This window comes from Mesoplodon densirostris, chromosome 10 (assembly GCF_025265405.1).
Source record: "Mesoplodon densirostris isolate mMesDen1 chromosome 10, mMesDen1 primary haplotype, whole genome shotgun sequence".
In the NCBI taxonomy this organism is placed as follows: Eukaryota; Metazoa; Chordata; class Mammalia; order Artiodactyla; family Ziphiidae; genus Mesoplodon; species Mesoplodon densirostris.
Window position 1 is genome coordinate 22,186,776 of NC_082670.1, and position 68,170 is coordinate 22,254,945.

General features: G+C 39.1%; 2 protein-coding genes and 3 non-coding genes across 12 annotated transcripts; 4 read left to right on the top strand and 1 right to left on the bottom strand.

Annotated features, from left to right (window-relative positions):
* Window positions 1–11,850: 11,850 nt before the first annotated feature.
* LOC132497341 (zinc finger protein 391) lies at window positions 11,851–26,844 on the top strand. Of its 6 annotated transcripts, XM_060110460.1 has the most exons (4): window positions 12,044–12,103; window positions 18,056–18,167; window positions 18,949–20,096; window positions 20,817–21,948. In XM_060110460.1, exons 3-4 carry the CDS (start codon window positions 19,027–19,029, stop codon window positions 21,574–21,576), a joined length of 1,830 nt encoding a protein of 609 aa, XP_059966443.1. In that variant the 5' UTR covers window positions 12,044–12,103; window positions 18,056–18,167; window positions 18,949–19,026; the 3' UTR covers window positions 21,577–21,948. The 6 variants fall into 6 exon arrangements, 4 of the variants coding, with proteins under 4 accessions (XP_059966441.1, XP_059966442.1, XP_059966440.1 ...); XM_060110458.1 differs by lacking the exons at window positions 12,044–12,103; window positions 20,817–21,948 and adding an exon at window positions 11,851–11,967 and having other exon boundaries at window positions 18,949–20,438; XM_060110459.1 differs by lacking the exons at window positions 12,044–12,103; window positions 20,817–21,948 and adding an exon at window positions 11,851–11,967 and having other exon boundaries at window positions 18,059–18,167; window positions 18,949–20,438.
* Window positions 26,845–29,994: 3,150 nt separating this feature from the next.
* LOC132497323 (zinc finger protein 184) lies at window positions 29,995–48,333 on the bottom strand. 3 transcript variants are annotated; one of them, XM_060110419.1, is made up of 7 exons: window positions 48,195–48,333; window positions 47,872–47,936; window positions 47,433–47,576; window positions 40,337–40,404; window positions 36,783–36,909; window positions 36,328–36,423; window positions 29,995–32,837 (listed from the first exon to the last, which is right to left on the bottom strand). In XM_060110419.1, exons 3-7 carry the CDS (start codon window positions 47,437–47,439, stop codon window positions 30,877–30,879), a joined length of 2,259 nt encoding a protein of 752 aa, XP_059966402.1. In that variant the 5' UTR covers window positions 47,440–47,576; window positions 47,872–47,936; window positions 48,195–48,333; the 3' UTR covers window positions 29,995–30,876. The 3 variants fall into 3 exon arrangements, with proteins under 3 accessions (XP_059966402.1, XP_059966403.1, XP_059966405.1); XM_060110420.1 differs by having other exon boundaries at window positions 48,121–48,333; XM_060110422.1 differs by lacking the exon at window positions 47,872–47,936 and having other exon boundaries at window positions 48,121–48,333.
* A 5,039-nt stretch (window positions 48,334–53,372) lies between these two features.
* On the top strand, window positions 53,373–53,454 carry TRNAS-AGA (transfer RNA serine (anticodon AGA)). Its single transcript has one exon. It is a non-coding gene; the product is annotated as a tRNA-Ser (tRNA).
* Window positions 53,455–63,788: 10,334 nt separating this feature from the next.
* Window positions 63,789–63,870, top strand: TRNAS-AGA (transfer RNA serine (anticodon AGA)). The gene has a single exon. It is a non-coding gene; the product is annotated as a tRNA-Ser (tRNA).
* A 3,838-nt stretch (window positions 63,871–67,708) lies between these two features.
* TRNAS-AGA (transfer RNA serine (anticodon AGA)) lies at window positions 67,709–67,790 on the top strand. The gene has a single exon. It is a non-coding gene; the product is annotated as a tRNA-Ser (tRNA).
* Window positions 67,791–68,170: the final 380 nt, after the last annotated feature.

Here is a 68,170-nt window from a genome sequence, read left to right on the forward strand (position 1 = left end):
AAAAGAAAAAAAAAAAAAAAAAATTCTAGAAATTAAACAAAACTTGCAGCAGCCATTGGAATGCTTAATAATCAAGGAAAATCATCTGAATCTTAGTAAGAACAGTGAGCTTCATGGCATTTTAACTGGTCCCATTCTACACTCCCTAGTTTGGCAGTGGCCTTGAAGATAATAGCCCCCATTTTCAGCACAGGTACTAGTACCAGAGGGAATAGAATAGACCTCATCCACAAAGAATTGTGTTTTTTTTGTTTTTACCTGTCAGGTGGGTTCATGGAGGAATGACTCAAAGAAAATATAAGAAGACTGAACACTTACTAATTCATTGTATGAGGCCAATATTACCCTAATACTAAAGACAGAAAAAGACATCACAAAAAAATCAAAACTACCTAACAATATCCCTTATGAATCCAGATGTCAAAATCTTCAACAAAATACTAGTAACTTGAATTCAGTAGCATATTTAAAATATTATATACCACAGCCAAGTGAAATTTATCCCAGGAATGCGGGATGATTCAACATAAAAAATCAGTGTAATATACCTTATTAACAGAATGAAGGGGGAAAACCACTAGTTCATCTTAATAGATGTAGAAAAAGCATTTGACAAAAATCCAACACCCTTTCATGAATGAATGAATGAATATATATATATATATATATATATATATATATATATATATATATATATATATATATAAACACACAACAAACTAGGGAAAAAAGGGAACTTCCTCAGTCTAATTAAGGGCATCTATGAAAAAAAACAAAAACTAACATCATGCTTAACAGTGAAAGACAGAAAGCTTTCCCCCCTAAGATCAGAAACAAGACAAGGATGTACATTCTTGCCACTTCTATTCAACACTGTACTGGAAGCTCTAGCCAAGGCAATTCATAAAGAAAGGGGAAAAAAAAAAAGCATCCAGATTGGAAAGGAGCAAGTAAAACTATCTCTATTCACAGATGACACAATCTTATATCTAAAGAATCCACACACACACAACACACACACACACAAACTATTCCAACAAAGGAGTTCAACAAAATTGCAGGATAAGATAAAATTGAAAGATCAATTTGCAAAACTCCGTTGTATTTCTATATACTAACAAGGAATGATCCAAAAATAATATTGAGAAAACTATTCTATTTATAATAGTATGAAAAAGAAAAAATACTTAGGAATAAATTTAACCAGAGAAGTACACGAAGTTTACAATGAAAGCTATAAAACACTATTGAAAGAAATTAAAGAAGATCAAAGTAGGGCTTCCCTGGTGGCGCAGTGGTTAAGAATCCACCTGCCAATGCAGGAGACACTGGTTTGAACCCTAGTCAGGGCAGACCCCACATGCCGTGGAGTAACTAAGCCTGAGCAACTAAGCCCGTGTGCCGCAACTACTGAGCCTGCACTCTAGAGCCCGCGAGCCACAACTACTGAGCCCACGTGCCACAACTACTGAAGCCTGTGTGCACTGAAGCCTGTGTGCCTAGAGCCTGTGCTCTGCGACAAGAGAAGCCACTGCAAGGAGAAAACCACGCACCTCAACGAAGAGTAGCCCCCACTTGCCGCAACTAGAGAAAAGCCCCTGAGCAGCAACAAAGACCCAATGCGGCCAAAAATAAAGAAAGAAAGAAAAGAAAAAAAAAGATCAAAGTAAATGGGAAAATATCTGGTGCTTATGCACTGGAACACTTAATATTGTTTTAAAGGCAATATTCCCTGAATGATCTACAGACTCAGTGATTCAAAATCTTAGCTGCCTTCTTTGCAGATATGGACAAGCTGATCCTAAAATTCATATGGAATTGCAAGGGACACCAAATAGGGAAAGCAATCTTGAAAAGAACAAAATAAGACTGACATTTCCCGATTTCAAAACTTACTACACAGCTACATTAATCAAAATAGTGTGCTATGAGCACAAGTCAGTGGAACAGAAGTGAGAGTCAATAAACCTATGTGACTATGGTCAATTGATTTTCGACAAGGGCTTCAAGACCATTCAATGGGGAGTCACTTTGGGGAATCATTTTTTCAACAAATTCACATCAAAAAGAATGAATTTGGACCCCTATGCCCACATGTTCAAAAATTAACTCAAAATTGATCAAAGACCTAAATATAAGAACTAAAACTCTTAAAAGGAAATGTAACTATAAATCTTTGGGACACTGGATCAGGCAATTGTCTTAAATATGGCACCAAAAGCACAAGTAACAAAAGAAAAAAAATAGATAAGTTGGACTTCATCAAAATTTAAAAATTTGTGGATCAAAGGACACTATGAAAAGCGTGAAAACAACCCACATAATGGGTGAAAATATCTGCAAATAATATATCTGACAAGGGTCTAGTATATAGAATACACAAAGAACTCTTATAACCCAGCAACAAAAACACAACCCAATTTTTAAAACAGGCAATGGATCTGAATAGTCATATTGTCAAGGAAGACATGGAGATAGCCAATAAGCATACAAAATAATGCTCAATACCATTAGTCATTAGGCAAATGTGAATAAAAACCACAAGATACCATTTCACACCCACTAGGACAACTATACTCAAAACAATTTGATTTTCAACAAATATTGATAAGGATGTTGAGAAATGGAACCTTTACACATTGCTGGTGGAAATGTAAAATGGTGCAGCTGCTGTGGAAAAGTTTGACATTTCCTTGAAAATTTAAATATAGAGGTACCATATGATCCAGCAGTTCTACTCTTAGGCATAAATCCAAGAAAACTGAAAAACAAAAAAGCAAACAAATAAACAAAAACACATTCACACAAAGTCTTATACATGAATTTCCATAGCGGCATTATTCATAATAGGAAAAAGTGGGAAAAATTCAAATGCCCATCAACAGATTAATGGATAAACAAAATGTGGTATATATACACAATGGAATATTATTCAGCCTTAAAAAGAAATGAAGTGCTAATAAATGTTACATGTGTGAACCTTGAAAGTGAAAGAAGCCAAACACAAACAGCCACATATTGTATGACTCTATTTATGTGAAATGTTCAGAATAGGCAAATTCATAGACAAAAGAGAACAGTGTTTGTCAGGGGCTGGGGAAAGGGTGGAATGAGGAGTGACTGCTCAGTGTGTACAAAGCTTCTTTGGGGTGATGAAAATGTTCTGGAATTAGATAGCTGTGATGGTTGCACAACATTGTGAATATACTAAAAACAACTGAATTATACACTTAAATAGTTAAATTTTATGTTATGTGAATTTTACCCCAATAAAACAAGAGAGGCATAACCCACACAAAAACTTGCATGCAAATGTTTATAAATGCTTTATGCATAATCTTCAAAAATTCAAAGCAATCAAGATGTCCTTCAACAGGTAAATGAATAAACAAATGGTGTATGTCCAACTACTGTGAATCCAATACTATCCAACAATAAAAAGGAATGAGAGATTAATTCACACAACATGGATGAATCTTAAATCCTTTTTGCTAAGTGAAAGAAGCAAAGTGAAAAGGCTATATACTACATGATTCCATTCATGACGTTCTATTAGAAAGGCAAAACTAGAGGGATGGAAAACAGATCAGTGGTTGCCAGTAGTTTGGGGAGAGGAAGGTATTTGACTAGGGGAAGCACAGAAGATTTTTCAGGGTGATGGAACTAACCTGTATCATATTGTAGTTTGGATATACAAAACTATGCAGTTTTTAAAACCAACAACTTTACAACATAAAGAATGAACTTTAATAAATTAGAATTTTTAAAAACCCAACCAGGAGATTGGGGGATCTTAGGATAGATTGTAAGATGTGAAAAAAGATTCTAATTGTGTTACAAATGTATGACATGACCTCACTAAGGAGGATGGAGAATAAAGGGAATGATTTAAGTATCTTTGGAAATGACTGGAAACTGTAAGACTCAGACAAAAGGAACTAACTTCACACAGCACTCCAGTTGGTATATTTGTTTCTCTTGGGAATATGAGAAACAAATTCTGCAACAGCTGTACATGTACACTGGAGTTGAACAGATAAGTAAATGGATGGTAGACTGTGAGTGCCAGGTTTCTCACTATTGGGCAGGGAAGTTACAAATAAGCTAGAGGGAAGGTTAAAATGATACACGTGGTATTGGATTAGAGTCAGAGACATCAGCATGTATTCACCTTTAGCTTAATATAGATATGGATGGATACAGAAATAATTATAGATATGTATGGATATATTGGTTAGTATACATATATAGTATAGTCTAACACTGGCAGCTGAGAGAGCCCAGAAGCAGTGACACGTCAGTGACAATGAGCACACCCTATATTGTTGACTCCAGGACTGGGACAGAGAAAATACAAGATGAACCTGGAGCATCTTGTATTGACAGAAAGTAAGAAAATGCTTAAAAAAAATAATGGGGAAATGGGTAGGGGGAATGTCAAAGGGACATAGGACCCAACCTAAGAGCACCCAATGGCCAAAGCTGAAATAATTTGAGCAATAAAATAGTGTGCTATTGTATTATAACATAAAGTATAAAATAAATATCAATGGATCCATATTGATATAAATAATTGAATAAATAAATAGGGGATAAAAAACTAATCTCCCTTACAGAGAATTCCAAATAATTTATATAGCTACTCTCCCCTGCAGGATGGGGAGGTAAATTTCCCCTCCTCCCACTCCTTCTATGGGCTATGCTTAGTGACTTGCTTCAAAGAATACAATATGGAAGGAGAGGTAACTTTACAGTGGGGAAACCTGGTAAATAATACCTCAGTCAGGTGATCAAGAATAATATCATCAGTGATAAGTCATGTTAATAGCATGTATCCTTGATATGAGATGTATCCTTGATGTGATGAGATTGGGACTTCTCTTCTGTGGTCTTTCGTACCTAAACCTATAACCCCAGTCTAATCATGAGAAAAAAAATTAGAAAAATCCCAATTGAGGGGCATTCCACAAAATACCTGACCAGGTCAAGGTCATCAAAAACAAGGAAAGCCTGAGGAAAATGCATAGATCAAAGGAGACTAGGGAAACATGACATGTAAATGTAACATGGTATCCTGGAAAGAATCTTGGAACAGAAAAAGAACATGAGGGGAAAACAGTGAAATCCTAATAAAGTGTAGTGTTTAGTTAATAGTAATGTACCAGCGTTGGTTTCTTAATTGCGATAAAAATACCATAGTAGTATAAGATGTTAACAATAGGGGAAACTAGATCAGGGGTATTCAGGAACTCTCTATACTATCTTTACAACTTTTCTGTAGATCTAAATTTAAATAGATCTAAAAATATTTAGAATTAAAAGTTTATCTTTTAAAAAGAGAAAGACTTAAGCACAATGTGTGCACCTCATTTGGGACTAATTCAAACAAACTGAAAAAAAGTGGAGGGGCCTCCCTGAAGAAGTAGTTGATCCAAGTCTCAGGTGGGGAATACATAGTGAGCAGAAAGGCAGTTATGCCAGGAAACAAGGAAGGTCTCTGAAAATACAGCAAAAAGACACAGAAGCTGACTTAAAGGTCTTCCCATTAGCAAAAATTTGGATAATTCGAGAATCAAAAGAATGATGACAGTAATGCATATAACATGTTGAATTTTTAAAAGAATGCTTGAGGACGTAAAAATATTGATAAGAGGGGAGAAATGTACCTTAACATTATGCAGACACCGCCTTAACCTAAGTGATCAAACTTAACCAATAGTGGGACAAAGTGACATAATGTACCTTCTGATGTGATGCAATGGGAGATACATATGTGGTACTCATGCCAACAATGCTTAATCATAATCTAATCATAAGAAAATAACTAGCCAAATCTTAATTGTGAACATTCTACAAAGCAACTGACCTTCACTCTTTAAAAATGTCGATGTTAAAAAACACAAAAAGGTGGATGTAGTATTCAATACCACAATTTATTTATCCATTGTACCTTTTTTTGGGATATTTGAGTTATTTTCAGTTTTTGCTACTATAAATTATTCAGCTATGAACATTCATGTACATGATTTAGGATACTTGTGTATGTGTCACTGTTGAGAATTTACCTGGGAAGGGAATTATGGGCTCATAACATATATATCTTCAATTTAGTTAATACCAAACTTATTTCCAAAGTCATCATACCAACTTAAATTAAGGGGTTAATTGTGCAAAGTTCTAAACTTTTGTGTGGTTGGATCTTTCCATAACTTTTTAAAAATATAAGGTTAATAAGGAGGATAATTTCCTTCTCCTAAGACATACTGCCAAAGGGGGCAAAAAGAGAAAGAAGCGAGGGGGGAGGAAGAAGGAAAATAATCCTATAAATTATATATGATTATCTCTAACATTCTTCTAAGTTTTTTTTCCCTTTCCTGGTTTAGTGGCTGAGTGACCGACACAGAAGAGTTGAAAAAGAAATAAAGTATGATACACTCTTACCGGCACAAGCCAACAGTATCTATCTTCAATCCCTAAGGACAGTTACTTTTCTTTCCTTGAATCTCAGTTTCAGAGTCCCTCACTTCTACCACAATCCTTGAAATGGCTGTGTTTTACTCATTCTGAGAATACTAGCATCTTTCCCTTTATTCTCATCTATAACCCTCAAGCATTTCAGTTTAATCATCTACTAGTGAAGTACTTTCTTTCCATTCAGAAATACATTTTACTTTGCAACTACTACAAACTTGCCTCTATGTGTGTATGGTGTGTGTCTGAGCCAAAATTTCACAAAACAATAATTATTCCTACTATACATGTTTGCTGTTACTCTTATTGTGTGTATAAGCTACTCTGGTATACATATTTGCTATTCTATTTCTTTCTTTCTTTTTTAAAACGTTGTTTGCAAGCCACTGGATCGATTTCATAACTCACAATGGTCCCAAAGTTTGAAAAACACTAGTCACTACAGCTTCTCTGATTCTCAGATACTGTGCCACCTTCTAAATGCTAATCTTTCCCGGCAGTCTATTCAGAGCATTCCTTAGCATCAGAGGACTTTGTCCATCTGAAAATCTCGAGTCAAAGGTTATCTCCTGACAAAGGGAGTTCTCTGTGTCTCACGTGTCTCCTCTGTCCTCCTATATGGCATATAGTTCGTTGTAAGTCAGTGTCTACTTTTGACCACACAGTAATACGTTTTATAACCCGTTACACACACTTGAATACACAAAAGCTTCACGAAACAAATACTTGCCCTTTCTATATGTGTTGCTCTCTGATTTCTATTCCATTTGGGGAAAAAATGCTTTCACTCTGAAGAAGCACTTTATTTCTATGGCTCTGGGACCTGGAGATTAAAAGAAACAATGAGAAGTGTCCAACACAAAAAAATGAATCTCTATGGAGAGGACCCTCACTCTGCAGCTCGAGAAAGGATACTGCAGCCTTCATCCCCAAGTCCTACTTACTCCGGGAGGTAACAAGAATGGCCAAATGATTTTTATAAAGCCCATTTTAAGGATGTAAAGTAGGTGCATGGCGTTGTTATTAAAGAAAAAGCATGAGTCCCCAAAATCACTCTGGCAGAAACAGTCATCCTGAGTGTGTCCCAACCGATCTCTTGAACAGGGAGCAACACAGATCCCACAATGGGGAAACCTACGAGGAAAAACAGAACGGAAAAGGCAGACAAGTGCTAAAGAAAGGCCTTGGTGTGCACACTTGCCTGGAACAAACCCCAGCATTGGCGATAGCACTCGAGACTTCACCTGGAGGCCAGGCGGTTGCCAGGATACGTAGCTATCCATCCAGACACTCCCACGACTCTGTCCGGAGCGTTGTGGTGCCGCAGCCTCACAACCGACAATGGGGCATCTCCATAGAAAGCTTTTCCGAAAGGGCAAAGGGTACTGTCAGCCAATACTCCGGAACACACTATTCAGGATCCCACTAGACACTCACCCTCCCAACTAACGCGGGCTGGGGCGACAGAGCCAAGGGCTGGCGGTGGGAAATGACGCAACAGAGGCGCCGGGAATCCTGTGCAACCAGCCCCTTCCGCCGTCTCCATGGAAACAGCCAGATTGGTCCCAGCGCTCAAGGAAGCGGTTTTTGATCTGGATCTAGAAACCAAGGGTCAAGCTTGGCACTCTAAGTCCGCCTGTCTTCCTACTAGCAATCCAGTTTTGTTTATCCTCCCATGTCTTCGTCTTCTTGGCAGAGAATAACCCCTGCGTAAAACCAGAGTCTCAGGTTCCATTTATGTTGTTTAGGAATATAATCTGGGTACCCTTACCAAGGCATATTTAACATCCAGAGCAGATAATTTTTTTTTTTAACACTTCTCTCCTCTGTACAAGAAAAATTATTTTCGGTAATAATCCTGAAATGGAATGAATAATAATAATGGCCAGTGAAATAGTCTTTATTTCACTTAACATATAATTATGAAAGTTTTAAAATTGTTTTAAATATAGGCCAAAAAGTTTTAAAATAATGGATTGGTATTTTTAATTACATGAATGTATTTCTGGGAAAAGATGAAAAAACTCACCTACATATTAGTGTGTTGCAGTAATGAATAATAACTTCATAGTTTCTGTTTTTGAGTCTTCTGCAAATTTCTCAATGACTGACAAAATTTATCCTGTTTGTATATCACCTTCAATAGACAGTATAGCCAGATTTGTCAATTTATCATCCCTTGTAGTTGACTGAAGAACGCTTTATTTTTTTAACATCTTTATTGGAGTATAATTGCTTTACAATGGTGTGTTAGTTTCTGCTTTATAAGAAAGTGAATCAGCTATACATATATCCCCATATCTCCTCCCTCTTGCGTCTCTCTCCCACCATCCCTATCCCGCCCCTCTAGGTGATCACAAAGCACTGAGCTGATCTCCCTGTGCTATGTGGCTGCTTCCCACTAGTTATCTATTTTACATTTGGTAGTATATGTAAGGCCATGCCACTCTCTCACTTTGTCCCAGCTTACCCTTCCCCCTCCCCATGTCCTCAAGTCCATTCTCTACATCTGTGTCTTTATTCCTGTCCTGCCCCTAGGTTCTTCAGAACCTTTTTTTAGATTCCATATATATGTGTTAGCATACGGTATTTGTTTTTCTCTTTCTGACTTACTTCACTCTGTATGACAGACTCTAGGTCCATCCACCTCACTACAAATACCTCCATTTCATTTCTTTTTATGGCTGAGTAATATTCCATTGTATATATGTGCCACATCTTCCTTATCCATTCATCTGTCGATGGACACTTAGGTTGCTTCCATGTCCTGGCTATTGTAAATAGTGCTGCAATGAGCATTGTGGTACATGACTCTTTTTGAATTATGGCTTTCTCAGGGTATATGCCCAGTAGTGGGATTGCTGGGTCGTATGGTAGGAAGAACACTTTATTTTATTAAATTCATTTTAAGAAGTTTCTTTCACATGAAGCAACAGATATACAAATTGGGAAAATCTTAAAGGTAAGTTTGGTAGAAGTTCATAAAAGTCCCATTTCAAAATTCACAGCAATTGTTTACAAATGGATTTTAAATTTCTCTGCAGTACAAAAATTGTAAACACACAAAGTCCAAGAAGTCACATAGAAAGGTGTAAGTTAAGTATGCTTAGCATTTCTTCTGTTTTTAAGATGAAAATTTTTTTCTTGTCCCTCTTCTTCCAACCAATTTCTCTCCTTATATTGCTTAAACTCCTTATATTCAGGAGACCCCTTCCCCCTCAAAGAACACAAGATTTAATTCTAGCCTTGTATCTGTCTGTGTCATTTCACTCTTCATTCCATGATTTGTAAAAGGAAATGACAGTTATGTCATGGAAGAGGGATGAGTAGGAATGTCCAGGAATCAGTCCCTCCATAGAAACAACTATTGAGCTCGCAGGACTGTGTGAAGCAACTCTTCTGGAAATCTGGGGTCTAGTCAAACACTTGCAGAGTCCAGAAGAGAGATTGATGAAGAGATTGATAAATTTTGGTGAATCTCACTGTTTCATGTAATGGCTACCATCCCCCATCTCCTAGCACTATGGCAGGCAGCCAGTGAGAACTATGGGCCTTGCTCCTGGTGTAGCTTGCTGGTGCTGTGGTAGGCAATAAAGACCTTGCACTCTAAAAATTGGGGTTTAATGTTTTGATTTTTGATTACTGCTTTTGATTGATGAGGACCCAGTACAGAGTCCAGCCATAGTTTTAACTCCAAAGAGCTGAAATGGCTTTCCAACCTCTAGGGGATTTTAAAAAACAGTGCTTCACCCCATAAGCTTTGGTGTGTTGTGCTTTTGTTTTCATTCTTCTCAAGTTATTTTCTAATTTCCTTTGTGATTTCTTTTATGATCCATTGGTTGTTTAAGACTATGTTATTTAATTTCCACATAGTTATGAATTTTCTAATTTTCCTTCTGTTATTGATTTCTAGTTTCATTCCATTTTGATCAGAAAATATTCTTTATATGATATTAATCTTTTAAAAATTATTAATGCTTTTATTGTGGTCTAACATATGCTCTATCCTGGAGAATGTTCCATGTTCACTTGAGAAGAATGTGTGTTCTGCTGTTTTTGGGTGAAATGTTCTATATATATATATTTTTTTTTGTTAGGTCTAACTGGTTTATATTGTTGCTCAAATCCTCTATTTTTTTTTAAACTAATCTGTCTGGTTGCTCTATTCATTAAAGAATTCCATCTGCAATAGTATCAAAAATAATAAAATACCTAAGAAGAAAGTTAGCCAAGGAGGCAAAAGATTTGTACTTCAAAAAGAACAAAACATTGCTGAAAGAAATTAAAGAAGACCTAAGTAAATGGCAAGACATACCATGTTCACGAATTGAAAGACAATATTAAGATGGCAATACTACTCAAAGCAGATTCGACGTATTCCCTGTCAAAATCCCAACAATGTTTTTTACAGAAATAGAAAAACCCATCCTAAAATTCATATGGAATCTCAAGGGACTCTCAAAACCAAACCAAATTTTGAAAAGGAACAAGTTGGAAGATTCATACTTCCAAATTTCAAAACTTACCACAAAGCTACACAGTGGTAATCTCAACAGTGTGGTGCCAGAATATGGATATACGTCTAGACCCATGGAATAGAAAAGAAAGCCCAGAAAAAACAAATTCCACATATATATCAACTGATATATCAACCAGTGCCAAGACCACATAATTGGGAAGTAACAGTCTTTTCCAACAAATGGTACTGGCAAAACTGGATATCCACATGCAAAATAATGAAGTTGTACCCTTACTTTACACCAAATACAAAAAATAATTCAAAATGTATCAAAGATCTAAACTTAAGAGTAAAACTATAAAACTCTTAGGATAAAACATAGGTAAAAATCTTCATGACCAGAATAGGATCCTCATTTTATTTACCTTTACTTCTCTTGATGGAATTTGGGAAGTGTCCTGCATTTAATTGCATCTAATCATCTAGACTGTGCAAAGAAGCCTGTTTCTCCAGAGATGGTCTGAGGACCACCTGCATTAGAATTACCTGGGATGCCCCCTGAAAATGCAGTGTTTCTGGGACTTTCCTCTGACCAACGAGTGCGAAGCCTGGGAATCTGCACTTTAACCAGCTCTGCAGGTATGCTGTTTAAAACTAACCCACTGGTTTGGACTATACTGCATAGAATGTATTAAGATCTTCAGGACCTTTCTGGGGTCTCCAGCATCAACTTTCTCAGGCCTCTAGCATCAACTTCTCAATCTCGGCGTCACACACACCAGGGAAAGTGCTTTGCAAAAATCTCCGGGAAAATGAGTCTGAACACAACCTGGCGGTCCCGGACTCTGCAGCGCAGGCGCAGAGCCACGGCCTCTGGTGTGCTGCCCGTTCTCCTCATCGTCTCTGTTCTCTAACAGATCATCTGCTCCAGGAGAATTAGGTCGGGGCCGTTGATCAGGCAATGACTGGCCCCACATACTGACAAGGACACGACCACTGCTCTGAGTGGAAGAGTGTCTGTGACTTCGGGAACCTTGGTGAGCGCGGGAGCAGTGGGTCGACGCAAGGGTTTCCCATTAATCCTTCCGGCTTCCTCAAGCCCTGCACACTAAGGTTCCGTCTAAGCGTGGGTCCGGCCCAGGGTGTGTCCCGGCGCTCGCCCCGAGGCGGCCGGTGAGTGGGGCACGCAGGGCTCCGGGGCCCGGGTCCTGGACGGGTGGGCCTGGAGGCTCTAGGAAGTGGTCGTGCGGAAGCACTCAACTCTCTCGGGGGGAGACCGGCGAGAGGTCCAAGGGTGGTCTGGCCGCAGATCCGGCCGAGAGGTGCCTCCGCGGCCGGGACGCGGCACGGTGTCTCTTCGCTGCGCCCAGCGCTCGCCTTGCGGGTGGGCACAACCTAGTCCCTCAGCTGCACTGACAGCAGGTGGTGTTCTCCGGTGAACCCCTGGGAGATGGAAAAGCTCAGAGTTTCATTCCGCTCCGCTCTAGCTGGGCGAGGAAGGGCTTCTGTGCTCGGGGTGTTTCCCAGATGCTTACCGTGTGCCAGGCACCGTTCTAAGAGTTTTTACCTGCGTCAACTCATTTAATCCTCGCGTTAACCCCATGAGATGTACGATTATTATCCTCATGTTACAGATTTTAAAATTGAGGCACACAGAGATGAAGTACCTTACTTAAAGTGACAGAGCTTGAGAGTAGTAGTATTTATTTTATGGTTCTGATGATGACGGTTGTACTTCAGTATAGTAGGTGTTGTTAGGGGTATTGACAAATGCTGTATATCAAATTCTGTGAATTTGTTGTGACTTTGAACCAATCTTCAAGGACACTGTTGTCTGAAGACCATCTTTTGGTAGGCCTGGAGACTTGACTGTCTCTGTTTTAGAGTTGAACAGAGGCTGCCTAGGCCCTCCTGCTGACTCTTGTGTATTCGCAAAGGCTCCAGGAAGTAGTCAGCCCGATACCAGAAAGCAAAGCACCAGAAGAAGAGCTATTCCAGAATCTTCAGAACCTGCTTCCTTCTGAATGAGATAATTTCTTAATATTCAAGGGAGTATATACAAGGGAAAATTATTCCAAGATCAGCAATTGATTATAAGAGAAAGTGGCATGGTCAAAAGAATTTCAGATGGTTAGGGTAACAGGAGGGGGTCAGGGCTGTGAGGGCTGGAAAGTTAGTCATATAAAGAGGAGAATGGGGTTTGCTGGTGCTGCAGCACTTTGTGACCACTGTACTTTCGAGAATAATGATTTGGTAAGGATACAATATCTATAGACCAGTAAGGTGATCCAGATAAAACTAAAGTATGAGGAAGAAAGGAGAAAAAGAGAAAAGGAGAGGCAACATTCCACATCATCGTGGAGGAAGCCCTTGTATGAAACCTGGATAAGGGTATGGTCCTAACCTTGTGGAGACAGAGACCTCCTAGCCTCTCTGAAATATATCTGGGGGCTCCTCCTGAGAACTTTGTCATATCCACCAGCTCTGCCTTCCCCATTTCATGTGCATCCTCCAAAGCCAGGAAAAAGAATGCATCTGTCCACACTCTAGAACAGCAGCACAAATCCTCTGAAAGCATCTTTCCCTAAATGTATATTATCACAATTTAAAAACTAATTCATTTGAGGTAAGCACAGCAGTAATATCTCCTTATGTCGTAGATGATATTCTTTATAGTAAGCTTTGCCATTTATAACGTGTAGCATTCACAGAAGCTTTGTGAGAAAAGACAAGCGAGTACTAGTAATGTCATTTTATAGTGTGGGACCAGCTTTTCAAAATGGTGAGTGGCTTGCCCAGAGATGCACAGCCCTGTGGTGGAGCAGTATCATCTGCCTTCTGTTTTGACTCTCAGGAATAAGTAAGGGACTACCGCCTACTCCCTTTGAACTCACATCCCATGTGAGGAAATCGATAAGCAGACTGGATTATATGCCTCGGAACACCTAGAGAGTTTAGAGAGAGTTTGGACTCAGCCCAGACCAATTCCCTTTACCTTTTCTCATTAAAGAACTAGGGACTTAAACCCAGACATAAATGTCTACTGTCATTTTCTTTGTGTCTGGGAGGAGGTGGGGTTAGTTTGGGACATTTGTTTTACCTCTTAATACCTAGGGTTGCATTCACCTGGCCCAATGTGGACATTACTAGACCAGTGACTCTGGATACCTTAGGATAAGACCTGTTATCCCCAGATTTGCCCTTGACCAGAAAGAAAACGAAGAGGAGGTGGAAGAGGGAAAGGCAACTTTCTATCTCACTATAAGATCATATACCATGTATGTTAAGGATTCTTCCTTCTTTTCTGGAAGTTTGTGCCATCTCGCCAAGTGGAGACACATGTATTTCTCTTTTCAGAGAATGTCGCTTCTTAGGTGAGTGTGGCAAATTTTGCCCAGTATGGGATTAGTCCCTGGTTGCTTGCTGACTGCTTTTGATGTCTTCCTCAGCGCTCCCTTGCTCTATTTCAGCATTAGGCGATTGGCCTCTTTCTCAAACAGTTTCCTCTGAAACATGGACCTTAGGCTCTCACATGTCTCTGGGGATTTGAAAAAGAGTCTGTTTATTCTAGTCTTATCCCCTTAGTCTAGGCAGATGGGTCTGTGCCTGAGTTTGGAATCTAAAATTAAATTCCAGGAATCAGACGGCTCTGGACTAATCAAGTCCAACATCTTCCTTTTACAGATGAGGATACATAAAACCAGACTGGTTATTTTTCCTTGGTTTTTATTTAGCTACCAACAGAGCTATGATCAAAATCCAGATTACTTGGTAAATGTAATACCAAGTAATTATTTATACCACGGGGCCTCTATCTGGTGTTTCACTGACTTATGCCAAGGATGCCACTTGCTTTGTGGTGGCACTTTGGTGGAAGCCAGGAAATTTAATCCTTAGTTTACACAGATAGGGCTTTTAGTGTAGTTGGGACTTATTGCAGCCTCTCAGGATAGTCATCTCTCAGAGGTAGTCACTCTTGTGTCAAGGTCATGCTGGTGTCCTGGGATCAGTGGAGTTTAGTTTCTTGGCCCTTTAGAGGCCATATGAATGGAAAGCATGACTCAAGTGTTCTTTCCCTGCCTCTTGAGAAGCAGTATGATGTAGTGTAGTGAGTTTGAGTCCAGGATTTATCACTTGGCCTTGGGCCAAATTACTTATCCTTTCTGTACCTCAAATTCTTCATTTGTATTGTGGAAATAATAATAGTAACCCTCTCATTGTTGTGAGACAAAAATGAGTCCGTATTCATAAAATGCTTAGAATAGGCAGACCCAAGAGAAAAGACCACAAAAGGGCCTTTCCAGAGGCTGCACCTCCAACTCAGGTTCCTTTCACAGTTGGGTTCCTTTTTTTTTAATGTAGAAACTTTCCCCAATGTGGTTTCTGTGTGTCTATCATAGGTGTCACATATACAAACACATAATGCATAATACAGTTATACATGTCATGAGCTTATTTGAAATGCAAAAACAACTTCATCTTGGGACTCTTGTACTGCACACTATATACACATTAAATTATAATTATCTTATATCAAATTGGCATATCTTACCAATCATCAAGGTATTAATAAGCATGAGAGTAAACCCTCAACTTCAAATTGGCTCTCTCCTTTGAACTCTGTCCTAGTTCTCTCTCTGTTCAGGAGATCCTGCCTACTTTTAGATGTCCTATGTTTTACTGGTTCTAGTGAGTCAGTTTATAAAGATCTTCATATTTCAGATCTTCCTGGTTTCCCTTTGTCTCCAGAAACCTGAACAAAATCTCTTCTCAACAATATCTCTTCTCCAAGGTGGAATGTAATATGTAATAATGCAATAATATTCCACTATGTACAAAATTCCCACTGTTCCTGTGTCACCTTTATGTCAGTGTGGGTGTTCTCAGATCTTCAAGGACTTCTGTTGGGGACAAGGACTTTTGCTTTAAGGCTTTAGAGGCTTTGCAATTTACCACCTGAGACAGTCACTATTTATCTAGTGTGTAACTGTTAATACTTTAGTTCCATTGCACTAGAGAAGTAATTCTCTACCTTTCAAACCTACCATCCCCTTTACTATATTGAAATAAAATTTATAGATAATAGTAACTACCTATAGATATAATTTCCAGAATATCACTACGTTACCTTAACAGTAATATAAAGGAGAAAGAAAAGGAAAGTAATTTATAATAGAATAATAGTTTTTCAGCATGTAAATGATTGGATGAAATAGACACTTGTACCTATTCATAGAATCATGTGAATACAACAGCTACAAATGCAGACTGATATGTGAATGTCGTATTTGTGAATCTAATATCATGAGTGGCTTGATTTTCCTAAAATGGCGAACAATTCCAAATATCATTCAAAGAAAAAGAAGTATATTTCCTTGATTTTCCAATACATAGCAAAGTTGTGCAAAATACTTTATATTTATTTGTAAAGTAGTTCCAGTCTCAGGTAACCATTAACAGCTCTTTTGAAAGTCTGGCAGGATAAGGGACATTCTTTGTTTTACAGGAATCCCTGGCCCCCACTAAATTCTAATAGCCCCATCCAATCAACATGACAACCAAAACCAAAACCAAAACCAAACCAAACAAAAGAAAACCGCACACACAAACCCTCACAAATTCCCAAAACTCTCCCTAGGAGGTGATATTGCTGCCTTGAGGATTACTGGAATAGAGGAGAGAAGTAACAGTGAACTGCCAACAGAATAATGATGGAGTAACTTAAGGATCTGGGCTGCAAGAATGTAGGCCAGCCAACCTAAGCAGTAAGACAAATGCCTACTAAGGAATATTAGCACCAAAAAGTATGCAACTGGATTTTATTGCAAGGTTCTAAATAAATTAGAAATTCTGACTTCTCAGTCAACCCAGTGGTAGAGTTTTGCGTTCCCTGCTTTCAGTTGAAAGGCATGTTCTTGGCAAAGCTGGACACAGACAGCATTGTCATGTTGCTCTTGAGGTTCTCCATGGATGACTTCTTCGTGAACATCCTCCAGGATTCATTTCCACATGTGGGTGGTTCCCAGTCTCTGAGAAAGGCAAGACTTGTGAAACCAGATCAACTCTTAACCTAGTGGATCTTAAATTGTGCTGTGAGCAGAAACATTAGGGGAACTATTATACAATTTGTTGCCTACTGTCATGCCCAAGGGCTCTGAATGAATTTACAAGAGAATGGGTTAAAGAAAAAACTTCAGTGGGGAAACATAGAGTCCAGAGAAGGGCTGGAAGAGTAGGCACAGATTCCCATATCCTCCCCATTTTACCAACAGAAAGGTTGCCAGAGCCAGGATGCTCTGCTAGACACTCAGTGTAGGTCAGTATTCTAGGAGAGGGCCTTGCTGCTCTTTCTTATTATAAGGCAAGTGTTAGAACAACCTTGTGAGTGAGGAGATAAACAGACTGCTTGGTACAGTCTGAATGTGGGTTGCCAGGTTTTTACAGGAATCGTCTGGAAAAGCTGCCTAATACCTGGAAACCTTGAGATCCTTGGGAAATGTTGGCCCTTCCAGCAGAAGGAAGAAGTCACCTGTCCTAAGGGAAGCGGAGTTTATGTTTTAGACCCTCTGGCTGTGAGAAGAATGTTTGGTAGAAAGGCTGGTCCCAGTGAACACATTTTTCAGGCAACCTAGAGAGTGTTTCTAAGGTTCATTTTGGACAATTCAACTTGTCGAGTCATATGAACTTAATAAATACAAATGCCTGGGCCTCATTATACTTAACTAGGTCTGAAGTAATGCCCAGTATCTCGAGTAACAAGTTCCATAAGTGATTCTGATGGGTATGTGTATAACTTTTCTTTTGGAACCAGTTTTAGCCCAGAACTTTCAGATACCTATTTTCTCCAGCCCCTCCTGCCACAGCCTCTAAAAATGCACACTATGGTTTTTGTTTGTTTGGAGTTTTTTCTTTTTTTTGGCCGCACCATGTGGCTTGTGGCATCTTAGTTCCCTGACCAGGGATTGAACCTAGGCCCTCAGCAGTGAAAGCGGGAAGTCCTAACCACTGAACTGCCAGGGAATTCCCACACACTATCTTTTCTACAGATCAAAGCATTAATGTTGAGCTCTCAATAGCCCTGTGTCTCCAGCACCAATAGCCTTGTGTTAAATCATTTCCAATCAGCAGGGATCCCAGCATGTGAATTGGACATGATCACCCAGTTGGAGAAAGAACAACTGTAGACACTGGATCTTCAGGGAGCTGAAGAGGGGAGTGACGAAGAATATCTGTCTAGGTGAGTAGTATCATGAAAAGGCCACTACTTTGAAATTTCAGAGACATGAGTTCTAGTCTAAGCTCTTGCAATTTGCTGGGTGACTTAAGTTACTCACTCTGTTTTCTGTCAAATAAGCAAGTTGGCCTTGACGAACTCTAAGTTAAGATCTATTATGATGAGCTCTGTTAATCCTCTGAAGTCTGTGGTCATAGACTTGTTTAGAAGAGTACCTAAACTAGCTGGAAGAAGGGTTGGGGGATCAAAGGGAGATCAAATGGGAATAGCAGGGTAATAGTTAGCATTTCTGAAATTCTGTTTTCTCTCTTTGCCAAGAAAATGGTTGCATCCAAGCTTGATAGAGTCTTCCTTACTTTTTGCATTTTGGCAAGGGGGTGGTGGTTATGTTTTCTGCATTTGAGAGTCTTTACTTTTCTCATCCCTTTCCTTTCTCTCATTTACCATAACTAATTGGCTACAATAGCTAATAGCTCATTTTACTTTCTGATCCCCTGTTCTCTGCTCATCAATTGGTATATCTGCTCATGTCCATTTTGGGGGCTCAGCATATTACCCACGCCCCTACCTGTATTTCTTGATGTCTCTGCGCATCCACTGTGAAAACTCTGTTATCACTTCTGGCCTTGTTCACTTCTCTTTCATTGTCCCTTTTAAGTTTCTGCCCATATAAAGTTGCTAGTGTGCATGAATTGCAAATTAGTTGTCTTTTATTCCTGCTGGTTTATTTTCCTTGCTCTCCGCACTAGACACAGGTGACATTTGCACTTTAAATGTCTTTCAGATAGGGATATTTGAACTGAACCAAAGCATCAACACCAATCAGGCTATTTCTGAAGAGCTAGAGTTTTCAGGGTCAGCAATGGAAAGTATCCGAAGGAATACTACCCAACGTCCTGTGAATGAAGAAGCCTGTAAAAGTGAGGGCCAGTTATCAAGGCAGACAAAATGTCCTCCACAGAAGAAATCTTTTGAGAAAACAGCAATCAGAAAAGTGTCAATGACCCTCAAGAAAATTTTCACTAGGGAGAGAGCCCCTGAATCCAGTGAGTTTAGTCTAAGCTCAAAACTTAATACACGGCAGAAAATTCCAAAGGGAGCTATGTTCTCCATATCTAAGAAAAACTCCAAAGATAATTCAGGCTTAATTAAACACCAAAAACTCTTTCCACAAAGGAAACCTTGTAAATGCAATGAATGTGGTAAAGCCTTTAGTTACCAATCAGACCTTATTGTCCACAGTAGAATTCATGGTGGAGAAAAGCCTTTTGCATGCAATGAATGTGGTAAAACTTTTAGCCGAAGTACACACCTTATTGAACATCAAAGAACTCACACCGGAGAGAAACCTTATGAATGCAGTGAATGTGGAAAAGCTTTTAGCCGGAGTACACACCTTAGTCTACATCAGAGGATCCATACTGGAGAAAAACCATATGAATGTAGTGAATGTGGAAAAACCTTTAGCCGAAGCACTAACCTTAGTCAGCATCAGCGAACTCATACTCAAGAAAAACCTTACAAATGTAATGAATGTGGGAAAGCCTTCAGTGACCGTTCAACCATAATTCAGCATCAACGAATACACACTGGAGAGAATCCCTATGAATGCAGTGAATGTGGAAAAGCTTTCAGTTGGATCTCATCTCTTATTGAACATCAGAGAACACACACTGGGGAGAACCCCTATGAGTGCAGTGACTGTGGGAAAGTATTCAGTCGGAGCTCATCCCTTGTTGAACATCAGAGAATACACACTGGAGAAAAGCCCCACGAGTGTAGAGAGTGTGGAAAGGGCTTCAGTCGGAGCTCCTCCCTTATTATTCACCAGAGAATTCATACCGGAGAGAAGCCTTACAAGTGTAATAACTGTGGGAAAGCCTTCAGTCAGAGTTCATCTCTCATCAGACATCAGCAACTTCACACTAAAGAGTAATATCTGTGCTTTTCTTAATGTTAGCACAAGAGCACACAGCATAACCTCCCACAGCTGAAAAGAAACATTTGTACTTGTTTGAATTTTCCTTCCTACTAGCTAGCTCTAAGCCAGTTTCAAGCTAGCCTTCCTTCCTTTTCGTAAACTAAATGCTCAAATGAGTGATCAATCCAACAAGGGGCTAACTTTTAAAACCTAACATATTCACTGTAATATTCTAGAGGGCTCCAATCTTAGAATATACGGCTACCTAACACCTTGCAATTCCTCACCTTATCTATTCCATGGAGCTTGGGTCCCTGAACAATCAGTGATCCCTCTCTTTCCCAACCACATCAGCTCCTTCATTTAAAAGAGGAAATCCCGGGCCTCCCTGGTGGCGCAAGTGGTTGAGAGTCCGCCTGCCGATGCAGGGGATACGGGTTCGTGCCCCGGTCTGGGAGGATCCCATATGCCGCGGAGCGGCTGGGCCCGTGAGCCATGGCCGCTGAGCCTGCGCGTCCGGAGCCTGCGCGTCCGGAGCCTGTGCTCCGCAGCGGGGGAGGCCACAACAGTGAGGGGCCCGCATACCGAAAAAAAAAAAAAAAAAAACAAAAAAAACAAAAAAAACTTAATACACGGCAGAAAATTCCAAAGGGAGCTATGTTCTCCATATCTAAGAAAAACTCCAAAGATAATTCAGGCTTAATTAAACACCAAAAACTCTTTCCACAAAGGAAACCTTGTAAATGCAATGAATGTGGTAAAGCCTTTAGTTACCAATCAGACCTTATTGTCCACAGTAGAATTCATGGTGGAGAAAAGCCTTTTGCATGCAATGAATGTGGTAAAACTTTTAGCCGAAGTACACACCTTATTGAACATCAAAGAACTCACACCGGAGAGAAACCTTATGAATGCAGTGAATGTGGAAAAGCTTTTAGCCGGAGTACACACCTTAGTCTACATCAGAGGATCCATACTGGAGAAAAACCATATGAATGTAGTGAATGTGGAAAAACCTTTAGCCGAAGCACTAACCTTAGTCAGCATCAGCGAACTCATACTCAAGAAAAACCTTACAAATGTAATGAATGTGGGAAAGCCTTCAGTGACCGTTCAACCATAATTCAGCATCAACGAATACACACTGGAGAGAATCCCTATGAATGCAGTGAATGTGGAAAAGCTTTCAGTTGGATCTCATCTCTTATTGAACATCAGAGAACACACACTGGGGAGAACCCCTATGAGTGCAGTGACTGTGGGAAAGTATTCAGTCGGAGCTCATCCCTTGTTGAACATCAGAGAATACACACTGGAGAAAAGCCCCACGAGTGTAGAGAGTGTGGAAAGGGCTTCAGTCGGAGCTCCTCCCTTATTATTCACCAGAGAATTCATACCGGAGAGAAGCCTTACAAGTGTAATAACTGTGGGAAAGCCTTCAGTCAGAGTTCATCTCTCATCAGACATCAGCAACTTCACACTAAAGAGTAATATCTGTGCTTTTCTTAATGTTAGCACAAGAGCACACAGCATAACCTCCCACAGCTGAAAAGAAACATTTGTACTTGTTTGAATTTTCCTTCCTACTAGCTAGCTCTAAGCCAGTTTCAAGCTAGCCTTCCTTCCTTTTCGTAAACTAAATGCTCAAATGAGTGATCAATCCAACAAGGGGCTAACTTTTAAAACCTAACATATTCACTGTAATATTCTAGAGGGCTCCAATCTTAGAATATACGGCTACCTAACACCTTGCAATTCCTCACCTTATCTATTCCATGGAGCTTGGGTCCCTGAACAATCAGTGATCCCTCTCTTTCCCAACCACATCAGCTCCTTCATTTAAAAGAGGAAATCCCGGGCCTCCCTGGTGGCGCAAGTGGTTGAGAGTCCGCCTGCCGATGCAGGGGATACGGGTTCGTGCCCCGGTCTGGGAGGATCCCATATGCCGCGGAGCGGCTGGGCCCGTGAGCCATGGCCGCTGAGCCTGCGCGTCCGGAGCCTGTGCTCCGCAACGGGGGAGGCCACAACAGTGAGAGGCCCGCATACCGCAAAAAAAAAAAAAAAAAAAAAAAAGAGGAAATCCCATGTGTGTGTATTTTCATGCTTGCTGGCTCCAGTAGCAGAAGAGAAGGAGCTGGCTTCATATTAGGACAAAAAATTCCCACCAGTTTGGGGATAAAAAATTCAGTTTCGAATTATATGGACAAATTTTTCTCTTCCTTCCTCCCTTACCTTTTTTTCTATTGCATAGTTTCCTCAAAGTATAGCCCATAGTTCTAATGTGCCTAACTAATCCTAGTGTTATTTTATCTTATCCTTACCAAGAAGGTCCTAAAAATCTTAGTTCCTCCATTATCTTTTAAAAAATTGCTGTCCTATTTTAAAAACTTTTCTTTTGTTTACAAACTTCATGAAACATATACCGTCTGGTTCTGACTCTCACCAGTCTTGTTAAGTTGATCTGTCAACGACAAACTCAGTGCCTCTTTCTCAGTCCTTTTCCTACTTGACATTTGCAGAATTGGCACTTTTGGCCACTCCTATGCCTTAAAATGTGAGCTTCTGGGATCCATTATTCTGTGCTGATCCACACTTTTCCTACCTCCCAGCACTTCTCTGATTAACAATGATCAGCTCTGTGACTTTGGGTAAGAGTTGGACCAGAATAATTTCATTTCATTGGCTTATAGTATTTCATGTTATTCAATTAGATTGTAAGCTTCTTGAAAACAGAAATCTTGTTTTAGATCCCTATAAAACATCATACAGTGCTGAGTAGTCACTAAATGCCCCATAATTATTGCTTACTGATTCCTCTTTATCTATCCTGGGTAATCAGTCTGCTAGGATTTATTTGAAATGTCTTGATAGTTGATTTCTTTCTCTCTATTCCTACTGCTGCTGCCAAGTCCTCAGTAGTTTGGGCCTAGATTACCAGAGTAAACACATTGCTGCTGCTCTTGTCTCCCTGTCTTTATATAGCTGCCTGACTAAAGTACCACTTGGTTCAGCAAGAATCCACAATTTCCCATTGTCCCAAGGAAAAAGTTCAAAGTGCTTTAACTTGAAGACCTTGCACAGTTGGATCTACTTACTTATTTTCCATTACTCCCCAGTACAACTGGGCAGCCTTGTCCTTTGTCTCTACAACACCCTTTCTCTTCACACTTGGCTCCTCTTCAAACTATTCCGTGGCACCCTTTTACATACCTTCCTTTCCTCTCTGTATCTCCAGAAATCTATCCATACTTTATAAAAGGAACTGGTCAGGTCCTGCCTCCTCTGTGATAATTTCAGTCCCCCCCCCCTTCTTAGAAGTCCTTTACAGTGATGGTTTGCCTTATTCTCCTGTATTACATACTTTCTTATTCTGTTCTCTGGTTCTGTCAGGTGCTTTTTTCCGTGAACATTTTTGAACTTAAAAATTGTCTTAAATCTCTTAGAAGCCCCATCTAATACATAGTACAATGCAGGCCTGGATTGTAGTTTTAATCTAAATCAAGAGGGTTTAATTTAATAATGCAGTCACTTTACTCTTTTGAATGGTGAGATTACCTCATAAATATTTTGGTCCTTTTTGTCCTACCTTGAATTATATACATTAAGCCTTGGGACTGACTCTCCTTCAGAGCTCCTGGTATGCTGGCCTCTTGGCTTTCCACTTCATGAGACTGTTTTAAGGAGTATGTGGGTTTATTCATATAAAGTGATGAAAACAGTACCTGACATATAGTAAGTGTTCAATAAATGCTAATTGTTATGATTCTATTCCTTCATATCTGCCTGTAGTCTTTCATTTCATCCCTAAAGGGTCTGTAACTCCACAGAATGGAAAACTAGAATCACAATCAAATAAGTAAGAAGATATTTCTTCTGCCATCACAGACAATTGTCATCTATTTTATTATAGCTCTATTGTGTGTCAAAAATGACTCAAGGCGGCTTACAAGATATGATAAAATACAAAACTGAAAAAAATACAAATCAGTATTAAAGAAGAAAATGCCTAGAAGATCAAGATCATGACAAATTATGGTATGCCAGATAGTTATTCAGGTATGAAAGTGAGATGGTCATTTGCTTACATTGTATTTGGAAGGGGAGAAAATGTCCATTCTTCAAGGAAAACCTAATAGAGTTAAGATGAATTTCTCCACTGGCCTTCATGTAATTATACAATGTGCTTGATAACAAAAAATTAAAATTAAGTTATGTGTTCTCTACAACACCTAGCATATAGTATGTTTTCCAGTGAATAAATATTTAGTTCATAGTAGAAGTCTCAGAAAGGCAAATATAAAGATTCTTCTTGGGGTGGAGTGGGGTTAGAAGGAGCAGAGGGTAGAGATAATCAAGTAATTACTGGGTGCCAGAAGAAAAGCTCTTTTCACACATTTGAGTCTCTTAATTTACCACATTATGGGATGAAGAAACTGAAATTTACAGATGTTAAACAGCTTACCCAAGGATCAGGACTTGACCCCACTACTAGATCTCTTAAGCTGGGCCCTGGCAAGATCTGGGAAAGAAAGAACTGTGTAAGTAAAGGTATAGAGGTGGGAAAATGCTCTGTTTGTTCCAATAGATGAACTGGACTGTCTACGGCAGGGAGTTCAGTGAAATAAAAATGAGAAAGTTTATTTGGAATTGGATAACTAGACAGTGGCTGCCCTGAGTACTAGCTTGTGTGTGGATTTAATCATTTAGGCAATGAAGGAATTACAGGTTTTTGATCATGGTAATAAAAATTTGGTTTCGGGGAGAAGATTAATTTGGTAGAGGAGACAAGGTGGTTTGGAAATGAGAGAGACAGCATGCAGAAACTAGGTGAGAAGCTGAAGTATTAGAATAGTGGTATTGTGGAACAGAGCAGTGGTTAGATGAAGAGACAGTATAAAGTAAGGATCCCATGAAACTGGTGACTAGATACGGGCAAGGAAGAAGAGAGACCAGCACTTCCTTAATTGCTGTTGTTAACTTTCCTGTAAGCTACCTAGGGTATGGAGGGAGGAATTTCTGATACACACTCAGCAGTTAGCCATGAATACAAAACATTAAAAAGCTGAACGCCTGATATGATTAACTTGCATCTTTAAAGTCGATTTGGAAACAAAAACTTTTGGGATTTCTGGTGGGGAAATCGGGTCAGAAGATCAGAGCGATCTGGAGTGGGGAGCTTTATTCTAAGAAGAAACAGAGGGTTTTCCAATGCAGCCAAAAGCACTGTGACTTGGCTCACACTGAACAATGTCTTCAAAATAATCTCCGTCCTTGCACGGAGCCCACATCTAGACGCTCAGCGTGGGCCCTCTTCTGCGAGCCCTGCAGGTGGCTTCCGCGGAGGCCAGCTGCCGTCCCTGTCCTCGCTCGTCCGGACGCCTAGGCCATTCCTCGGGAACCCGGGTAGGGAAGGAGGCGTGTGAGTGCGAAGACCACCGCGGGGGTAAGAGTCTCAGAGCTCTGCGCTTTGCCTGTGCTGCGCTTTGCCTGTGCTCCCGGACTTTTATGGTGATCGTTGTGTGCTCCAGTTCCCCCCAACAAGGCTGCGATGGCCACTACTAGAACCACCGGATGGGGTCCAGCAACAACCCCACACGCCATCTTCCCTCTTCTCCGGGGGCGCTCTGAAGCAAGATCGGCCAAAGAGCTGATCCTACATCTGAGAACTACAATTCCCAGAAACCTCGGAGACTCGCAGTCGTCACAGCGCCCAGACTCCATTTCCCAGAAGCCTTAGGACCAAGTCCCATCCTCACTGAAAACCTTATGTGACGTCACCGACTTTCTGCTAAAGATTCTAAAGGCTGTCGGGGTGGGCGGTGCTACGCAATGTGATGTGGCGATACCAGTGGGCCTCGTTTCTGGATGGTATCCTATCCTGAATCTCTGTCACTTCTTTTTCTAAAAAATTGATAAATCAGAGCGAAGCTTCCACCCTTTTCCGTTAGATTTTATTCATTTAACATGTGTTTTCCGTGCCTACTATGTATTAATCCGCTTTTCTGATTTGCGGACTGTGAGATTGAAGATGAGTCACTTTCTTCGCTAAATATTAATTCAGCTCCGTTAAAGAGGCCACGATCCTTCCTCAACATTATCCCTGCCGCCCAACCCCTCACCCTGACACACACACACACACACACACACAGGCACACACCCTGAAAAGCATAAAGGGATGAAAAGCAAAAAATAAACACCGGTCCCATCATTCAGGTAATCCCTGGACATATTAGGAAATGTTCTTTCAGACTTTTTTTTTCTTCTTATATCTGTGTATCTGCATATGCTAGATATGGAGATGGATTGTGTGTACACGTTTATACATAACAAAAAAGTTATAGTTTATACGTAACAAAAGATTTACTATATATTTTCATCTTGAACTTTCCCCATGTTAATATTTTCCAAAATAATTTTTAATGGTACCATCAAAGAACTATCCTGTCCCTGTATAAGCATTTCTTTTCAGGCTTCCTAAACACCAGTGATTTTATTTAGAACCACTAGCAAATGCTTCAGTCTGCTGTTATCAAAACAACTTTAAAAATTACTGTTAGTTTTATTAGTTGTGATAATGATATTATGGTTATGTTTAAAAGGAAGAAAAAGTCCTATTGGTTAAAAGATGCATACTGATGAGACAAATGATGTCTGGGTCTAACTTTAAAATATTCCAGGAATAAATAAAAGGGGAGTCAGGGAGGGATTGCTAAACAAGACTGGCAAATGTTGATTATTGTTTAATCTGGGTGAAGAATACACTGAAGTTCACTTTTCTATTTTGTGTCTATTTGAAATTTTCTGTAATAAATCTTTTTTTAAAAATGTATACCAGCATTCCTCTTGGAGCAGTGTGGCCAGTTAATTCCTTCCAACCTCATGTTCAAGTCATCCTTTGACCACTGCCCAAATGAAGAATTTTCACTTCCATTGTCATCTCTGTAATGCTGAATGATTCCTTTTCCTGGGACCCATCTTCTGACTAGTTTTTTCACAGTACCTCTGAAACTAAAGTAAGTCTCAACTCTTTACAGAAGACTCCTTTTACCTTCATGCTCTCCTGCATCTCAGTCTCCTCCTGATCTCCTATGTACATGACTTTGGCATCTGGCTTATAGTTTTCTGCTGTATTTCACGTCTCATTTCATTCTGAGTGACATCAACGTGCCTGACAGAGTAACTGCTCAGTAAACATTTGTTGAATCAATTAATGTCCACGTGGATGAATCATCCAGCAAACATTCTGCCTTTTATCTGGAACCCTGGGGTCTTGGCAGGCAGGAATCCCCGCACTTGTGGGTAATGCAGCATCTGCTGCCCATGCTTTTCCTCTCCCACCGGTGAATCTTATCCTTCCCTTTTTAATTCCTGTTCCAGAAGTCCTCCTCCGCCTCTGCCTTTAAAAGGTGCCTGCCATCTGCTCCCCACGCACAACCTTCTGTCCTTCACACTTTCCACGCCCACCGCTTAGCTTCTATCCATCCCAACATTGTCAGAGACACCATTTCTTTCTGCCTCCTTTAGGACTTTGCTCTCACACTTTCCAATTTTCAATCTCTCCTTTTCTAGTGACTCATTTCATTATCACTTTAAACAAGTCTAGTAGGTCTCTCTTATATAAAAACATCCTCATTAAATTCACATTCTGCTTTAGCCACCAAGCTAATTCTCCCCTAGAGCTTCCAGAAGGAGTGTGACCCAGCCAACACCTTGAGTTTGGCCTAGTGAAACTGATTTCAGACTTCTGGACTCCAGAACTGTGAAAAGAAATCTGTTGTTTTAAGGCACCAAGTTTGTGGTAATTCATTATAGCAGCCATAGGAAATGAATACATTCTTCTTTTGCCCTTGCTCTTTCAGGCTCAGCGGTGGTAATGTTTTCCTGCAATTGTTAGACGCTAGTGTTCCACTGTCCTTTGCTGGTTCCCTCTCTTGGCTAAATTTTCTTCAATTAAACTGCTTGAGTATGTCCCTTAGTTTCTGCCTGGGACTCTGCCTAAAGGTGGAGTGAAGAAAAATATGGACCAAATAAAAAGTGGCCCCTGAAAATACTGTCCTTCACCAATAGACCCTCTCCTTGTTTCCTGGTGGTCTTGGGCAATGCTGGGCCATTAGCCTCCCAGAACTGTGGTTCCAGATTTCTCCTGGCCCCAAAGTAATCTGCTCAGATCTACATTACTCAGAGGCCTCGGTAATGATACATTTTTTGGACCTGGACCTTGAGCCTTCATGCTTTCTCACTAGTCCAAGATCGAGATGAATGCCCCTGTGCAAGGGTGAGTTTATCCATGGCCCAGGCACCCGTCTGAGCCCATCTGAGGCAGAGGTGTGTCCAAGACAGGGTCTAGAATACAGGTTCCATCACACTGTGAGGTCATTCATATCAGTCCCCCATTCCCTCCACTCTCCACACCATCCTCTTGAGATGTAAACAAATCCAGAGAGAGGTAAACTTCTTTGACTTTTCTCTTGTCATATTGTTAGGGGAACCACTGACCGAAACCACCCGTGCTGGCCAGGCCCTATAGTAACCACTTGCATGAGTTATCTTAAAACAGGAGGTCCTGGTAAGGAACTGGGAACTAACAAGCAACCTCCAGATAGTGATCACATTCTCAGTGCTCTGCATTTGATCTGACGGTATCTATGAATAGATCAAATTAATGAAACAAAGTAAGATCTTCCATGGTTAATGACAAATTCCCAAATAAATTCTGTTCCCTCATATAGGAATCATAGTGGCAAAAGGACAAGAGTCTTTTTGTCCATTCCAGGCAGACTCTGGTGTTCTCTATTTTGGGATCTCCTTTGAAACAGGAGGACCCTTCACCTGGATATAGAAACTTCATTTCCTTATACTGTGGGAGTGACTCAGATCCCAACCAAAGCATATCCTATAACCTGAGATCCATTCCTCTCTGCTAGTGTCCACCTCTCTGCTATGGGATAAATAAAATTCCTACAAAATGGAAGCTTTGAGAAATTAAGAAATACCAAGATGACATTTCTTCACAGATGTTTCAAAACTACGACAGAAAAAAGTCCTGAGATTTAAATGGCTACTTTATCTCCTGAACTCTGTTCTTCACTGTCTGGCATCTTCTTTAAGGAGGTGACAAAATTCTGATGCAGGTCACTGGCATTTATATAAGCAAAAATGACTGCATTTTTTTTCACTTGAAGAAAGCTGCAGCACCCACTCCCCCAAACCTCCTTTGTGGGAAGAGTCTTGAACTCCTTTTATATAAATAATGATCAACTTCTGTGCTACCTCCTGTTCTCAGAGCTCCTATTCTCAAGGCCAGGCTAGGAAATTGTCAGTTACTCTTAAAAGAGCAGACCTGAGGGCCTCCCTGGTGGCGCAGTGGTTGAGAGTCCGCCTGCCGATGCAGGGGATACGGGTTCGTGTCCCGGTCTGGGAGGATCCCATATGCCGCGGAGCGGCTGGGCCCGTGAGCCATGGCCGCTGGGCCTGCGCATCCGGAGCCTGTGCTCCGCAACGGGAGAGGCCACAACAGTGAGAGGCCCACATACTGCAAAAAGAAAAAAAAAAAAAAAAAAAAAAAGAGCAGACCTGATAATTAGACTGTATCTAGAGAAAATATAAGGGCCCATCTCTTTATGGCTAGACCCATATTTATTTCTGGCTCAAATGTTATCTTGACCAGGCTTGCCACAAATGGCCACGCAGGCTGTGGGTTGCCCATCTTCAGAAGTGTCACTCACACTGTCATCTGCTTGTGATATCAGGTGGCCAAGGAAAAGCAAGTAAAGTGACCATTATTTTATACAGCCGTTTAATTTCTGTACTTTGGTAAGGAAACAAATTTGACCTTACCTCTCAAAGTTCATGAGAAACCAATTTACAAAACAAGGTAACAGTCAAAATTACATTATGTGTACATCCCCTTCAGTACATTATGTGTACTGAAGAGCTAATCTGTGAGCTTCTAGGAGGAGTCACAAGAAGCTACTAAGGAAGTGAGTACTGAAATCTAATCCAGTTGTTCTTTCCAGGGTACACATGAGGAGTTAAAAAAAAGACACTGAAGCCAGGATCCCACTCCCTAGGCCAATCAGTCACTGGGGGTGGGGTCTTGGCAACAGAATTTTATAAAGTTCCTGAAGTGAATTCACTATGTAACTGGGGTTAAATAACACAGGTTTAAGCTGTAGTAGAGGATCTATGTGGTTGTGATAAACTTCTAGAATGTTAAAACATACTAGGAGAGAAAATAATAGGAAGGTTTAATACTTGTACTGACTTAAGGCATTATATATTACTGAACTATTAATTTGAGAGTACTTTACAATTATTTTTATTAGGAACCGGTTACTTAAAGAACTTAAGTGTGTTAGAACAGGAGCAGGATAGATCTCCAGTCTAGTTACTGAAACATAAATGCTTTCTATTGGCAAAACATGCATAAATACATACATTCTAGATGCAACATAGCAAAATGTTGATTGATGTACAATAATCCTATTCAAGAATATATTGTGAATATACAAAACCGAATATAAAACTCCAAACGACCTTTGAAATGACCTACTCCAAATCCCTCATTTCACAGAGGAAACTGAAGCTTAAAATGGCTGAATTTGCCAATGTCACAAAGTTGCTTAACAACGTAATTGGCTTACTTCAGCCCAATGTACTTTCCATTCCACAGCATGATAGTGAAAAGTAAAAATATTTTCGGCAGTTTCTCAATCCACCCTGATTCTTCTGTACTTAAAAGGACAAACTAGAGTAAACGCATCCCCTATGTTTACGATGTTCCTAGAAGAGTCATATGCCAGGGTGCAGTCTCTGATGTTTGTTGAGAGCAGAACGATATCTGAAGGCTTTTCCACAATCATTACATCCAAAGGGCTTCTCTCCTGAATGAATTCTCTGATGCTGAATGAGGTAAGTGCTCTGGCTGAAAGTCTTCCTGCATTCATTACAGTTGTAAGGTTTCTCTCCAGTATGAGTATTCTGATGTTCAGTCAGATGAGTGCTCCGGCTAAAGGATTTGTCACATTCATTGCATTTATAGGGTTTCTCTCCAGTGTGAATTCGTTGATGCTGAGCCAGATGGGAGCTCTGGCTAAAGGCCTTTTCACACTTATTACACTGGTAGGGTTTTTCTTCTGTGTGAGTTTTTTGATGTTGAGCCAGAGATGAACAATGTCGAAAGGCTTTGCCACACTTGGCACACTCATAAGGCTTTGCTCCTGTGTGAATTCTCTTATGTTGCGTAAGGTGTATGTTCTGGTTGAAGGCTCGCCCACATTCATTACACTTGTAAGGTCTTTCTCCAGTATGTATTTTCCTATGCTGAATAAGGGATGAGCCATAACTGAAGGTTTTCCCACATTCGTGACACTGATAGGGTTTCTCACCAGTGTGAATTCTTTCATGTTTAGCAAGAGATGAACTCCGAATAAAGGCTTTCCCACATTCCTTACATTCATAAGCTTTCTCTTGGGTATGAGTCTTCTGATGTTGATTAAGGTTTGAGAGATAACTGAAAGCCTTTCCACACTCATTGCATTCAAAGGGCTTTTCTCTGGTGTGAATTCTCCGATGCTGAGTAAGGGATGAGCAATAACTGAAGGCCTTTCCACATTCATTGCATTTGTAAGGTTTTTCTCCAGTATGAATTTTTAGATGTTGAGCAAGGGATGACCAATAACTAAAGGATTTCCCACATTCAGCACAATCATAAGGTTTCTCCCCAGTATGTGTTTTCTGATGTTGAGTGAGGTTTGAGTGCTGACTGAAGGCTTTCCCACATTCATTGCATTCATATGGTTTTTCACCAGTATGAATCATATGATGACGTATAAATGTTGAGGGTCCATTGAAAGCCTTCCCACATTCATTACATTTATAGGTTTTCTCTCCAGTATGAATTTTTTGATGTTGAGTAAGGTGTGTGCTCCTGGTAAAGGTTTTATCACATTCTTCACATTTAAAAGGTTTTTCTCCTGTATGAATTTTCTGATGTTCCATAAAGTGGCCTCTCTGGCTAAAGGCTTTTCCACACTCATTACAAGTATATGGTTTCTCACCAGTGTGAATTCTCTGATGCTGAACAAGATGGGTCCTCTGACTAAAGGCTTTCCCACATTCATCACACTTATAGGGTTTTTCTCCAGTGTGAATTCTTTGATGTTGTGTAAGAGAAGGACCCTCAATGAAGCCTTTTCCACACTGATCACATTTATATGGTTTATCTCCAGTATGAATTCTTTGATGGTTTATAAGGTTTTCACTCCGGCTGAAGGCTTTTTCACATTCATTACATTTGTAGGGTTTCTCTCCAGTATGTGTTCTCTGATGGCGAATAAGAGCTGAACAATAACTAAAAGCTTTCCCACATTCATTGCACTTACAAGATTTCTCTTTTTTAACCGGCTTTAAATTCTGTTTGATGCTTGTTTTAGTAGAGGTCTCTTCTGGAGATACTTCTTTTTGTGTTAAAAGGTCTGAACTCACATTGATGCTTTTTTCAAAGTCATTATTTACATGGTCTCTCTTCAAAGTAGGTACTGTCTTGTCATTTATTTTTATTTCCCTCGGCAGGGCCTGTTCATTTGCCTGTTGCCTCTCTGGACTGCCTTCAGATTCCCCGGTTTCTAAGATGTTGGAACCCCAAGGATCATCCCTTTTGTACTCTTCTACTATTGCCTCCGGAGATGGCTCTTCTTCAGAAATGTCCAGCTCTGAGACTGACACACTATTTTCTGGTCTTGTCTCCCAGTCTGAAAGAGAAAATGTCAGTATTCTCTGAATTGAGGGGGAAAAAACCAAACACAACAACAAAAGTGTTACTGTGGGAATGACCTAATGAAACTAAAAATTAAAGCCCTCAGCAAATTCTGAGGATTTTCAAACACAGCCCTATTATTTGGGGAGAAATTTGGAAAGAGCTAAGGAGAATGAGAAATAAAATATGAGAGTAGCAAGAGAATGTCTAATTCAACTTCATAGATAATCTCTAAGAACCAGTAAGGGAACTCCATTTAAGTTGATAGTAAATTTAGAAAGTGACCACAGAGATAGATAAGAGGAGACAGAGATGGACTGAATCTAAAGGAGGCAGTCTGAACTGAGATTCCTTGCCAGTGAACAGCAACAAAAAGTCTAAGAACCATGATTTCAAGACAGGATAAACACAAGACATGACTATGGCTCCATGGTTTTTAGCCTAGAAAACTGACAAAATAGTCATATCACTGCTAGAAATGAGAAAGTTGTAAATAGTAAAGGAAGCAATTTAGGTGGAGGAAGATACCAAGTTCAACACTAGGCATTTTGAGAATTAGGAAGAGAAATGGAGGACTAGACTATAATGGTGTTTGTGGGGGTGGAAGATGCCAAAAGTAGCAGGATAACTAAAATGTTCAAATATAGGACAGAAAATATCAGCTCAAAAGAAGAAGGAAAAGAATAGCTAAAGCCATAAGAATGTATGTGAAAAAAAAGCAGCAATGGGGGAAGATCCTTGAGGATGTTTAGGGTAATGGGATGAATAAAATATACTAATGAAAGAAAGCAGTTTTTCAGCAAGCAAACAAAAGAATATAAGAAACACAGAACCAAAGTTGTTTAACAAAATCAAAAAAAAAAAAAAAAGAAACAACCAGAAAAGTACATAATCAGGACATAGAGTTACACTACTCTACTGTCTACTCTGGGATAGTTTGTCTTGTGCCAAGACAAGAAAGATGACAGGGTAGTCGATGCTGGCAGATTCAGTAAAGAAAAAAAGGCTGTGTTTGAAACAGCATTTCTTGGACTTCCCTGGTGGCACAGTGCTTAAGAATCCGCCTGCCAATGCAGGGGACAGGGGTTCTAGCCCTGGTCTGGGAAGATCCCACATGCCGTGAAGCAACTAAGCCCATGCACCACAACTACTGAGCCCACATGCCACAACTACTGAGCCTGTGCTCTAGAGCCCACGAGCCACAACTACTGAGCCCGTATGCCACAACTACTGAAGCCCGCGTGCCTAGAGCCTGTGCTCCACAACAAGAGAAGACATCGCAATGAGAAGCCTGTGCACCACAATGAAGAGTAGCCCCCGCTCGCTGCAACTAGAGAAAGCCTGCGTGCAGCAGTGGAGACCCAATGCAGCCAACTTAATAAATAAATTAATTAATTAAAAATAAAATAAAATAAAACAGCATTTCTTTGGTTCCACTGGTAACGGGAAGGTACTGCAGACCCCCAGAGAACCCTGAATCTCCTGTGCTGCCAGCCCTGTCATTGTCACCACCATTATCACTGCAAACATAAGAAGCAAGGCAGGGACCTAGAGCTGCCTACCATCCCCTCCATACCTGGTACCATGGGAAATGGTACAGCATGCATCAGCATGCAGAAGTGCAGGCAGCCTCATAACAGCAGTACTTCTCCAGCAGGGACAAGACGATTAATGTAACACAAGTTTTGGGGAACAGCCAATCAGTATAAGAAATTGATACGTTTTCATCAACAAAAATGACACTAAGGATATACTTGTACAGCAGATAGCCATAAAAAATAGCTCCTGGGAAGTACTTCACAGGGAAAAGGATATGGAGACCATGGAGTCGGATGCTGTTAAAGGCAAAAAGAGTGTGGGAGTGACTGATCTCTAGCTCAAGTTGGAGTTCCAGTTGAAAGCAATAAACATGCAACAGACTGTGACCAATATCATACACATTGTCATATTGTCCACGCACTAACCAAGAGTTACCAGAATATCACAGGTGGGGTAATGAATGAAGGATTGGAGAAAATTCCAGAAGGCCAGACTGAACAGCACCATTCCTACTGCAGGAAGCAATTCTCACTTTACTATATGCAAAGTCGAAGGGCACTGACCACAATATTCAGACACCCATGTGCATGGAGAGATAATAGAAGGTGCTGACATCCAGATTGCAAAAGAATGATGTAGACCAGTAAGACAGAATATATATAAGAATATAATCACAATTCTGCAGGGGCCAAGTCACCAAGACAGCCTAGAGAAGAGGATAGGAAAATGACGCAGACAAGGCCCAGGGCCAGTGGCCACCGCAGTGTAACTTTCCAAAAGTTAACAAACTGTAAGCACAAGTTAATAAAGTTCTTATTTTTAAAAAATTAGTTTTCTAAATTGTGTTCCATGAAACGATCTTTTTTTTTTTTTTGGATGCACCGCACAGCATGTGGGATCTTAGTTCCCCAACCAGGGATCGAATGCACGCCCCCCTGCATTGGAAGGGAGGAGTTTTAACCACTGGACTGCAAGGGAAGTCCCATGAAACCATCTTTTAAAAGAAAGATTTTAAAGCTGCAGTATAAAAAAAAAAAACGGAATCACGGTTAGGAGGACAGGGGAGAGAAATGTTACATTCTACGCACTCTGTTGGAAATTCATAGTTCCCAACTACAAATTAAAAAAAAAAAATTCTGAGTGGTCCTCCAGTAAGAAACCTGCTAAATTTTAGCTAATCCAGTACTTGACAAATCTGAACATGGCATGCATTGTTTCTCCCCATAAAAAGGACCCCCTACTCCTACCTCATTAAATCTGGAGATATATTCCTTACCTAGAGTGATTAAGTTTGTACATTTTTTCAGGGTCAGATCTTTGAAGAAGTCTCTCTGTGCAGTTTGGGAATTGGTAGTTTACAAGAAAGCTATTCAAAATTCCAAGGGCAGTCCAATAAGTGATAGGGTCAGAAGCTACACAATGAGATTAAGACAGGAACAGGTGATGAAGAAATGACGGCTACAGGTATGGAACTCACTTTTGCACAGTTTGGTTGGGAAAGCAAGAAGGCAGACTGGATGGTGGCCAGAAAGATTAACAGTGTTGAGTGAAAGTATTTGGAATTTAGGTTACCTATTTCTGTTTGAAGGTACTGGGGGTGGAGGCTGTAGATCCAAAAAGAAAACTGTAAGGGTGAAAAGTGGGGTAATAATTATGAGACCAGGGCCCCAAAGGAGGCTGGGAAAGGAGGAATCCAGATTCTATGTCAAAAAGTTGCCTTTAGAAAAAAGCAAGAAGGGTAACAAGTCCTTTGAAAGGAGTACAAAAATAGAATACATGTTGAGACATTTACTGTTTTGACAAAGCATAAGAGAGTCCAGATGCCTTCCCATTCTCCACAGGAGACACTTTAAAGAGAAGTACATCTACATTTCAGACGTAAAATCCTCTCATCAGGCTGGTGGTTAGTGTCAATAACACTCATCTGCCGGGTATCCATTACTTACCTCCAAGGGCACCTATTGGAATGCTGGGCTCCACAATCCATGGCTCTGTCCCTTGCTCTAACTGGGAAATCACATCAGGTTTGGAAACTTGGAGTCCTGCTCATAGTGGTAAAAAAAAGTTACCTGTCTGCACTGAGAGAAAAGTGCGGTATCAGAGTTCAGTCTCATCACTTTGTCTTTAGAGGAAAGGATACGTAGACAAATCAGATGGAGTAAAGCATATAAAGCACATATAGCTTCCATGTTATACATTCCCAGATGTGGTATAACTTGGGAACTGATCTGGGTTCAGAAAAATTATTAGTTTGTCCTTCTAGTTGCTAGAGAGTAGAAACCTTTTCAAAACCTTTCAAAGTTTAGGAATCTTTGGTTCCTTAATGGCAAAACTCACCTAAGGACAAGAGCACCCTCCTCTTCCACACCCCCAGATATTAACGCAGAGAAGTCATCCTTACCTATAGAAACCAGATGTGTATAATTTTCCAATGTCACATCCCTGAATAAATCTCTCTGTACAGGATCCAGCTGTTTCCATTCTTCCTGGGTAAAGTCCACTATCACATCCTTGAAGGTCACTGATTCCTGAAATACCAAACATATTTCTGCTTAGCCATAAAAGATTTACCTCGGAAAGGGGTAAAGTTAGCAATACTGACAGAAGTAAGGCAAGCTGTGTGCTATCTGAAAAATGATTTTGATATTTCTTCCTTTGTAAAATGAATATAAAAACAAAACCTGATTCATAGGATTATTGCAAGAATTAAATAAGCAATGTCCAATATTAAATGCTTAATTTAAGGTCTAGCATATAACAAGTGCTCAGTCAATGTTGGCCCCTGTTGTTGTTGTTATTGATCTTCATAATCATCATCATCATGATCTCTGTGTTCCAAGATATATCAAGTATTAAGAGTATACCTATTAACATCAATAATATGTTTTACTATCTGTAAGTGCAAGAATAGCCAAAAATGTTTTTGAAAGAATTTGAGGAGGAGACTTACCCTACCACATTTCAAAATATACTAAGTAACATACCAAAGTATACCGAAAGATGAAGATAAATTAGAATAGAGTGGTCTAGTATGGAATAAAACTCAATGAAAAACAGAGAAACCCAAAATATAGCCATGTTTATAAGAACTAAATGGGATTAAGCAATTTACAAATTAGTTTTAAAAAGCTGGATTATTCACTAAATGGCGCCCTAACAAATGACTGTCTATTTGAGAAAAGAAATTAAGGTGAGTTCCCTACTTCACAGCATACACAAAAATATCTGCTGGATTAGAGACTGAATTTTAAAGAAAAAGCAAAAATAAAATAGAATAAAAGACAGAAAAATAGTTTTATAAGCTTGATATGTGGAAGGTAAAAATTATAAGACAGAGAGACTGACACATAAAACCACATAAAAATGTAAAACTTCTGTAGGAAACCATAAATAAAATGCAATATTCTGAATTGCTACAACTAATTAGCAGAAAAGATGAAAGATGAACAACCTACAACAATAACCAAAAAAGGCCGACAACCCAAGCAGGCAATTCACCCAAACCATTGTTAACAAACCATGAAAAGATGCTCTACTCCAAGAAAAACATAATAAAACAATGAGATACCAGATTAGCAAACACTGCTTAAAGTGCTCATGTGTATTCTGGTGGGAACAGGGCCCTAATGCAATCTATCAGGGGGCACTCTGCCAGGATCTATCAAAACTTTAAATGCATATATCATTCAATCCAGATTTATAGCTTGTAGGAATTTATTCTTTAGAAACAACCTCAGGGTGCAAAGACATATGTAAAAATTTCCTTGCAACATTGTGAGGGGAAAAAAAAGCAAACTTAAATGTCTATTAATAGGATAGTGGTTAAAGAATTCATGGTACATCCATACTAAAGCAGCTTATGTAGACATTTTAAAAATAAAACGTCTCTATATGTACTGATTAGGAAATATATATCATATTAAAAATAGCATACATGGTATTATCCCATTTTTATTTTTATGAATAGGAATAGTAAATGCACAGAGAAAAAGCTAAAAGAATACACTACTGAATATTATCAGTGCGACTGTTTAGTGGGACTCTTGAGGCAATGCAGGGGAACTTCTTACTTTTTCTTTATTTATTATGTATTTGAAACTGGGCAAGTGAGTTAATTTTGTTTCAAAATAGATAAATAAATTATTGGGACTTCTACTTCTAACCACGACAGAGCTACTGGACTAGCTCTCCCAGTGTAAACAACTGTAAAACTCAACAATATAACTGAAACAAGTGCTTTGTATTTTTGAACATCAGACAGAACAGACCTGTGATCCCTGAGAGAAGGGAGACAATCACATAAGCCTCACAGACCCTTCAGTTTCCTGCCTGGAGGCAGAAACTGAGCAAGACACAGTGGTCTCACTGAACTAAGGAAACAAAGGTGGCAGCTCAGGACTACAGAGGCAGGGGATTTGCAGGATAGATACTAGAGAGAAGGGAGATACACAGAGGAGGAGCTCCAAAACTCTGGTGTAAATACTATCTCCACAGGCCATATCCAGTTACCAATGTGACATAACTGAACCCAGAGTTAAGAAGACATACACACAATCAGTTCCCACAAACAGTTCCAGCGCACTTTAGGAGCAGCACAAGTTTAGCCTGTGAGGAAAGAGTTAAAGAGCATGTCCGGCTTGCCCAATCCTTGCTAATCTCCAGAGACACTTGGATCCATGTTTCTGAACCTTAAACAAGCTCTGAAAACTAATGTTTATATAGTCACTGATTGACGATGTTATTGTGTGCCTGGAGCACTGGGACAGGATGTACCAGACTGTCAGCATTGTTTAAAGTATACATGAAGATTTACGATGCACATGTGGTGCCTAGTTTGAGGTCTGCACCATGGCTGGTCAACAGCAAGGACACGCTGATGTGATCAGCTCCCTTTAAGAACTCTGGACTGTGAGACTCAAGGAGATTTCCCTGGGTAGAGACATTTCTCTGTCTCTGTGGACAACAGCTCTAGAGAAAGTACATCTGTGTGATCATCACAGGAGGACTTGGAAGCCAGCCCCTGATTTCTTTGGATTCTTATAAATATCTTTTTCCTTCTGATGAGCTTTGTACCCTTTGTTGTAATGATCTCTATCTCTGAGTTATGCTGCTGGGTTGGGTGGGTCATCCTAGCAAATCACTGAACTAAAGTGTAATCATAGACCCCATGAAACACAGTCCTAGAATAAGGCTACACTAGGTCAGCCCTAACAAAGCTTACAGTTCAAAACCAAATCTCAAAAGCATCAAGCTGTGGCCAAAATGGGATTAACAAGGACTGGATTTACCCTCCTGCATTAAAATAACCAACAAATTCCAGACAAAACATATGAAACAACAGTTTCCAAGGCACTGAATCTCAGATAACAAAGAACAGTGATCCCCAAGAACCAGTAAACAAATGAAGTGAGCCCTACAACTGCTCCAGCTTACTGCCTTGAGAGTGTCCAGGCAGGGGTGCAGGGAAGGGGAACCCAGGAGCTATCCAGCAGACTCCTTGAACTGAAGAGGTAATGCTGAGAGTTTGGGGAAGCCAAGGTGACTAGAGTTCACACAGAGTACTGTAGGGAAGGGAGCTACAGAGGAAAGAAGCAAGAATTGCAGAAACTCTCCTAACCCCTCCAGACCACATACATTTTTGTTGAGTCTCTGTTTTCCATGGTACTCATTTCACCTTTTTAATATTTAGCAGTCATTTGGTCTATTCAGGTAAAGTATCAAGTTTTGTACTTCTTCTGCTCTCTCATCGGTGGCACATGGCAAGACGTAAGCAAGAAGTTAAGTGGTGAATATATTAGTTAAGCTGGAGAGGCAGAGCTAAGAAAAAAGTGGTTGGCAGATGGGAGCCCAGAATGAATTGCCAACATTGGTTTTCAGCTAAACATAACCCACAGCAAAAGAATACACAATCCCACTCTAACGACTGAAATGACATTTGAGGAAATCTCAACTTACCTGAAAACTAGCTGATGGGACTGACGTATGTCCCCCTTGGAGAAGGGCAGACTCTGGAGAAGACAGATCTAGGGGAGGAAAAAGAAACCACAATGAATCCTGTCCAAGTTAGCTGTTCCCAGCAATCCACAAAATCCACTTATTTTTCTATATGAAAACAGCAGGAACTATTTCTGCCATTTGAGAAGCCATTTCCTTCTCAAAATCCAAAAAAAGAAGCAACATAACTGCTGAAGAGGACCCTCGTACTCTCATGGGTAGGCTTAGGAATTAAAGCATTACTTTAAGATTCACAATTTTGCCCCTAGATACTTACAGTCACAAGGATCATACAACTCAATCTACATTCCTCATTAAGTGAGGCAAAATATTTCTGCTGCCTTCTCTGCTACATATAAAATATGAATTAATAATCAGATTGCTTTCCAAAAGTCTTCCCATGCCCTTTGAAACGTTCCTATTAGTATAAATTACATATCACAACGCCATATACTTATCTATATTACCTACCTACCAGAGTATCTAAACTTAAATACACATGGTCAGTACTAACTACTGGCAAGAATACAGAGAGATTAGAACTTTTGTACATTGCTGTGGAGGTAAACATTTACCAATCATTTAGAAAAACTGTTTGGCAGTATATACCAAAGCTATACGTACACCTGCCCTATGACTCAGCAATCCCACTCCTGCATATATATCCAGAGAAATGAGGGGTTATGTCCACCAAAAGACTTGTACAAGACTGTTCACAGCAGGTTTATTTATAATATGCTCAGATTAGAAACAATCCAAATGTCTTTCAGCAGAATGGATAAACTGTGATATATTCATACAATAGAATATTATTCCACAGTGTAAAAGAATGAGCTCTTGCTTTACATAACAACACGGATGTATCTCATAAACAATATTGAGCAAAATAAGCCAAACACAAAAGAATGCATACTGGGGCTTCCCTGGTGGCGCAGTGGTTAAGAATCCGCCTGCCAATGCAGGGTAAACGGGTTCGAGCCCTGGTCCTGGAAGTTCCCACATGCCGCCGAGCAACTAAGCCCGTGGGCTACAACTACTGAGCCTGTGTTCTAGAGCCCACACGCCACAACTACTGATGCCCGTGTGCTGCAACAAGAGAAGCCACCGCAATGAGAAGCCCACGCACCTCAACGAAGAGTAGCCTCCTCTCACCACAACTAAAGAAAGCCCATGCGCAGCGATGAAGACCCAACGAGCCAAAAATAAATAAATTAATTAAATTTTTAAGAAAAGAATGCATACTGTATGAGTACATTTACAGGCATGCCTCGTTTTATTGTGCTTCACTTTATTTGCACTTCACAGATACCGTGTTTTTTTTACAAATTGAAGGCTTGTGGTAACCCTATGTCGAGCAAGGCTATCAGCACAATTTTTCCAACAGCATTTGCTCACTTCATGTCTCTGTGTCACATTTCAGTAATTCTCGCAATATTTCAAACTTCTAATTATTACTATATTTGTTATGGTGATCTATGATCAGTAATTTTTGATGCTACTACTATAAATTGCTGAAGGCTCAGAAGATGTTTAGCATTTTTTAGCAATAACATATAGTTTTAGATTAAGGTATATACATTTTTTTTACACATAGTGCTATTGCACAATTAATAGACTACAGTATAGTGTAAACATAACTTTTATATGCACTGGGAAACCAAGAAATTAATGAGATTCAGTTTATTTCAATATCTGATTTACTGCAGTGGTTGGAACTGAACCCACAATATCTCTGAGGTGTGCCTGTATATTAAGTACAAAAACTTAGACTAGTGGTTACCTCTGGAGGGTTTCTGACTGGGCAGGCACACAAGAGAGACCTCTGGGGCATTAGAAACATTCCATATCTTAGTGTGGATAGTGGTTACACTGGTATATAATATATAAAAATTAATCAACTGGTACGCTTAAGATCTGTGCACTTAATGTGGTAACTTATACATCAATAAACAAAACAGAAACAAACTTTGCTCTTGGGGAAGTCTATTCAGAGTAATGGTTGACGGGAAAGTCCGATTCTCAGAAAGTAGAGGAAGCAATAAAAGGAACTATTATTCCAGACTTAATTTGACCAGTAATGGAAAACCGTCTTGTAAAAGAAATCTTGAGAAGAAAATGAAGATGTTAGTTGGAGGAAAGTTGAGGAAATGTTGTACATAGGCAGATATGTACCCAAGACTTTAGGAAAACAGAATAAAGAGAAATGTCTTAGGTAAGATGATTTTGATTCCAAGTAACAGAAACCAACAAAACCAACAACAGTAACAGCTATAGAAACCAACTAAGTGCCTGGCAATAGCAAATGCTCAGTAAGTGTTACAAATATTACCATGACTATAAGGGACAGAGGCTCAGGAAGGTTAATCCTAACTATACAATTGTGAAAAATCCCAAAAAGAAAAAAAAGGTAAATCCTTAAAATGAAACCATTTGGGCTGATTTAATTCTGAGGAAGTTAGAATTAAAAAGAATATTTATGAAAGATATAAGGGGCAAAGAGCTGAGAAGGGGAGAGGTGATGTCATCAACATGGTGGACTAAGAATTTTCTACCATCTTCCCCACAAAGAACACTGATTTAGACAATCATCCATGGATGAGAGTGTCTTTGTGGAAGTCCAGGAGTCTAGCACAGAAGTTCCAGCACACCACTGGAACAACAACAACAACAAATCCAAGATGGATGCATTGAAGAGGGTAAGAGGAACAGTTTCATTTTACCGGCGTCGCCTCCAAGGAGGTACAGCTCAGCGCCAAGGCGGCCTTCCTGGCCTGTGATTTCTCTCATAGGAAAAAGTGAAAGCCTGTGAGTGCCCAGGTTCCCCAGCAGTATGGGACACCACCAAAGATACCCACTTCTTTCTCACCTCATCCAGAATACTGAGGTGCCCTAAGAGAATGAGGGGAAGAGAGCAGCTGGGGGAACAGCCGTCGGGGCACTTGGAGGGCATATCAAAGGAACATAGATCCTACTAACCACTTCACAGACTCCATCAGGAAGCCTGATAAAGAGCCCCTGGGAATGCTTCACTTGTGGATCGTCCCAACTGCAATGCTCCACGCACCTCTCCTATACACCCTCCCCACAACCTATGGCCAGCTCTCTGTGCACACCCTAATGGTGGCAAGAGGAGCTTTTATAGATAGCTATGAACACACACAGAAAGCCAGCCTGACTCTGCATGATTTGGAGAAAGCAACCAAAAGCACCTGAGCATTCAGCACCACCAAGGAAAAGCAAAGGTGAAGCTGTTAGCACCCAGCCTGGCTTGCAGGATTAAGAGAAGGCATACAATCTTAAGAATCCCCCTCAAGAGGGAACAAAAAGCATGGAGCAGATGTATGCATAGAAGATCTGAGAAAGCCTCAGAATCCCTAACAGAATTGCTGATGGAGGATATTTCTCTCCCAAAGCCAATCAGTAAAGACAGGAGGAGGTGATTTCATCAGTGGTGTTTCTATACACTAAAAAGGAAATATCTGCAAAAGGAGTAAAGAAAATAATCCCATTTAGAACAGCAACAAAAACAATAAAAAAAACTTAGAAATAAATTTCACCAAGGAGATGAAAGATCTGTGGAATGAAAACTATAAGTCACCGATGAAAGAATTTGAAGAAGGCACAAATAAATGGAAAGACATCCTGTGTTCATGGATGAGAAGAATTTCTATTGTTAAACTGTCCATACTACTCAAAGTCATCTATAGATTAAATGTAATCCCTATCAAAATTCCAATGGCATTTTTCACAGAAATAGAAAAAAAAATTCTAAAATTTGTATGGAATCGAAAAAGACCCCTAAAAGCCAAAGCAATCCTGACAAAGAAAAACAAAGCTGGAGGCATCAAACTATATTATAAAGCTACAGCAATCCAAACAATACAGTACTATCATAAAATAGACACAGATACCAATGGAACAGAATTGAGAGCCCAGAAATAAAGTCTCCTATACATGATCAACTAATATTTGACAAGGGACCAAAAATACTTAATGGGGAAAGGACAGTCTCTTCAACAAATGGTGGTGGGAAAACTGGATAATCACATACAAAAGAAGGAAACAGAATCCCTATCTTACACCAATCATGAAAATTAACTTGAAATGGATTAAAGATTTAAACAAGACCTAAAACTGTAAAACTCCTAGAAAACAGGAGGAAAAAGCTACTTGACATCGGTCTTGGCAATGATCTTTTCAATATGACACCAAAAAACACAAGCAACAAAAGGAAAAAGCAACAAGTGGGACTACATCAAATGAAAAACCTTCTGCACAGCTAAAGAAAGCATCAACAGAATGAAAAGATAAGCTATGGAATGGGAGAAAATATTTGCAAATCATATATCTGATAAGAGGTTAATATCCAAAGTATATAAGGAACTCATACAACTCAATGGCATAAAAACAAATAATCCAGTTTAAAAATGGGCAGAGAACCTGAATAGATATTTTTCCAAGGAAGACATACAAATGACCAGTGTATATGAAAAGGTCCTTGATATCACTAATCATCAGGGAAATGCAAATCAAAATCACAGAGATATCACCTCAGACCTGTTAGAATGAATATTATCAAAAAGACAAGAGAAAAGTGTTGGTGAGCATGTGGAGAAAAAGGAACCTTTGTCCACTGTTGGTGGGAATGCAAATTGGTATAGCCACTATGGAAATATAAATATATACCACATTTTCTTTATCCATTCATCCACTGATGGACACTTAGGTTGCTTTCATGTCTTGGCTCTTGTAAATAATGCTGCAATGAACATGGGGGTGCAGATATCTGAGATAGTGATTTCATTCCTTTGGATACATACCCAGAAGTGGGATTGCTGAATCATATGGTAGTTCTAGTTTCGATTTCTTAAGGAATCTCCATATTGTTTTTTATAGTGGGTAAACCAATTTACATTCCCACAAACAGTGGGAATGTACACACACATACACATATATAATGCAATATTATTCAGTCATAAAACGGAAGGAAATCCTGTCATTTGAGATAACATGGATGGACTCTGAAGGCATGATGCTAAGTGAAATAAGAAAGAGGAAGACAAATACTGCATGATCCCATATGTGGAATCTAAAAAGTCCAAACACAGAAACAAAGAGTAGAATGAGGGTTTTCAGGGGCTGGAGGGCGGGGGAAATGGGGAGATTTTGGATAAAGGGTACGAACTTTAAGTTACAAATAAGTTCCGGAGATCTAATGTACAGTATGGTAATTATTGTTAACAATATGGTATTATACACTTGCAAGTTGCTAAGAGAATAAATCTTAAACATTCTCATCACTCGCACACCGCACCAAATATGTGTGGTCACCAATGTGGTTAACTAACCTTATTGTGGTAATCATTTTGCAATATATAGGTGGGTCAAATCATAACACTGGACAACTTAAACTTACACAATGTCAGGGTCAATTATATCTCAATAAAGCTGGAAAAAACTTTTCTCAGCAATATTTTGTAGCTTTCAGTGTAGAGATCTTGCATATTTTTGTTGGTTTATATTCTTGTTTCACATTTTGGATGCTATTATAAATGGAAATATTATTTTTATTACAATTTCCAATTGTTCATTGGTGATAGAATGAAACACAGCTGATTTTTTCATCAAACTTTGTGTTTTGAGATAATTGCAGATACACATGCAGTTGTGAGAAATAAAACAGAGATTCTTTGTACCTTTAGAAAAAAAGAGCTGAGGACAAATACAAGGTATAACTCAAACCTAAATAAATAATATAAATAATGTTAAGATTTCTAATGATATTAAACAAATCTGAGAAAAAGGACTGTATGATAGCAGCTAGGTGGAACCAAACCTGACTGCATAGCCATACCTACAGAATGTAAAGACAATGACAATGCAGAAAGAAGTCTACAGTGACATATCACAGGGCTCTGTCCTTACCCTGACCTGTTGAATGACATGTAGGAAGAAAGAGAAGGAATATTCATTAAATATGATAGTGACATAAAGTTGGAAAGAACAGTTAAAACACTGAATAACCAAGTTAATATTAATTATTAATTATTCTGACAAGCTGGAACACTTGGTCAAAAAATGTGAACAATCATAATAAATGTGAAGTCCTGATATTAAGGATAAAAAACAAGTCTATTATACAAGGATGACATAAATCTAGTTCATGGCAGTTTATGTAAAAAAGATCTAGGACTAACAGCATAATATCGCTGATTTTTTTAAAAAGCAAATACAATCTGATACTAAACAGCAGAAATATCCAAATCAAAAGAAATAGTACGTCACACTTTAAGGTATTTTTCAAAGTACATCTAAATGACTGTTTAGTTTTAGGCAATGCATTTTAAGAAGCATGCTGTCATGCAGTAGAGTTTTTAGAGAAGAGGTTTAGATAATATCACATGGAGACCCATGAAAGGAACTGAGGCTATTTTGTCTTGAGAAGAAAAAGAATCTGTGAGTAGGAGTTGTAACAGCTGAATTCACATATCTGAAGAGCAGCAATGTTAAAGAGAGAGCAGTCTCTTGCTTTTGGGGACTAAGAACTAAGATCAACACAGAAGTTACAGGGAAAGGCACTTCTGCCTCATATAAGGAACTAAAAAAAGAAAACACCAACAAGGGAATAGTCTGCACCCAAAATGGAGCTTAATGCCATAATTGTTCAGGCATAGGCTTAACAGATGGTCATCCGCCAGGGATATTTCAGAACTGATTCTTGCATTGACGAGATGATTACCAAGATTTTTTCTGACTGTAAGATTATCATTTTAATTTTTAATAAATAGAAATCATGTGAGGATCACAGACATTCTGAATCATTACTCCTTTTCATTCCCCAATCCCAAAGCCAAGCAGAAGTAACTCTTCCTCCAAGTCTCTCCCTATAATGTAAATAAGAATCTCTCCCTATGATGTAATTGTTTCTTTTCTCGATCGTCATATATATAAGGTTCCCTCCTTCCACTTCTTCCAGCTCTGTCAAGTATTTAATCTTCATGTCATGACTGTTCTTTTGCCCCCATTATCTCACTCTCCCCCAAGTCGTCCCCACTACCTTCCATCTCAGGTGCTCATCCCGTTCCTCTTGGAATCCGGACACCAGGGTTTCCCAAGCAGCGTCCCTCCAGTGGGGTCCTCTCTCTGGAGCCCAGATGTCCGGCACGAGTCTGTGCCCTTACACACAGTGAAGCTGGCTGCCCTAAAAGACACAAGATGGGGTCAGCGGCAACCGTCACAAAATCACATCTCAAGAGTTTTGCACAGTGGCCAAGAGGTCCTTGGAAAAGAGAAGTGCCCGGAGAGAGCAGTAAAGAGGCATGTGGCACACCCGCTGAACAAAAACAGAATGGAGATCGAGTACGCAGGTTCGGCCCCAGATTCCAAAAAACCCCTGGCGCCTACCCTAGAATCTGAGCAGAGGCGCCCACCTACTCGGACGGTTACCTCGGTGCACACTTGTGGATTCACACCCCCACGGGCTCAAGAAGACACACCTGTTGCGGAGCGGAAAAGCTGGAAGGTGGACAAACAGGGCGGGGCTCGGCTCGCGTCCTTCCTCCTAGGCCGGAACAAAAGAACAAAGCCCTCCCAGGGATCGGGGCGGAACAGTTCCCACACTAAAGGAGGAGAGCGGAGCCCCCTTCGAGGACTCCCCAGCTCCCTCTCGCAGAGGCCGCTTCAAGCGGAGAGAGAGAGGGGTGACGTCACGCGGCCAGAGGGGCTGGCGGTTGCCATAGTGATACCTGGGCTTCCCTCCCGCTAGAGCGATTTTCGCACTCTGATCCCGGGTCCAGAAGCTCTGGGACAATCACCAAACCTAGTGAAGGGAGCCGAAGCAGCTGGACTTTCCCTCTCGCCAAGGTCTTTTCACGCCTACAGCCGGCTTCAACGGCCACTTCCGCTGGTGGGAGAAGAGAACCCCCACCCCACGACCCGCTCGCTAGCGTTAAACCGCGCCCCGCGGACACATAGGACTACGATTCCCAGAGTGCTCCACGACGCTAAACTCCATTTCCCAGAGGCCCCAGCCAACGTATGAGATCCGTGGAGCGGGGACGAGTGTTCTACCTACTAGTCGTTGGTTCGTACACGTCTCAGGTAAAAGTATGCGTTAGAGCAGTGACTCTCAAGCGTGTGTGACCAGACTGATTTTAAGAATACACATTTACACACATATATAATTTTAAAACGCAAACAAGCATTTCACAATGCATAACTTGCCTTTATTACCTGTCCTGCATTGTATTTAGTGTTCTATCCCTTTGTTTAAAAAATTCTGGTCGTGACCCATTATATTGACGCTCAAGCACGACTCTCAAATGGAGCCCAACGCCAGTCTGTCGGTGTGTTCTTGGGAGAAAAGAATCCAACAGAAGTAGGTAGGTTTCTGTATTTTTAAATGTGTGGCCCAAGCACTTTACTGTGCTTCAGTGCATCTCCATATTTGTATAGTGGGGCTAAGGTCAAGTCACTCAGCCTGTTGACTGACAAAACACTAAACTTGGAAATCAGGAAGACATGGCCTAAGTGAAACAGGAATGAAAGCTGTGAGAGAACAGGCTGAAATAAAAACACTATATGAAAAGGGATTAAAACACATGCAAGCATATTTAAAATGCAGGAACATAACTAAAATCGTACTGGAGAAGAACTGAATTGATGCTATGGAAAAGTGAATCAGTTGTGTATAGGATATTCTTTTAAAGCTGCGTGGTTCAAAAGAAAAATGTGAATGAAATAGAAGAAAGTGATGGATAGATATAAAGGACAGAGGATGGAAAGCCAACATGTGGATGATTTCCCATCAGGAAGGAGAGACCACATGAAATCAGCTATCATTTAACACTTTCTATGTGCCAGGCAGTGTTCTAAGTGCTTTACACCTGACTTATTTAATTCTTAAAACAATCTAATGAAGTTGTTTATTATTATTCCTTCTTTACTACAAAGGAAACTAAGGCACAGATGAGTTGAGTAACTTGCCCAAGGTGACATAACCAATAAATGGGGAAGCTAAGACTTGAATGTAGTACTTTGGTCCCAAGCTCCCACTTTTAATCTTTAACACTAGAATCCCTAGTAAAGAGATGAACAATTTCCTAAGTTTAAGAAAGAATGCATCTCTCATTCATTGCTAGTGGGAGTGCAAGATGGTACAGCTACTCTAGAGGACAGTTTGGCAGTTTCTTTCAAAACTAAGCACACTCCTACAATATGATCCATCAATGGTACTCCTTGGTGTTTACCTAAATGAGTTGAAAACTTATGCGCAGGCGAAAACCTAATTGCTGAAACTTGGAAGCAACCAAGATGTTCTTCAATAGGCGAATGGCCTATTGAATGTTTGAATGTATGGATGCGGTACATCCATACAATGTAATATTCAGCAATGAAAAGAAATGAACAATCAAGCTACCAAAAAACCCCACAAAGGAACATTAAATGCAAATTGCTGAGTGAAAGAAGCTAATGTGAAAAGGCTACATACTGTACGATTCAAACTATATAACATTCTGGAAAAGTCAAAACTATGGAGACAGCAAAGATCAGTGGTTGCTAGGGGTTTGGGGAAGGGAAGGAGGGATGAATGGTTATAGCACAGGGGATTTTAAGGGCAGTGAAATTATTTTGTATGATATTGTAATGGTGGCTCTATGTCATTATACATTTGTCAAACCCCATAGAATGTCAAACACACAGAGTGAACCCTTAATATAAACTATGGTCTTTAGTCAATAATAATTTATCAATATTTGCTCATCAGTTGTAACAAATGCACCGTAGTAATGCAAGAATGTTAATAAGGAAAACTAGGGGGAGGGGCAATGGTGAGAGTATATGGGGTTTTTCTGTAAACCTAAAACTTTTTTTAAAGTGTATTAATTTTAAAAATATATAAATGTTAAAGGTGCTTCTCTTAAGGTCTCAGGAGGAAATGAGGGATGTGTAGTTAGAAACTGGAAGAAAACTGATTCTTGTTGTAAAGTGGCAGAACTTGGCTGAATTGTGTTCCACAGTTGGGTGAAAAACAACTTGTAAGCAATGAATTTGAATATTTAGCTGAGGAGATTTCCAAGCAAAGAGTGGAAAGTGCATCCTGGTTTCTGTGTGCTATTTATAGCAAAATATGTGAGGAGAGAGACAAATTGAGAAAAGAACTGTTAAGCAAAAGGAGCCATTTTTTGATCGTTTGGAAAATTTTCAGCTACACCTTATACAAACGAGGCTTTCGATACTGATTGAAATACATATGTATTGAAAAAACGTATATATGTGTAAAATTTCTGTCCTCAGTGACTTCTCTTTGTAGTTTTAGCAACTGGGTGTACACATAAAAAAAGTAAGCAACCATAGCAAGCAGCATATAGATACTCCCTGAGTGTATATGCAAAATATTGAGTACCTACTATGTGCCAAACACTAATAAGAAACACTCTCTGCATATAAGGTATAATCTAGTGAACAAAAGCCTAAGTTTCTTGAGTTTTTACTTGGCTCCTAGCTCTAGGTAGTTTACTTGAATCAACTCATTTAATTAACTCAGGTTACCAAATAGAGAACAGAAAAGGATGGAAATTCACAGAAAACGCATAGGTTAATAATTTAAGATACAACCCTACCTTAATAATGTATCTTTTTGCACAATGGCCATAATTTTGGTAATAACCAGATTTTTTAACTCAAAAAATACATCATGAATATCTTAGTATGTCATCAATATTCATGCATTACATGACTTTTAATGGCAGCAAAAGTATTGCATCATATTGATGAATAATTTTTTAAAAGAAAAATATTTACCACAGCTTAACAGATACACACAAAAAACATATGAAAGCGAACCACTCAATGCATTTACACAAAGCAAACACACCCATGTACCCAGCACCCAATTTGAGAACCAAAATCATTATCAGAATCCCAGAAACTCCTTCCAAGGGTAGTGGGACCTCCCAGTGACTACCTACCAAGGGTAATCATTACACTGATTTCTACTGTACAAGGAACATCAATTTCACCTGTTTTTGAACTTTCAAAAGTTGGAATGCACTATAATATGTGTTTTTTGTCTGGCTTTTTCCACTCAGTATCAGTTAGTGAGATTTAATCCATGTGGTTGTGTGTACTTGTAATTCATTCACTCTCGTGGTGTGGTATTACATTGGGAAAACCTCTCAATATGTCTTTTCTACTGTAGATGGACATTTGGGTTGTTTCCAGTTTCGGCCTAAAATAATAACTAGACTACTTTGTGTTTCTTACAACTCAGCCCTGGCTCTTCCTTTACTGAGATCTATTCTGATATGTTTAAACTTTTTTTCAGTGCAGTAAAAGTTGCAGCTGTGTCCAGTCCTTGTTCCCTGTTTCCTGTTGATAAATAATTTTGGTTCAAATGCATCACTAATTGCTTTCTGTTTTGCATATATATATATATTTTTAATTTTTATTTATTTATTTTTATTTTTGGCTGCCTTGCGTCTTTGTTGCTGCGCGCGGGGGCCACTCTTCGTTGTGGTTCCCGGGCTTCTCATTGGGTGGCCCCTCTTGCTGCAAAGCACGGGCCCCAGGTGCGTGGCTTCAATAGTTGTGGCATTCAGGCTCAGTAGTTGTGGCTCACGGGCTCCAGAGCGCAGGCCCAGTAGTTCGGGCTCATGGGCCCAGTTTCTCCGCGGCATGTGGGATCTGCCCGGAACAAGGCTCGAACCTGTGTCCCCTGCATTAGGGGGCGGATTCCCAACCACTGCACCACCAGGGAATCCCCTGCATATATATATATATTTTTTTAAGCACAAAAGTTTTTCTTTGGTATGTAACTTCAGGCAAAACTAGTGTTCCAAATGACTTCAGGAAAAAAAATATATATATATATATGCTTGATAAAAATCTATACATCAAATAAAGTGATATGTATAAATTATGGACAGCAATCTTTTATAGCATAATTTCTATCAAAACTGCTTCATGCCTATCCTGTCAGAGCAGGTCGTCTCCCATAAAACCACTGGACATCTTACGTCTCTCTCTCTTCGTCTCACTCTCTTCTCTACCTCTCCTTCTCCCTCTCCCTTCTTGTCCCTTTTCCTCACTTCTCTGTTTAGGCAACGTGATTTCTCTGTTTGTGATCGTCTTCCTCTTTTCTGAAATCATTGGTAAATAATACCAAGAAGTAGACAAAAGCCAATTACAGTAATGTTTGCACTGGACAGGCTCAGGAAAACACGTGACCCAAAGTTTTGACTCAGATGGAAAAGTAAGAAGGGGGAAAGGAAACATTTGCGTTGGTTAAATTTCGAGCACATGAACTCCTGTCCTGGCCAAAAATCAAACTAGGATCTTCCTTTTAGAAGGTAGCCAGGTTCCAGGGGCGACAGGAACTTACGAACCATCTATAAATTTGGTTCTTAACGTGATGGGAGCGTGGAAACACACTATGAAATGCAAAGCACGGTGCAAACACAATGGGATTGATGTTCCCTTAGGATTGATGTGGGCTAGGCACTTGGGGACACCAGAGCAAGGGGATGCAAGGAGGCTTTTCTGCATCATTTCCCTCGCCCTTTACTCAGGACGCAAGTCATCGAACTAAGTTCCTCTCTGAAAGCCACTAGCCACTAGCTCTTCAAGGAACTTCAGTGCCTGAAAGTTCCAAACAAAAGCTACACATATCAGGCCTAAAACTAGGATGACAATGTGATTCCACTTCGTTGGGAGGTTAGTTTGGTTCCAGGTGAGGATATTACAGAGGCCTCAAGTTGTCTGGAAAACCTATTGATGATGCGGTGAGGACACCCCCTTTTAGGGCTCTCGACTCCCGCAGTTGCCCAGCGAGGTTGACCTCCATGCCAAACTTGCACTTCACCTGAGGGTTTCTATCCAATTTGCAGAGTGAGTTTTCTTGCACTCCAGCTCATTTTTATCCTTTCTCCCCTTTTTGCCCTTACATCAGCCAGTGAAATTTCTATTTAAGGATTTAACAGGGGGCATAATTATTTGTGTAGTCGTGGCCGAGTGGTTAAGGCGATGGACTAGAAATCCATTGGGGTTTCCCCGCGCAGGTTCGAATCCTGCCGACTACGTTAGCTTTAGCGAGCAAATTACGAAGCTTATCACATGACTATACAGGTTTGCAGGTAACCTTTTTTTCCTTTGCCTCTGTGCACTTCCTGCCTTGGAAACTTGAAAGTATTTCTGGATTCAACGGATGCCCCTGTTAGGGTTTAGCAATTACCTCCATGTTCAGTAGATTCAGATCATGGCTGTGAGTACAGATAGGAACCGGTGCACTGGTTCCTTTTTGTCTTTACCGTAAAGTTCTCACATAGCGCCATCGCCGGCCGCCCCACTGTGCTGCCTGTTCTGGGAAGTGAGGGACGGACTGGAGTGGACTCAAGGCTAGACTTGGACAGATTCGGCTCGGACGCTGAATCGCATAATGTATGCTTGATAGCAGGAAGCGTAGCCTGCACAGTGACGTAATAAAGACAACAGTGAGCAACTGTATGGAGATTCCTCCAGAGTAGCATACTGTGTTTTCCACATTAGTGCAGTAGTGTATATCTCTACCTGTCATGCTGGAGACCATGGTTCAATTCCGCTACACGTTGGCCATTGTCTCTCTTCTAGTTAACCACCAAGGACTGGGGTTCAGGAAGTAACATGAAGAGAGGATGGCCTCTCCACAATTACCAAGTGATCCAGCCGGTTTGGTGACAAGTGAAGATTACATCTTGATGTGATGTAAATATATACTATTATGTGTACATATGTACTTTAAAATACATGCATATATACACATTTCAGAGTATATATTTTAAAAGCATATATATGTGTGTGTGTACTTTTCTCTCATGTAGATGACAGAGAGAAAAATAAAAGAAAACGCAGTAATATGCTAAATATGCTAACATTTGGGGACTGGGATAGCCAGGAATTCTCTGTATTCTTGTAACTTTTCTGTCAGTCTGAAATTATTTCAAAATTAAATTATTTTAAAATAAAAAGTTAAAAGAAAAAAGACTAATAAAACTATAAATGAAAAATATATTCATTGACATTTAAAAGCACAGATATGCAATTTGAACCATAGATATAAAAGAGATAAGAAGTAAATTAATGAATAAGAGTTTAGAATTGGTGAAGGAATGGGATGCAAACTGCTACAGTGAGCAAGAAAATTCATAACACATGAGAAGAGCTAAATAGAGAGTGCGTGCCTAAAACAGTATTGTTCAATAATGACTACATTTGGGGATATGAAAATAAGATGGTACTATAATTCAAAACAGCAATAACAAGTATGATGGGAAGGTGTGGCCATAATCCAAATTATTCTACACTCCTTTATAATAATGAATAAGGTTAGAATTAGATGTTCACTCAAAACATGATACATACTTTCGACCAGTTGCTGAATGGATGAGTCTTAAAATCAGTATTTTTGTGGGCTATGTTCAAAGCCAAACAGCTTTTCTTTTTAATGAAGGAACATCCTTCCGAAATATAAGAATAAATTTGAAATTTGAATTTAGAATTAATTTTTAACAGTTTATCAAATTTCGGTAGTCGAATTTAAAAGTTAATATTATTATGCAGCACTGCCAGACACTAGATTATTTCTTCAGTAATTCTGTTGCACAGTTGAGTGATCAAAATCCATTCCTTTTCAACTAACATTGAATCTCATTTGTCTTTAACTATTAATTCTTTTCATCATAGACAAAATATTCTTTTTTATTTTTTACAGAGGAAAAAATGATTGATCATAGATAAGAACTATAAAGGCATGGATGAGCAATCAACACAAGCAGGGCTTGAAGGGCCACATCCTTGAGAGAAGGGAAACACATGATATGAGTTGCACAAGAGCTTGCCCTCGAGGGACATGTTCTATTTTGCAGCATTTTAGAATAGACTCCAAGTGGAAAGAAGCAGTTGCCCTGGACTGAGGAGACACTCGTCAGTGTTTGGCTACCAAAATCCATAGGATCTGAGGGTCAAAATTCAGATGATGAGGGAACCACAGAGAAGGAGCTCAAATTTCCATGTATTAATTCTCCTTACAACATTGGCTAATTCCTAAATTGCACACACACAGGAAGATGTTCCAAAACTCTGTAGGAAAGAGCAGCTGGAAGGCTAATGATCTGTAGAGATTCAGCAGCTGCTTAGTTCTGGAGAAACAGAGGTTAAAGTTCATACCTCTCCCAGTTGGAGGGAACCGATAAACACTATCAGCTGTCATTTGAGACTTCAGAAACATACCTCTTAAGCAGTAAGTGACAAACCCAGCTCTAAGGACCAAACAAGAAGAGCAAGGGCTATGTCTTCAGAGTAAAGAAAAACTAAATAGACCGACCATAACAAAGGCTCAATCTTTGTATATTGCAGAAAGACTACCAGAAAACTCTGAATGTTTGGAAAGAAAGCAATACATGTCTATATAATCCATGGATCAATGAAGAAAACACAATAGAAGTTTTAAAGTACTTTGAGCTGAATGATAATGAAAATATGACACATCATAATTTGTCTAATGTAGCTAAAGCTATTTTTAGAAGGAAATGTTTGTCTTTAGTTGCAAGTATTAGAACAAGGAAAAGGTTGGAAATCAGTGATCTAACTCAAGAAGCTATAAAAAACTGGGAACTTAAATGCAAAAAGTAGAAGGAACTATTAAAATAAGTGCAGAAATCAATAAATGGAAAGCAGACATACAACAGAGAAAATCAACAAAGTAAAAGGTTTGTTCTTTGAAAAAACTGATGAAATAGATAAACCCCAAACAAGAATAACTAATAAAAAAAAGAGTAAGTTAAAACACAAAATACCACAAGAGGAAGGAAATAACTGATATTCATATGTATCCTAGATATATTTTAAAAACAAGAATGGTATCATAAACATCTTTATGTCAATATACATGAAGCAGTTAATAAAATGGATGCATTCTTTGAAAAATACAGTATACCACAAGGGACACAGAAAGCAATAGGAAATCTGAATTGTCTTATGCCTATTAAAAAATTAAATCCATAATTTAAAAAGTCACTCCTAGAAACCTCCAGGCCTAAGTAGAATCTCTTGTGAATTCTTCTATACATATAAGCGTTAAATAATATCAATCTTACAGAAACCCTTTCAGAGAATAGAAAATATTCTATATCTTGATCATGGTGATTATTACACAAGTATATGCATAAGTAAAAATTCATCAAACTGTATAATTAAGATTTGTGGTCTCTTCAGTATGCAAATTACACCTAAATTTAGAAAATGAGAAAAATTAAAGCAAAGTAAGGATGGTTTAACTCAAACAAAAGTAAGGAGAATTCCTCACTTGCAGCTGTGCATTACAAGACATAATAAAAGGTATTCTTGGGTTAAAGAAAAATAAAGGATTTGAAAATTGGAATTAATAGGTGAATTAACATAGTAGCTGGTTTCATGGTCAGTATACGACATATCAAGTGTGTTAATATGTACCAACAACAAACAATTGGAAATTAAAAATTTGAAGTTTCCATTTCAATAGCATCAAAAACAACTGTTTAAGAGTAAATCTAATAAATAAAAATATAAGTAAAGATCAATCCAAAGAGAAGAAGTAAAATAATAATAATACTTTCAATCTAAAAGGGGTTAAGAAAGCAGAAATTAGAGAACAAGAACATACTGGCAAAATTAAAAGAAGAGCAAGATGGTAGACTTAAACTTAACTAAATAAATATTTATCTTGAATGTAAGTAGACTAAATATTTCAATTAAAAAACGAAGATTGTCATACTGGAAAAAATTTACCCCGAACTACATGTTCTTTATATGGCATACAGTTTAACATACTGGTTTAAAAAAAAAAAGGATTAAAGTAAAAGAATGTACAAGACATATCAGAACAAGTAACCAAAAAAGACAAACCAGAACCATTTTAGTGATAATAATGTGGTATTTGTAGAGTCTCAAGAAAGTAGCATTACTAGAAATAATGAGGCTATTTCATAACCTCCAGGGTGAATTTAGTAAAAAGATATAACAATTTTATATGCGCATAATAACAGCTTCAATGTATAGAAAACAAAAGATTGGCAGAGCTAAATGGAGAAATACAAAAATCCATAATCATAGTTGAATATTTTAACACTTCTATAGAAATAACTACTACAACAAACAGACAAAAATTTAGTCAGAAAATTTTAAGCAATAGGATTAATACTATACCCAACTGAAGAATATCTCTGTTTTTGAGGTATACATGAAACATTTAACAAAATCACCAAATGCTAAGCATAATGCAGGTGTCAACAAATTTCAGAAGATTGAGATCACACAGAATATGTTCTCTGAGCACAGTACAACTAAATAAAAATCAATATCAATAGCATAGATAAATAGAAAATTCCTAAATGTTGCAATATTAAGTAATACAGTGCTAAATAAACCCATGGGTCAAATAAGTTTTTTAAAACTATAAAATATTTTTAACTGAATGATAATGAAAATAAGACATATCACAACTTGTGACATGAAGCCAAAACAGTGCTTAAAGTCGAATTTTTAGCTCCAGATTCACATACTAAAAAGAGGGAAAATTGAAATTTAATGATCTAAGCTTTCATCTCAAGAACATAGCTTAAAAATATAGGTAGGTTTTAGAGTTTAAAAAATTAAACTCTAAAGGTTAGAAGGAAAGAAATAATAAGAGCTGTAATCACTGAAAAAGAAAGGAAAAATAGACAAAATCAACAAAGCAAAAATTCGCTTGTTAGTAAAATTTCTACCCCAAATTGACTGATTTCTTTTTAAAGAAACAAAGAAAAAATAACAAGGATTAAAAGAGGACAACAGTAAAGATCTTACTGATATCAAATTAGAGTCAGAGGATAAAATGAATAGTTTTGGGGAATAACTTTGACAATAGAAGGTAAATTACAGGTTTCTATATAAACACAACTTACCAAAGCAGACACAAGAAGAAATGAAAAGTTTAAATAGTCTGAAGTTCATTAAAGAACTTAAAAATCATAATTACCTTCTATATTAGTTTACTATGGTCGCCATGACAGAATACCACAGATCAAGTGGCTTAAGCAACAGAAATTAATTTTCTCACAGTTCTGGAGGCTGGAAATCCAAGATCAAGGTGTCTACAGTTTGATTTCTCCTGAGGCCTCTTCCCTTGGCTTGCAGATAGTGACCTTCTCTCTGTATCCTCACCTGGTCTTTCCTCTGTACTTGCTTATCCCTGGCATCTCTTTGTGTGCCCAAATTTCCTCTTCTTATAAGGATACTAGTCAGGTTAAATTAGTGCCTATTTTAACAGCCTCATTTTAACTTAAATTAAATTAATTCCCAACTCTTTTTATGAGGCCGGCAAAATCTTCATACTAAAATCTGACAAGGATGTTACTAGAGAGGAAAGTGCAGGTCAAACTTTGTGTTAAACATTCTAGATGTAAAACCATTAAACAAAATAATAGCCATCAGATCCAGTAATACAGAGAGAGAAGAGTCAAAGTGAAAAGGTAATGCTTGTTTTAGTAATATGAAATTTGTTTTATATATAAAAAATCAATCATTTTAAATTTATTATAAAATGTAAGAGAAAAAACAAAAGATCATATTAGTAGATGCAGGAAAAACATTTGAAAAAATTCAGTACCAATCATTAAAAATTTCCAGCAGTCTACAAACAGAAAGGAGATTTCTTAATCCCATGATGCATATATTCAAAATCCTACATCTATCGTCCTACTTATGGTAAATATTTGACACTTTCTCCCAGTTATTGGGACCAGGAGAATCAGGACCACTATCACCACTGCTATTCAACATTGTATTGGGGGTCTTAGGCCATGAAATAAAATAAGACAAAAAATTAAAAGATATTAAGATTGGAAACAAAGAAATAGGACTGTCTTCATTTGCAGATGATATCATTAAGTGCTTGGACAATCCCCCCAGATATACAAATTATTAGAATTAATAAGTAAAAATAGAAAATTTACTGGATACAAAACTCCATATTCAAATATATGTTGTATTCATATATACTGGCAAAAATAGACAACATTTTTGTCATTTACAATAGCAAGAAAACTACCAATATCCTAATAATAAATACAATAATATATGTAATAAAAATGTGCAAGAGTGCTATATTTAAAACTCCAAACCACTGTGCAGAGAATTTTTAGTAATATCTAAATAAATGAAAAGATACACCATATTCATTGATTGAAAGGCTCAGATTCAATGTATTTGAAATAAAATGCTCAAAGAGTACTTCTGATAGAATTGACAAACTGTCTCTAAAATATATGTGCAGGTGGAAAGGACCTAGAATAGTAAAGGAAATCTTGCAAAGGAAGAACAAATCTGGAGGACTTTTACCACCACATAACAAGACTTATTCTAAAGCTATGGTGATTAATAAAATATACTATTGACGTAAAGATAAAGAAAGAGATCATTGGAACAAAATAGATATGCTGATCCAAAACCACATACATATAACAAAGTGTCACTGCAACTCAAAGGGGAAAATGATAGATTTTTCAAAAGATGGTGCTGGGTCAACTGGATATACAAAGGAAAACAATGTGGACATTGGCCTCTTCTGTAAACTATTCCCTAAATTAATTCAAGATGAATTAAAGCCCTAAATATGCAAGGTAAAATAATAAAATTTACAGAGGAAAACAGGAGACTATCTTCATGAACTTTGGGTTGCCAAGGATTCCCTGTATAATAAGCACAAAAAGCAATAACCATAAAAGATAGGTAAATTAGACTTTTTTAAACTTAAGAATTTCAGTACATCCAAAAACACCATTAACAATGTGAAAAGGCACAGAGTGGGAGATGTTTTTAATAAGTATATCTGACAAAAGATTTATGTCTAGACTTTATACAGAACTCCTTAAAATCAGTAAGAAAAAAGACAATAAGTAATAAATCAGATGATGGGAATCTGGGTAATATCTCTTGTGATGATGGCTGATAAGCTGGTCACTGTGGGGGTCCTCTTTCAAGGACAGTGTCAATCAGCTCCCTCTCAGTGCAATACTGACATATTATTTTTAATTCTCTGGGAAGAACCTCCATTTTTTTTTTTTTTTTTTTTTGCGGTACGTGGGCCTCTCGCTGCTGTGGCCTCTCCCGTTGCGGAGCACAGGCTCCGGATGCGCAGGCTCAGCGGCCATGGCTCACGGGCCCAGCCGCTCCATGACATGTGGGATCTTCCCGGACCGGGGCACAAACCCATGTCCCCTGCATCGGCAGGCGGACTCTCAACCACTGCGCCACCAGGGAAGCCCAAGAACCTCCATTTTTGACAGAACATTTCCACTTCAGTGTCTGTACAGGGTATAGTAGATGGCCAGTAATCATCTATTTCCATCTCTCCCAAGTGAACCTTCCTGTACTACAGAGGCTGGAAGGTTAAAACTACATTTTCCTAGCTCCCTTGCAGCTAGGTGTGATTTAAGCTTTTTCTGGGAGTTTTCTAAGGTGGAAATAAGGCACCTTCTAATTCAGTTGTTTTGTGCTAACAAGCATTGTCATGGACAAATTGGGATTTTCTGCAGAGGAACACAGGTGAGGGGCGTCAGTTGTTTTGCTAATTCACATCTGGAGCATGGCACACTCCAGAACATGGAATTCTCAAAGTGTGGTCCCCAAACCAACACCAGCAGCAACATTTGGCACCTTGCCTAGAAATGTAAATTGCTTTCTGACTATTCTGTGTTTATTTGTCTATTTGTTACCCATTAACCACAGGTCCAAAGTAACCACCAGAGTTGTTTACATTTCCTGCTACCACCTCATTTATCTAGCTCTCACACGTCAAGCCAATATTTCTCCTGCCCTAAATAAGCCCAGGGCCAGGTAGCAGATAACTAGGGACAGGCCCTATGCCCCTAAACTCCCCGGATTATTAAAATGATCTAATCCTAAACTGTTTACTCTGACTTGCCTTTCCTTTCCTATGGAAATCCCAATAAAGTCTGTGACTTGTGCCTTCCTCTTTCTCTTTTCTGCCTCCTGACCAACACTGGTACTTCCCCCTGTGTCCCTGAGTAGTTTCTAGAGGAACTGTTTCTAGGGAAACTGAGTAACATCAAACCTCTCTTTAGTGGCATTGGCCTCTCCCTGTCTTCTCTCACTCACCTTTGTAAATTAAGACCTGGCTGACTTGCTTTCTGTCATGATAGATAGCTTTCATACTAAGTTTTGAGAGCAACTTTCCTAGAGAGAACACTGCTGTTGCAAAAGCCTACAGATATCTGCACTACAGTTCAGGCAATAGACCCCTGAAATCAACGATTCCAGCAGCAGCATTTTGATTTCCTATTTTCTTCATTGTAGACAATGGCAACCTCTCTGGGAGACTATTACTGCAGGATTGTTTTGGGAATCATTTCTGCAGGGGTGAATTAGAGCTGGCACCTCCCTTCATCCCTCTGTGCCAAAAATTTTGTACGTTTCTGTGTTCTTATTAATCTCCCTTTTGCTTAAAATAGCTTGAGAGTCTTTGTTTCTTAAGTAAATTTTTGACATATAATATAACACTATATTAATGTGGAAAAGTACATAAACCATAATTTATGGCTCAAGAAATTTCCACAAAGTGAACACACCTATGTAGACAGCACCCAGAATGAGAAACAGAACCATTTCCAGCATCTCCAACAGCCCCTCTCATGGCCTTTCTCTGCTTTCAACAATCACCTTTCTGATTTCTAACACCAAAGATTTGTTTTGCCTGTTTGAACTATATATAAATAAAATCATGAGCTAGGTATGCCTTTATGTCTGGCATCACTCCAATAATATGTTGTGAGAGTCTCCCAATTTGTGTGCAGTTGAAATCATTTATTCTCATTGCTCTACTATTCCTTTGTATAAAAAGCAATTATTTATCTTTTCTATTGCTGATGGACTTTGGATTGTTTCCAGTTTGGGACTAAAATGGGTAGAACGATTTTGTTTCATGAAGCTGAATTCAGATTCACTTCTTTTATCTGAATCGATTCTGCCAGGCTATCTTTTTTTTTTTTTCCAGTCCATACATATTAATGGAGAGAAAAATAAACAAGGTTGAAACTTACAAGGATCTCTGTTTATTTTATTGTAAGTGGAAAAAGTGATTAAATTCAGTTCATCTTGATTGCAGTCAATTTTTTTTGGGGGGGGGGAGGCTCAGATTTTTTTAAAGCATGAAACGTTCTGTCATTTCTTCAGTGTTTAACTCCCTTCAAACTAGAGTCCCAAAGGAATTTACCTACCATGTTATAGGCTTGTTAAAAATGTGTAGACCAAATAAAAGGGCTGTGATATGACTAAATATGGCAACATCTGTATCACAACTTATATTTTACTTTAAATTTGCAATTAGTTATGTTATAACTTGCCCTGATTTTTGAAGAATGTTTATGTGATTTTCATTTTGATAGGAAAGACAGTTCAAATAATAGGCTGCTTAGTTAAATATGGAATCTGGCTTCTCTACCCAAAACTCGGCTTAATACTCAGAGCAGACTCCCTTCCTTCCATTGAACCATGAGGTTTCTTAGAGTTGATTTTATTTCGGTGAAAAGCAATCTCTCATCCCCTGAGACGCTTCACTCTTCTCTTCACCACTCTGCTCCCTCCTCCTCTTCTGTTTGGACCGCTTGACAGATCCCTCTGTCTTCGGTGTCTCCTCCTCCCCTTCTTTGTCTTCCCCCTTGTCCTCGTCCGTCTTCTTCTAAAAATTAGATTAAGACCTCCTAAGCAGGCTAGACAAAAATCAGTTTCAGGACTTGGGAAAATATTGTGACTGAGAAACTAAGGTCGAAATATAAGGAGAAAAACAAAAACAAAAACACAACAACCTGTTGCGTTGGTTAACTTTAGAAAGAAATGGCCCCTGCGCCGGCCAAAAATCAAACCAGATTATGAGCCTAAAGCCTTAGCAATATCATGGCGAGGGAATACCAAGGCAGCTTTCCACGTCATTTTTCGCGCGGTCCACCTGGGACACAAATCAGCGGAAGCAATTTTCTGCCTGGAACCCAGTTGGCACAGCGGCCTTCATCCCGGAGCAGACCCTTGGAAGCCCGAACATCCCGGACTAGAAAACGGTTAGGTCCTGACTCTCCCTCGATACGGGCTAGGTTTGGTGCCAGTGCATGGGGATTGCAGACGCTCCCCAGAGGCTGCGCCCCGGAGTGTTATTTGAAGTTTGCTGGTAACGCTAATGCTCACGCGGTGAGGGCTCTATCTCATTCCGGTGTTCTTCATTCCAGGGGGTGTCCGAGGTTGGCCTCTCTTCCTAATTCTCGTTTCACCTCAGCGCTTCCACTCAGCTCACCAAGGACACGTGTTTGTACCTGCCACGTGATTCCTGTCACTCCATCTTCGTTCTGCAGATGTAGTCGTGGCCGAGTGGTTAAGGCGATGGACTAGAAATCCATTGGGGTCTCCCCGCGCAGGTTCGAATCCTGCCGACTACGGTAAGCTTTTTTCCTCCCTGAATTTACACTTAACCTCTTCAACTGATCAGTTTGACAATCTGAAGTTACCCAGAAAGGAACTCGCTAACCGTTTCTCACCACAATAACGCAGGCTTCTGGACTAAACTTGTCCCGCTCCGGCCCGGACATCACTCAAAACGCACGCAGCTCCTGTCCTGCAATGATTAAAACAACAACAACCCCAAGCCTTTCTTTTAGCGAAATGCTCAAACCCCCACCTCAGATTTTCTTGTTCACGGAATTACGCCCTATTTGAGAGAACACTCACACAAAATATATCTCGCTTAGAAAAGTACACTTAATGAAATCCTGACTCACTGCTCCGTTTGCAGGGAGTCGAATCTGAGATATTCCGTTTATGATTCTAGTAAGAATCGTCACACCAGCAAGCAAACCAACATTATCTCGCTAGATGACCCAGCCCAGGAGCCTGTGATACAGGTGAAACAAGAGGTACTCTTCACTAGGTGATTTTTTTTTTAGTATAGTGGTGTGTGCGCTGGTCTGTTACCTGCAATACAGGGGCTCGGTTCCCAGACAGGATATTTAAGTCATCTTTCTGAATTTTGTGGCTCTGACAACCTATTCTTGTTCTTCCACTCAAATGTTAAGTTTCTTCTTCTTTTAACTTATTCTTTTCAAGACAACTAAATGTAATGAAAAAGAAGCAAGCAGAATAAATCATGTGATGAGTAACACAAAAGGAAACTCTTAACTTGACAGGGGAGAAACTTGTCAGATACCTCCTTAATCAGTTGATCATAGTTAGTATTTAAGTATTAGGACATTCAACATCATGTGCCTCTCAATATGATGAAATGCACAGGACACAACCTCACTAGTGTGGTATTTGTGCTGAAAACGCATTATCTGAATTTAACTCTCAGGAAACAACAGACGAATTCAAAGTGAGGGGGCATTCTACAAAATATGTGACCTGATTTTTCAAAATGTCAATGAAATGAAAAACAAAGCAAGATTGAGGAACTCAATCCAGATTAAAGGACTAAAGAGACACGTCAGCTGAATGTAATGTATTTTTCTTGAAATAAAGGATTCACACTATTGGCAAAACATTAACAAGGTGTGTAGATTAAATGAGTTTCAACCCTGATTTTATAATTATTCCATGGGTAGGAAGGAGAAGGTCCATGTTTTAAGAAAATACATAATGAAGTATTTAAGGTAAAGGGACACCTTGTCTAAAATTCACTCAACAGTTAAGAAAAAAGTTATACATATGTAAATCTGTCTATATCTATCAAGAAAAATAAAGCACGTATGATAAATTGTTAACATTGGAGAATCTAGGTAAAGGATTTATGAAAATTCTCTGTACTACCCTTGCAATTTTTTCATAAATTTGAAATTATATCAAAATAAGTTAAAAAAGGAAAAGAAACAGATAGAACAATAATAAAAATACCCTCATGGAAATTAAACCCCAAATACAGTTTGAACATTAGGTGTAACATAGGTGATGAGGAAACTATTAAATATAATATTAGACCTGATGGAAGAATAGTATGCAAAATTCTATAGTAAGCAAGGCAATAAACATTATTTTTAATGATGACTGATATTTAAGATATAGGTACAAGATGGAAGTATTACACAGTAGTATTATGCATGGTTGGAGGGTGTGCATATATTAAAATAATTCTGGGGTCTAATGGTTTTGTATCAGGTGAATATGAAAAGTGCATTTACATCAGCTTTTCTGTGACATCACCATCAAAGTTCATAATTAAGAAACACCTGTCTGGACTATAAAAATAAACCTGAAAATTTAATCAACATTTTAATTTAAATATTAATTATTACCATTATGTTATTTAAATGTTAGTGTTTATTACAAACTATTAGGTATAAAATAAGCTACAAAGCTATATCATACAACATGGGGAGTATAGCCAATATTTTATTATAAGTGGGGTATAACCTTTAAAAATTGTGAATCACCCTATTGTATGCCTATAACTTATATAATATTGTACAGCATCTATACTTCAATTTAAAAATTAAATTTAATTTTAAAAACAAAACAAAACAAAATGTTAGTGGTTAAAATATTAAAACGTGATACTGTGTAACAGAGTTATTCACTAAATTATTTCTTCAGTCACTCTACTTCACATTTGAAGTAATATGTAGATGCCCAATTTCAGCTAAGCTTAACTATTATTTGTCTGTGTTTCTTCTTTTCATTATAGACCATATACAAAATGTATGTGTGTATAACAAGTGGAAATTAAAATTCAAATATTCCATTTGCAGCAAAAATGTAAAAGTCTAGGAATAAATCTAACAGAAGATGTGCAAGAAATCTATATTAAAAACTACAAAATATTGCTGGTAGAAATTAAATGGAGGAAAGTACTATGTTTATCTTTCTGGAAGACTCAATCTTGTCAAAATGACAACTATTTCCAAATTGATCAACAGATTCTATGAAATCCCAATCAGCCTCCAAATATGTATTTTATGGAAGTTAACTCAGTTTCAAAAACACATTTGGAAATGTAGAGCAAATTAAAAAACAAGAAAATATTGAAGATAGCAAAATTGGAGGAATTACACAAATATATATCAAGACATATGTAATTACTTATAAATCTACAGTAACTAAAACGGTAAGCTATTGGTTATTATATATAAGTAAGTACAAAAACATTATCTTCATCTCTGTATCAACTTGGCCAGATTGAACTACATTCCCCAGAATTCCTTTTCCTGTGTGTTTCTGGTTGGATGGTCCCCAAGAAATACTCTTGTAGGAAATTTGGAGGGAGAAAGGCAAGTCGAAGCCATTCTGTATCTCACATTAACTCATCTGCTGACTTGGCATGTGGCAACATTTGGGCCTGCAGCTGCCTCACCTTCCCCTGGATCCTCCTTCACCCTCCTCCTTTCCTGGACCAAATGTGTGTGTTTACCTCCAAATGAAGGGCTCTGGCTGCTGCTCGACACCTGCACCACCAAGGTCAGGGGCAACCAGAGCTGACACAGGTATCAATCCATTGCATGGGGCTCCAGTTCATGCTTGTGGGTTCCAGATTGTTCTAATCTTCCCCACCTTACACTCATCTTCCCTTCTTGACAACCTTCTCTGTGGATTTCGAGCTTCAGCATTATAGAGACTATTTTACCAACCCCTACAAACCTCATACTTATATGAAATGTATATATCCATCCCAGTGGTTCTGCTTGTCTTATTGAACCCTGACTGAAATTTTTACTTTCATATTTTTGCTATTACAAACGATGCTGCAGTGGACATTGTAATCATGTAAATCACCAGCTGTTTCTGCCCTGTTTCCGAGTAGGTCAAAGTGATGATTTCACACAAGATATCTAATCTCCCACTCTCTCTTCAGTGTGCTTATGAGTGTCCAGGACTATTGGAAGATGAGCTGTTCAAAGGCAAGTGTTCAGTGGGGATTGGAAGTTAGGATCTGACTCCACCTCGGAGTAAGCAACGTTTGGTTCTAGTTGCAGACCCTCCACAGCCCAAGCTCAGACCACAGCCTAGTCTCCAGGGCCGGCAGGCATTCGCTCAGAGTTTACTGAAATGACTTGTTTGCTTGAAACACTGATGATCATGCGTTGAGGACTCTCACACAAGCGCTCTCGATCGCGTAGGAGGCATGAGAGGTTGGACTTAAATTTAAAAAAAAAAAAATCAAACCCTTATTTTACCTGAAGGCTTGTATTCAACTCTCAAAACCTACTTTCTTGTATGCTGAGCAATGGTCACCCTGGTTTCCGTTCTTTCTTGTCTATAATTTAAAAAAAGAAAAAACGGTGAAGAAGTTGTGTGGTCGTGGCCGAGTGGTTAAGGCGATAGATAAGAAATCTTTTGGGGTTTCCCCGCGCAGGTTCGAATCCTGCCGACTACAGCAGTCACTTATTTTTCCAAGTAAAGTAGTTGGGAATTGCTCCGCTGAGAGAAAATTGAAACGAAACCACAGCTTTGCGAGATCTTGACTAAACTTATTGTGTTCTTTGCCCAGGCCCAAACTCCACGGCTATGGGGAACGGAAGTTATTATTATTTCATTACTTTTTATTAAAATTAAAATTGCCTTAATAGGTAGAGCCCTAATCATTTTCCCGCCAGCGGAGCCTCCGCACAGTTCTCCGGAACACCTTGAGTTTCCCTGCCCTCCAAACCCGCTGGAAGCCTATATTTTCAAGACAACTCTTTGTACTTTTTCTTCCGCAATGGAAAGGAACCCGGTTTCCTAGCCCAGTCTTCGGTCAGTTAGCAGGGAGATTCC

Coding starts and splice junctions, on each gene's coding strand:
- LOC132497341 (XM_060110460.1), top strand. CDS start 19,027: ATGGAAAGTATCCGAAGGAATACTACCCAACGTCCTGTGAATGAAGAA. Junction 20,097..20,816: donor CAGCAACTTCACACTAAAGA/GTAATATCTGTG, acceptor CTTTCCACAAAG/GAAACCTTGTAAATGCAATG.
- LOC132497323 (XM_060110419.1), bottom strand. Junction 36,910..40,336: donor TCCCATCAGCTAGTTTTCAG/GTAAGTTGAGAT, acceptor TTGGTATTTCAG/GAATCAGTGACCTTCAAGGA. Junction 36,424..36,782: donor TACACATCTGGTTTCTATAG/GTAAGGATGACT, acceptor CACTATGAGCAG/GACTCCAAGTTTCCAAACCT.